Below are 72,089 nucleotides of genomic sequence, written 5' to 3'. Positions count from 1 at the left end.
TTGGGGTCCTGTTTTATGCGTTATTACAGTTTTGCTGTAAAAGGTGAAATTGCCCTGCAAGCTGTGAGTCTCAGTTCCCCCAAGAGACCTGTTTAGCTCATTAGTTACAATTGTATCTCAGTGCGGGGGGGGGGCTTTTTAACCTTTCTGGGCTCTGCCAAAAGCTTCTTATTTAATTAAAAGCAAGAAACATTGTATCTCAGTGTAGGTGACGCTCGTTAAGATTTCTGGGCTCTCTGCCAAAAGCTACTTTTAATTAAATTTGTATCTTTTTTAGCTTCAGTGCAGACTTTTCACTAACAATCCAGGACTGTGGGCTGAGCTGTCAAACTAGGGACTGTCCCGCAAAAATCGGGACAGTTGGGAGGTATGGGTAATGATTTAATGGATTAAAATGGGAGTGGCAGTATGGGATCAGATTATTCAGAAACCTGTAATTCAGAAAGCTCTGAATTACAGGAAGGCCAACTCTTATAGATTCCATTTAAATTAAATACATTTTAATAAACTCATTCCCTTGAATGTCTGATATTTTCAGTCTGAACTGAAAAAGCATGTGCAAGAAAAAGTTGTGAAAAAGCTTGTCGCATGATAACCTCAAATTTTCAAATTGTTGCACAAAAACCAGTGTCAAAAAATCCAAAAACCTCTATCAATTCAAAGCAAAGAAAGATCTTCCAGGGAAGGAAAGGGACGTATGCCACTGACTGCCACATTATCTCAACAAGTTTTTGATGGAGTATTTCACAATTGTCGCAGTTGCATAGAAAATATTGAAAAAAATCTATCTTTGTAAATGGCTCCCTTAAAGAGATGGAGATCCAAATTCATCCAAAGCAATCGGGGTAACAGGTCCCACTCCTGTATAAAGCTATGTGTTATTGTACTTAATGTACAACTGTTTTGCATTCAAAATACCTTGTGGTAATATTATTTGGAGGAAGGCAGTGCACAGTACATTTCAACCATATTATTTAATATCCTTCAAGTGACACATCATATTTCTGTTGGCCATTGTATCAAGTAACTTCCGAATCCAAACAGTCAGTTTCATTCCTTCCATTCAGGTTCCTGCTTACCAACTCACATAAAGTTTAAATAGTTTTGTTTGGCTTGATTTAATCATGCTGATTTCTTTGATTTCTAATTTTGGTGTCCAAAATATTTTTATGAATACTGTCCCTTGGAGGACCAGCAACTTGTGTTCCTGGATTTGAAATTAAACTGAAAGGTTTCTAAATCACACACTGAGGCCTTTGTCCCTTTTTATGTCATGGCACTGTATCTGCTTTCCACAAATCCTCTTAAACTGTGCCATTGGTGGGGTGCTGGTTATTTCTGAGTTAGATTTTCTGGAAGAAGCTTCAGAAATTTAAAGAAAAATGGTAAAGTGTTTCATAAATCGAAAAACAGACTGGGAAATATATATTTTTGAACTAGAGAATGCTTGTGTTTAAACTACAATTTTGCAAAGAATTAACGTAAATGAGGAAGGACGTCAAGCAATGGGCCCATGCCCTGGGTCTCTTGTTATGTACTAAGTCCTACAGCTAATTTTCTCATATCCATTTATACATCACTTGGCAGAAAATGGCTGCAGGATGATTTGGACAAGCCTGGAACAGTTAGAAAAATTGTTTCTGCTTCATATCTCTGTACAAGTTAGTCTGACAAAAAGCAAATTTATCATGCTTAATTATTATAATAAAAAGGGATGCTAAACATACATCCAGTAACACCAACATTTTTGCGAAACAAAACGGGACAGATTTGCTCATCACTAGAGATAACTCATTCATACTGGAATAAAAGAATGACTTCCAAATGATCATGAAACACAGTAGAACATATGTGTCAAACTGGCGGGCGGGCCACATCCGGCGGGGTTGGCGCATGCATTCGCCGTCATTCAAGCGTCATTCAAGAGAGATAGAGAGAGCTGGTGCTTACTTGATTTTTTGGCTAGCACAGGTACACAGGGCAATATGGCTGCTGGCACAGATACAAGGGGCAATATGGCTGCTGGTACAGATACAAGGGGCAATATGGCTGCTGGCACAGGTACATGGGGCAATATGGCTGCTGGCACAGGTACACGGGGCAATATGGCTGCTGGCACAGGTACACGGGGCAATATGGCTGCTGGCACGGGTACACGGGGCAATATGGCTGCTGGCACAGGTACACGGGGCAATATGGCTGCTGGCACAGGTACATGGGGCAATAATATGGCTGCTGGCACAGGTACATGGGGCAATAATATGGCTGCTGGCACTCCAGCTCTGATAAAATTATATAAGAATGAATAATTTTAGTGTGTTCAACAAAATGTTTATCCTGTTCGGCCCGCGAACATTAGCAATACCTTCTGGACAAAGCATTTTGGAGATTTGGATAATTCAGCTTTGCACTAAAATAAATCATATATGGTGCCAGCAAAGTCTACTCAATCTTAAAATTGTAAAGTCTATTTGCATGGGCCTCTCTAGGAAAAAGAGACTGGTTATGAACTTGGTCCTATTGCGTTCTGCAAGCGCAGAAGAATTTGATGCATGCAGGAAATTCCCTAATGTAGCTGTTGATGGGGATTCCACTATATGAGCTAACCTAACTTCATGTGACAATATGAAACATAACAGATTCTAAACATCAAATTGACTTGGTTTGAGACTTAGGGGCAGATTGACTAAAACTCTAATATTTCTCTTTTTTTTAATTTTAAAATTCAAATAAACTAGTTTCCTCGAATGTCTTACCTTTACTAAAAAGTCTGCATGGGAAAAGTGACAGAAAACCATCATTAAAAAATCCAAAACCTTCAAAGTTTTGAAGCAAAAGGATCCTCCAGGGAAGAGAAGGGACATCGGCCATTGTCGGTTTTGGATTTTTATCTGTTTGGACGCATAGTAAATCTAGGAAAAGTCACAAACCTGTTTTTTTCTGCAACTTTTAGCATTATAAATCAGAATTGGTAAAAAAAATCCGACATTTAGCAAACGGCACCCTAAGGATCAGAGACTTCACTTTAAATATAAATGAAGCCTCACCATCTAATGGCTTTACTTTGTCTTCCTTTTTCGACACAGTAGAACGTCAGAACATCTCTTGGTTACATCTTCAACTATAGACAAATGTACAGGTGCTTTATTTTCTTCTTTGTACACTATGAAAGCATGTTCTTCCCCATCTGTAATCAGGATTACATTCATTTAGCATGCACAGTAATTATAGTATAAACGTGATGACAACATGCTGTGTAGCTATCTTCTCAATCCAATAGGACAGTGCTGTCCAACTTCTACGGTGCCGAGGGCCGGAATTTCTCTAGCATACATGGTGGAGGGCCGCTAATGGAAGCCAGTTTTGACCACTCCCCTTTTTGAAACCACACCCACTTCAAACCACACCTATTTTATCACAATGGTGGTAGCACAGCAAAATCCCAAATGCTTGGTCCTTACTGTGGGGATATCAACCATCATTCATATGTGAAAGAATTATAGTAGTTACATAGTTACATAGGGTTGAAAAAAGACCATTGTCCATCAAGTTCAACCCATCCGAGTAAACCCAGCACACAACCTATACTAACCAATCTATACACTCACATACATAAACTATATATATACAACCAGTAATACTAACTGTAGATATTAGTATCACAATAGCCTTGGATATTCTGCTTGTTCAAAAACTCATCCAGGCCCCTCTTAAAGGCATTAACAGAGTCTGCCATTACCACATCACTAGGAAGGGCATTCCACAGCCTCACTGCCCTCACCGTGAAAAACCACCTACGCTGCTTCAAATGGAAGCTCTGTTCCTCTAATCTATAGGGGTGACCTCTGGTGCGCTGATTGTTTTTATGGGAAAAAAGAACATCCCCCAACTGCCTATAATCCCCTCTAATGTACTTGTACAGAGTAATCATGTCCCCTCGCAAGCGCCTCTTTTCCAGAGAAAACAACCACAACCTCGACAGTCTAACCTCATAGCTTAAATCTTCCATCCCCTTTACCAGTTTAGTTGCACGTCTCTGCACTCTCTCCAGCTCATTAATATCCTTCTTAAGGACTGGAGCCCAAAACTGCACTGCATACTCAAGGTGAGGCCTTACCAGGGACCTATAAAGCGGCAAAAATATGTTCTCATCCCTTGAGTCAATGCCCTTTTTTATACAAGACAGCACTTTATTTGCTGTAGTAGCCACAGAATGACACTGCCTGGAATTAGACAACTTGTGATCTACAAAAACCCCTAGATCCTTCTCCATTAAGGATACCCCCAACACACTACCATTCAGTAGATAGTTTGCGTTTATATTATTCCTACCAAAGTGCATAACTTTGCACTTGTCAACATTGAACCTCATTTTCCAGTTTGCTGCCCAGTTTTCCAATTTTGTCAAATCGCTCTGCAAAGCGGCAGCATCCTGCATGGAACTTATAGTTTTGCACAATTTAGTGTCATCAGCAAAAATAGAAACAGTACTCTCTATGCCCACCTCCAGGTCATTAATAAACAAGTTAAAAAGCAAAGGACCAAGGACTGACCCCTGCGGTACTCCACTAACCACACTGGCCCAATTAGAAAATGTTCCATTTACCACCACTCTTTGTACTCTATCCTTCAGCCAGTTTTCTATCCAATTACAAATATTATGTTCTAGGCCAATATTCCTCAATTTGATCATTAACCTTCTGTGCGGTACTGTATCAAACGCTTTAGCAAAATCTAAGTAGATGACATCAACTGCCATTCCAGCATCAAGGTTCCTGCTCACCTCCTCATAAAAGGCAACTAAATTAGTCTGGCAAGATCTGTTACGCATAAAACCATGCTGGCACAAACTAAGATATACCCTTAAATTCCATATGCCGCCTCCTCCCCTGTGGATAGCAGAGCAACCCCCAGTACATAATTACACACCTTAGGGACCATTTAATGGCTATTTCCAACTGCTAACAAACTCCCACAACAAACCCCTGCCAGGTTCACCTCCCACAAGCAGCATAGGGCAAGCAGAGTATGGCACACACAGGCAGCACTCTGCCTGTCCTATGCTGTCTGTGTGTGCCATACTCTGCCTGTCCTACCCTGCCTGTGTGTGCCATACTCTGCCTTCCCTATGCTGCCTCTGTGTGCCATACTCTGCCTTCCCTATGCTGCCTCTGTGTGCCATACTCTGCCTTCCCTACCCTGCCTGTGTGTGCCATACTCTGCCTGCCCTACCCTTCCTGTGTGTGCCATACCCTCCCTGACCTATGCTGTCTGTGTGTGCCATACTCTGCCTGTCCTACCCTGCCTGTGTGTGCCATACTCTGCCTTCCCTATGCTGCCTCTGTGTGCCATACTCTGCCTTCCCTACCCTGCCTGTGTGTGTCATACTCTGCCTGCCCTATCCTTCCTGTGTGTGCCATACTCTGCCTGCCCTACCCTTCCTGTGTGTGCCATACCCTCCCTGACCTATGCTGCCTGTGTGTGCCATACTCTGCCTGCCCTACCCTTCCTGTGTGTGCCATACCCTCCCTGACCTATGCTGCCTGTGTGTGCCATACTCTACCTGCCCTATGCTGGCTGTATGTGCCATACTCTGCCTACAGTACCTATGTCTGAGGTGTGAAGAAGTGAACATTGGGAGTGATTACAGTCTGAGCCTGAGGTGTGAACACTGCAGGGGGTGAACAATGCAGAGATTAAAAGGTGTGAAAAACACAGGGGATTACATTTTTAAACAATACAGAGGGATTACAGCCTGAATCTGAGGTGAGAACCATGCAGGGGGGGCAGTTAATCTCAGTACTGATACCATTTAATGCTTACTCAAAGGTAAGCCATCAAAGCAGCCAGACAGGTGGGGGGCCACACAGAGGGGGGTCGCGGGCCGCCAGTTGGACAGCACTGCAATAGGAAATAAGCACTCATTTCTTCTAGATATATTACTGTCCTGTAAAAAGGAGTGAATTTGAGAATCCTATAGTCTAATGGAGAGAAAGTAAATTCCCACAGAACTTCATACTGGATGTTTCCATTGTAAGGAATGCTGAAGCCTGCGGAAGGTCAGATAGTGTGACACATTTTCTCTTCATTGTTGAATTTAGTGTTTTTTTCTTTTGCATAAAATGCAGTTTACAAGAGTTATTTTTATATTTTTTTAATACGGGACTCTCAATGCATTTGTTGCCATGTCATTTTGTTGATAATGAGATCAAATGAGCTGCTGATATAGTGACCAATTTCCATCACACAGAGGTGAATAAAAGAAGATTTTTTAATTAAGAATACAGTGAAAATCACATTTCTTCATTTTTATGTAATTTGCCCCTTTCTTTTAATGTAACGTTCATTTGATATAATTGATGCTATTCTCTTTTGTTCCTTTAATCTGATAAGTTAGCCAAAGGGATGATAAGTCTAAATGAGTAAGGTTAACTAGAATGAACTAACATTTGGAATGTGTCCAGCAAGGATGTAGAACACATATAATAAGGCCATACTACAGTGACAGCTGCTTGCAAGATTTAAAAGCACTAGGAGGGCTTCCACCAAACAGGAGTCAGACATTAAAGGAGAAGGAAAGGTAAAAACTAAGTAAGCTTTATCATAAAGGTCTATGTAAATACAGCCATAAGCAGTCACAGAAAAGCCACACTGAGTCCTCTGTCAAAAGATTTGTTGTCTTTATTTTCCTGTGCCAGAGACACGCAGCTCTCTCCTCTCTCCCCTCCTATTAGAATGCTAAGAACTCACTCCCCCACCTTAGGAATGTGTGATCTGACCCAATCAGCAGGAAGCTTCCTCATAGTCTTAAAAACCGGTCTTGGTTTTGGTGCAGGCATTATGTGAGCTTTCTTTACACAGCTCAGTATTTTTTTTCTTCTGATCATCTGAACGGGAGAAATATGGGGAGACTTAAGGGCACTATTGAGACAACTGAAGGTATGCCTGCAGCTTGAGATTAACTCTTTACTAGCCTTTCCTTCTCCTTTAACAGTAACCCCGCAGATTAAACTATAATAAAATACCATGGCCTGTAATATAGTTCAACTTACCAAAAGCCCAGGACATAAAATGTTATCTGATGCTGACAGAGTACAATAATACCAAAAAAGGAGGAAAATAAACCTCATGTTGTACAAAGAGATAAGTAACTCTCTTTGCTTTGCTGAAAAACTTGTAAATCCAGGTAAAAATTTTCCAAGTAAGTTGTGAGTAATTCATGAAAAGCATTGATGTCAATATGCGTTTTTCACAGTGTCTTTTTTTATGCAAAATGCAGTGAAATGAATAGACATTTTTTTACAAAATGCATCAGTTAATAGTGCTCCTCTAACAGAATCCTATATTAAAAATCCATTTTTCAAAAGAGCAATCAGATTTTTATATTAAATTTTAAAATCTGGCATTGGGCTAGATATATTCTTAGTTTCCCCAGATACCCTCAGTCATGTGACATGTACTCTGATAAACTTCAGTCACTCTTACTGCTGCACTGCAAGTTGGAATGATGCCCCTCCCTTTAACCCCTGGCAGCCAATCAGCAGAACAATTGGAACATAACAAGATAAGAGCTCTCTGACACCTGCATTACTAAAAATGTTCCCATGCCCCACCTCATGGTAGATAAGAGAATAGCACTCAATACTAAAACACCCAAGTCTGGCCATGACTCCTCCAGTTACAGTAAATATGAGAATCAATAGCTTAACTAAAATCAGTTGGATTGTGAATTGTTGGCTCTTTCTGAAAGCCCAGGATCAGATGACTTCCTAAGCATGAACATTACATCTAAAAAATACATTAACTGGTTCAAGAATAACATTTTAAATGGTAGAATTAATAATATACAGCGTTATTTAGTAATAAATACCATACCATAAAAATCAGAATCACTTTGATGTCAATGGCCATTTTTTTGTCATTCCAAATGTCACTGGGCTGTGTTTATCTTTCATTTCTTTTTGGCAAAGTTTTGCAGAGGAATTTCACCGCAAATCCATGTCTGGCGAAAAAAAAATGCTCATAGTTATTACTCTGTAAGTGAAATGCTTTAAATGGTATCTTATTATACCCCCAATGAGAAATATTGTTTATTTTATTGGTCATTGTTTGTTTGAAGTTCTGACTGGAATCTTTTGAAAGATTAATATAAAGTGTAAGATTGGCTTTCATTGGTCAACTAGAGCACCCATATTACTTGTGCCTATTTTGAGCTATACAAGGGGGAGCCTACCAGGCATTGGGTAGGCTATATTCTGAAGGAGACTCTCTAAAAAAACATTCTTTTTTAGAAAAGCTATCACTTATTTGTCTTGTTTGTGAAACAGGGCAGCAGACTGTAACCCCAGAAAGAATTGTAACCCCAATACTTTCCCTGAGTGTTGTTCTGGGTCCCATTCTTCTTTTAAAAAATTAAAAGAGGTAAAAAGGGTGAATGTAATTAAATAACTAAAATGAATGAAAAAGCACAAAACCCTAGGTATGAATTTTCTTCTTTTCCGACACATAGATCTCAATGATTTCCCCTTATTACTGGGATATTGCCCTTTTTGTGCTCAATGCAAACATTTTCCCACAGAGGATCCATGAGAAAACCTATATGTGCTGCAAATTGCATTTTGTTTCTCAGAAAAACTGTATTTCATCTATGTAATTTGGCTTCCTCTTGTAAACAATTACGCTAATTTTCCTCTTTCTTTTTTCTTCCTCTATCGTACATCCTGTTTGCTACTCAAGATTACTCTGTCTGTTTGAATTATTACTGAATTTTTTATTTAACTTTATTTTATGCACTTTTTAAATGAGTCTCTGTGAGCTGCTTGTAACATGACCCCCTGTGGCTCTTTATTTTAGATTTTATTATTTTTCATGTTTTCATTAAAGTTTTGTGTAATTATTCTGTGATGTTGTGGGAGACTGGAATGAGCAATACAGTCCTTTAGAAATAAATGATTTTGGCGTTCATTACATTACATTGCCATGTTAGTCACTTATGTGTTTGATTAGCGACCCCACATACCATGAGATTACTCTGTATCACATACTATTATCTTCATTTTTTAAATGTAAATTCCTTAGAAATCACTTTTGCTGAGGCTCCAAGCTATACTAAAATATGGAAAATTAGACTTCATTAAAGTTATTTTTGTTCAATGTATTGTTTGTAGCATTATGTTTGTTTCCCTATATTGCCACCAACATACACAAAGCAAATTGAGAGATCATGTAATTATGTTACTGAACTAACATTACATTCAGCCATTAAGTAAAAGTTTAGGGTCTAAAGGAAAATCTGTTAAATGTTATTTCTTGTGCTAGTTCCTCTGTAAATCAACTCCTCATTATCCTCCATTTTCATCCTATGTCTTCATTTCAGTAGAAAGATGCCAATGGGCAGTAAAGGGTATTTCAAATTGAAAGACCCCTATAAGCCTATTTGTTTTCTTCTTTAATTGTTATTGTACAGTCAGGGTTTCCAAATTTTAGATCCTTTTTCTTTGCGCAGTTCACTGATATGTAACAGTGGTTCATTATCATATAAAGGTATGGAATCCTTTATCAGGAAACCCGTTATTCAGAAAGCAACAAATTAGGGGAAGGCCATCTCCCATAGACTCCATTATAAACAAAAATTTCTATATTTTGAAAATGATTTCCTTTTTCTCTGTAATAATAAAACAGTATTTTTTTATTTAATTTTTTTTTTGTTGTAAGGTGGGGTTGTGAACCAGAAATAAGTGAGGTATAATAATATATATTATGTATAGAAAATAATACTAATAATCATAGAAATGAGTGCAGCTCCCCACAGGCCCAATAACTAGCAACAAATATGGCATCTTACAGCAGCCCCATTGCCTATTTCCAGAATCTACCCCAGTCCAGCCCTGCCCATTACGCTGACACATTATTATCATTTCATAACAGATTCCATAATAATTCTATGGAAGGTTTGTGTAACTGCTGTCATACCTGGAAAAATTGCAGTCCAAGGGCATTAAATAATTCCAAACATGTTACACAGCTCTGATACACTGACTAGTCAATGCTTTCATTCTGCGTGTTCTTAAATATAAGAACAGATGATTTGCTAATCTACAGTTTAGAGCTCACAACCCCAAGCTAGTTCACACATTGTAGGAATTTACACTGGTTTAGTTCAGTAGATTTAGTTGAGGAAAGTATCATCAAACTGAGGCAAATGCCAAGGCAAGACAGATACATACAGTGAATTATAACATACAGATATAGGATCTGTTATCCAGAATGCTCAGGACCTGGGGTTTTCCAGATAATAGATCTTTCCATAATTTGGATCTCCATACCTTAATTCTACTAAAACATAATTTAAACATTAAATAAACTCACTTGGACTGTTCTTGCACTATTTCATTATTACAGAGAAAAAGGAAGTTATTTTAAATTTTGGAACTATTTGAGTCTCATCGAAATAGTTTCTCCTTTAAAGTCAATGGTAGGAAAAGGATCAACTTTATTGCATCGCAAACTGTCCCTGGGGATTGTCAATACCAAAGTTTTATTCAAATTTTTTAAAAGGAACAAATGAAAAAAGTTTGAGATAAATCTGCCCCTAAGTGTCACTTAACATTTTCCCCCAATTATTGATGTGCAAAGGCGGAGGGTGACTTTTTTGTTTGGGGAGGCTAAATATGAGCCATACATATACTGACTTTAAACTAATGTGAGACTTAGTGGATTCTCTGCTGTTATGGAAAATGAACCTCCCAACTACCTCTTGCGGTTCCCACTGACTCCCAGGGATACTGTGCAAAAGTGTCGGTGGGAGGGCTTTTTTTGCCCTAAAATGTTTAGGATGTAAAAGTATTCATACATGCACTTCTGTGAGGGGTTCTCCATCCATTTGTGTTTGAAATCAGTTAACTTAAATGTGTTTTAGTTTATTTTATAGCGAGAAAGGCAGTTGGTACTGACACCCCAGGCACATTATATACAGTGAAATGCAGTCTGTATTTCCAAAACCATCACATTATAAACAGTGAAATGCAGTCTGTATTTCCAAAGCCAGCACATTACATGCAGTGAGAAGTAGTGGGTACAGATATTCAGGCCCTGGCACTATAACACTGGCACTGACACAACTGATGGCTTTGTTTCCTAGCCATGCACTCATGAACAAAACAGTGATAAAAGCAAAAAGAAAAGTGTGAAAGCAAACAATAAAGAAATATAAAAGAATAATTAGCTTTTTTGAGGGGGAAGGAGTTCATTTAGGATTAGAGGAAGGGTGAAAAGAATATCACAGATGCCAGCTTACAAAAATAATTATTTAATGTCAGCTACTGAGTCAGTTTTTAGAGTATATATAATATAGTACCTGCTAGAGTGGGATGAAATCTGCAGCACATGTACAGAGCTAGTGAGGTTCTTACAGTAGGTAAAGTTTACAGCCTGCAGAACCTTCATATCAGTCTTCATTGTATTTTCCTCTCCCCAGTCCTGCCTACATCTGTGGCTTGATTGGTCTTTTTCACTGTCTGTCAAGAGAGCTGCACTCTGATTGGAGAAGACATAAGAAAGAATGATCCAGTCAGAGTGCAGCTGATTACAACAGAACCGGAGCTTGCAGGAATGCGCTGACCTACTAAGATGTTAAAGTAGCAGCGCAGAGAAAGTTAAGTACATAGTGAGTTTTTTTTCTAATGTGCTAAGCAGGTTTGGGGAGGCTTAGCCTCCTGTAGCCTAATTGAAAATCCACCTGTTGACGTGGCCAACATTTTAACGTGGGATGCTTTTAAAAATGCTTATTTAGAGTTTAGGAACCACTGATTCACAGGGGAAATCATTGCAAAGAAGCCATTATTTATAGAGACTGATTTGGAGGGCGCAGAAAAACAGATAATACGCAGCTCCTTCTACTATTCAGACAATGGCAAAGTGTCAGATTTTGCTGAATTACAAATGATATATCCACAGATTTTCTCCACATAACATATTTTTATTCAAAAAGTCACACATGTAAACTGACAGGTTTAAATGGTAAATTTGTGGTGTCAGCAAATCTATCAAACAAATATAAGAAAGGAAACAAAAAAATACTGTAGGATGTAGGAAGGATGACAACACAACTAACTACAACCTCATGTTCTTGTAAATTGTTTTAAATGTAATATTTTGGCACATACCATTTTTACAATAAATTGCTTCCTAAGGAATCTACAGAGCAACAGCCAGACAGTGGCAGAATTACAGAGGAAGCAGACCCCGTGGTCTTGGAAAGAACTCAGGGGACAGTGGGGCCCGGACTGTTACAAGCTGAGTAGAGCTGGGGACATAGGCGGACAGGTGAAGGGCAGGCTGGGAAGGTACATGCTCTGAAGGCCCCTCTGAAGGCGGGGGGTGGGGGAAGCACATGTCGCTGCTGCCAGATGAAGCAAAAAGATCTCTGACTCTAATGCAAAAAAATATCTTGATCTGAATGAACCACTTCAGGCATTATACATTAGTACAGGTATGGGACCTGTTATCCAGAGTGCCTAGATCCTGGGGCTGTCCAAATAAGGGGTCTTGTCATATTTTGGATCATTATACCTTAAAGCAGTAATCCCCAATACCTTGCTTGTGAGTAACATGTTGCTCACCAACCCCTTGGATGATGCTTCCAGTGCCCCCAAAGCAATTGCTTATTTTTTAATTTCTGGCTTGGTGGATAAAAATGAGAGATGTACTACCAAACAAAGCCATCTGTTGATAGTCTGCATAAAGACTACTAAATAGCCAGTCACAGCCCTTATTTGGCACCCCATGAACTGTTATGATGCTTGTGTTGCTCCCCAAGTCTTTTTACATTTGGCTATTGGCTATTTGGCTTATGGCAAGTAAGAAAGGCTGGGGAACCCTGCCTTAAAGGAAAAGGAAAAGTTAAAAATAAGTAAAGCTCAAATTATTGTCAAACAGATGTACATACACAGAGGGGGACATTTACTAATCCACGAATGGTCCGAGCGTTCATTCTAACACTCCGAGCGTATTTTCGGTGACTTTTTCGTACCTTGCACGACTTTTTCGTATTTTTCATGACTTTTTTGTACTTTGCAACAAAATTTGTGCGACAAAATCGTATCGTCGCGCCAAGTACGAAAGTTTCGGATTCATTCAAGCTTCGGTATTGTGACTTTCCTTGGGCCAGGTTGGAGCTGCAGAGTGCCATTGAGCCCTATGGGAGACTTACCTTGGGCCAGGTTGGAGCTGCAGAGTGCCATTGAGCCCTATGGGAGACTTTCCTTGGGCCAGGTTGGAGCTGCAGAGTGCCATTGAGCCCTATGGGAGACTTTCCTTGGGCCAGGTTGGAGCTGCAGAGTGCCATTGAGCCCTATGGGAGACTTTCCTTGGGCCAGGTTGGAGCTGCAGAGTGCCATTGAGCCCTATGGGAGGCTTTCCTTGGGCCGGGTTGGAGCTGCAGAGTGCCATTGAGCCCTATGGGAGACTTTCCTTGGGCCAGGTTGGAGCTGAAGAGTGCCATTGAGCCCTATGGGAGACTTTCCTTGGGCCGGGTTGGAGCTGCAGAGTGCCATTGAGTCCTATGGGAGGCTTCCAAAATCATGCACAGAAGGTTTAAAGTCGGAAAGGTTTTCCTGCATTTTACGATCGTTCGGTACGAAACGGTACGACTTTCGGATCGCCAATACGATATTATTGTGACTAATACAATTTACAATACGATATTATTGTGACTAATACGATTTTTTCTTAAGCATTTTCGTGATATTTGGAATCTTAAGAAATTATCGTATCCAATCCGAATTTATCCCATTTGGGATTCGAACTCGTGTTTTCATGAATGTGCCCCTTACTCTTAAGGACTCCCTTTAAGGTATTATTATTATTATTATTAACATTTATTTATAAAGAGCCAACATATTCCGCAGTGCTGTACCATAAGGTTCTGTGGCTTATTCAGATACTCATTAACTTTTTTAAAAAGTTGTTGTGCAAAATTAATCTACCTTCTCTTTTAGAAATAAGCTGATTTAGGGAACACACATGCGCATTAAATAGTTCAGAAGCCCTATACATGCGCAGTAGTTCTTATTCATTTCCCAGCTGCAGCTTTGGGTTTGGGTCACGTGACATTCCCGTGCATCAGCAGTGACTTCTCTGCCCCTCCCACCTAATCTCAGTGCCAGTAGGATTTACGCTTCTGTTCAGGGGTTAATATAGCTCACTTTTCTTTCCAGTATCAGCGAGAGGAGAAGGAGCATGCACTGTAACGAGCAAAGGCAGAAGGAAGTGCCACAGTGAGAATTAAAATGGCGGCCGCAAACACTGACCAAACTGTTCTTCTAGGCAGCTGTGCATGCACATATAAAAAATTATAATTAACGTTTCAGGTGGAAGGTTTATGAAGAACATTTTTAAGTACTAATGAAATCTCAATTACATCTACAGTTGTCTGCAAACATTGCTGTTACTGTATATACATTTTTACACTGCATTGTAGGGATGCATCGAATCCACTATTTTTGCATTCGGCTGAATCTTCATAAAAGATTTGGCTGAATACCTAACCGAATGCATTTGCAAATTAGGACATGGAAAGGTTAAATGCAGTGCGCACTCAGTGTGCGACAAAAAACTTCCTTGTTTTTGTGACAAAAAGTCACATTATTTTAAAGGACAATGAAAGGTTAATATAAATTTAAAGTAAGTCTAAAGGCATTCTTTTTAAGTACTTACTGCATATCTAAATTCCCAGATCCCTGCTTGCTTCTCTGAGATATGGTGCTGGCAGCCTACAGCAGTGTGAAGCCTACAGTGACATCACTGAAATCTCTCTCCCCTTCCTGTAGGAATGAAACACATGTGCAGTATGAAGCAAGGAGAGAAAGGAAGGGAGAATACCTTTTTAGAGATGGCTGCCTGTTCTAGAGTAAATATTTGATTAGGTGAGCCAAAAGTGTGGCATTTTTACTAAACAATAGGAAGACTATTGGGCAGTATGCTTTTTAAATTTTGACTTGCATTTTCCTTTAAAGATTCGTATTCGGTTCGGCCAGGAGTATGAATTCACCCAAATCCTGCTGAAAAAGGCTGAATCTTAGCTGAATCCTGGATTGGGTGCATCACTACTGCATTTACAGGGCAAAAAGAAACAGGAGCAGTTGAAATTGAATATTTTGACCCCTTAAACAAGGAGCAAGGATTCCATTGGGAGCAAGGATTTGCCTTTAGTAGGAATAAAGGATATGAAATGGCTGCTTTTTTCATCTAATTCCAACTAGATTACTAGTTCTTCACAAGAACAAGTGATTTAACTTACGCAGTTATACACAACAGCCAGTGGCATAACTATAAGGCGCCAGGCCCCAGCAAAATAATTGGGGGGCGCTGGCCAAGGAACAGCAAACTCTCCCCTGCTCCCCTCCCCAGCTGGCTCCTTTCACCGCAATCTTAGGGTCTGCTTCCTCTGCACTTACACCAGCGGCATCAGCTTGTAACCCCTTTACAGTATTTGTAAAACAATCTGCCTATTTGAGCACAATATTTTCATATTCAGAGCCATCAGCACTAGTGATGAGCAAATTTTTTCGCCCGGCATGGATTCGCAGCGAATTTCCCCATTTTGCCCTTGGCGAATTGTTTCGTGAAAGTTCCGTGGAAATTTGCGACAGCAAAATTCTCCGTGCGTAAAAAAAAAAAACTTGTTTTGCAAATTTTCTGCAGTTTCGCAAATTTTATAGCGAAGCAAAACGGGACAGATTCGTTCATCACTAAACAGCACAGATAACAGAAAGAGGACAGAAACATGCTGCTTTCAGTAGCAGCTACTGTCTAAGTTCTAGTCTTTGCACTGGTGGTTCTGACTATGGAATCACTACCTGATTAACAGACCTGTGAGTAATTGAGCGAGGCTGACTTCTGCTGCATGGTTTAAAGCAGTGATCCCCAACCAGTGGCTCGGGGGCAACATGTTGCTCACCAACCCCTTGGAAGTTGCTCTCAGTGCCCCCAAACCAGGTAGTTATTTTTGAATTCCTGACTTGGGGGCAAGTTTTGGTTCAATAAAAACAAGATTTCCTACAAAATAAAGCCCCCTGTAAGCTGATAGTGTGCATAGAGGCCCTAATAGCCAATCTTAGCTCTTATTTGGCACCTCCATGAACGTTTATGATGCTTGTGTTGCTCTCCAAGTCTTTTTACATTTGACTGTGGCTCACTAGTAAGAAAGGTTGGGGATCCCTGGTTTAAAGAAACAGACAACCAGTGGAAACTGGGACATTGTAATAACAATTCCAGTTACAAATGACTTTAAACTGTTGATATTATTAAAAAATGTATATTGGAAAGTTGTATAGAAATACAAGCTTTCTCATTAGGCAATATTATTTTTGGGATAGCATTCCTTTTATTTTTTTCTTCCTTTCTTTTATAGAGCTGCAGTTCTGTTTTTAACATCTGGGGTTCTAACTATGGCTGAATATGGGACAATAATAGCTGCAAAATTGATCCCTCAGGACCAAGTCAGCAGCTCATAGGCCTGCATATAGGGCCTTTGGAAGGGCCTGCCCAACCAATATCTGCCCAACAATCAGCCAGATCTCTACTGGGCATTTTGAGAATACTGTCAGGCTGGGATGCATCTGTATGATGATGTGGTCTTCACCCAACAGGTCCCCATGGGCAGAATGATCTGATATTTGACCCCCAAGCAAAGATCTGCTCATTCGCCAACATCATCATATAAATGGATCTTTATATGTATGGGCAACTTATCTTTAACAGATCATTTAGACTACAGTTAGATGGCTAGAGATTTAGATAAAAACATCCTTTTTATCCTGTTTATATTGTAAAATATTTTGAAAGTTAGTATGGTCCTTAATAATATAAATATTCTAAAGAGAATATTCTAAGAATTCAAAAATAGAAATATACATGTTTGCTTGGATTTATTTGGTTTTAAAGAAAACAATATATATTTCTATAAAAAGCTCCCATAAAGGTATTTCTAATAATCCAATAACGGAGCCAATGATTTATTACATTGGCTTTATTAGACATTATCTTAATATCATTAACTATTACTACCAAAAGCCAACATTAAATCTTTGAAAAGTTAATTTAGTTTGCCATTAATCATGTGTGTATGTATTATACACTGAGAAATACAGAATGCTCTCTTTTTGAGAAATCTATTCCAGGAACTGATATCCCGCCTCTCTTTATTCATTTATCAATATATTAGTAAAGCAATAAACAAATGTTTCATTGAATTTCATTGCATCATGCAATCAACCAAACAAATAATTGGTTTTATATGATACATGGCACTCCAGGCTGGATGTGTTCCAGGTTAATGCTGGTCACATGGGAAGAGCCACTCCAATTATGCAGCTTTATCTGTGCCCCTGTCCTTTCTTATAATTGTGCTAATATAGTTGCATAGGCTCCACCAGATGAATTTACATTCCTATCTGGCACAGTGTGTCTGATCTATAAAGCTCATATAGTACATGAAAGAAAGTACAATCAATGTTTGGTGCTTGTGGTTAAGGGAAACGAGAAGCTGGTTTCCACTATGAACTTCCTTTGGGTCCTTCTGGTATTTTATAAGAGGACACATAAATCAAGCATGTCAGGAAGTTTTGTCTTTGGGGCATGGATATAGTGGCACGCGAAGGCCACCAAGGCGTGACACAATAGACATTACAAGAATGTAAGCCCCATACCAACTGCTTCAGTATTTAGGAACATAACCAGTGAACCATTTGAATGTTCATTTAACATGTAACTACAGTGCTGATTTGACATGCGGTTGGTAGGATGAAACGCTCAGATGAGGAAAATGCTTTTAATAATATTGCACTGGGCCCACTGGCATGGGTGTCTGCAAACAAGGGTAACCACCCCCCCATTTTAAATTTTGCATACTCCACAACCCACTGTTCCAAATCTCAGATGCCCATGCCTTCCACTGTGGAACACACAGCTACCTTGTAATCTTTACAGGAGCCAGGCAGAGGGAGGCAGAGAGGGAAGAACTTTGGTGTTGGTATTCTGCCTGTGCAGGACTAGGTAAGGCAATGCATTTAATCTGTCCAGTTATACATTCATCTTACTGGCTGAACTGATCTGGCATGTCTAAAGTTAATGGGGTGCTTATTGCCTATTTATTGATCTTACTGGCTTGTGCAGGGTTAAAGAAGTGCACATTGGCCATTTCTACAGTGACTGTACTAGCATGTCTGTTGTCTTTATGCTGAATATCCATTCCCTTTAGTGATTATACTGGCATATTTCTGGGTAATTTAAACGTTATCCATTATACTGATGCCGCTGGGTTTCAAATGTCTGTTATCTATTTTATTTACTGATTATTCTGGTGAATCTCGGGTTAATATGCAGATTATCCATTTTCTGTAAAAGTAATACTGGCACATCTGGGATTAAAATGCTGGTTATCCATTTTCTGTAGTAATTATACTGGCACATCTCTGGTTAATATGCAGATTGTCCATTTCTGTAGTAATTATACTGGCTTGTCTTGGGTTAATATACTTGTTATCTATTTTTGTAGTAATTTTACTCACTGGGGTATGTTTTGGTGAAATGGGCGTGGTATTTAAGGGTGTGTTCTCATGGGGCAGGGTTTCATGCTTTATACTCTCTACTTAAATAGCCCCCCCTAGTTATACAATTATGTTAATTCTGTAAGTTGTTAGTGACTTTATAGGCTTTGCCAATAAATTGATTTCCTACAAACTTGACACTAAGTTATTGTATACAGGCAGGCCCGGATTTGTGGAGAGGCCACAAAGGCCCTGGCTTAGGGCGGCAGAAATGGGAGTTTAAATGCCCGCGCATGCCCGATTGCTTCGGCGCGGGGGGAGATGGAGCTTTGTTCGTACATGCGAGGGGGGGCGGGGCACGAATGGGGGGGCGGCCTAGGTGCACTCGGATTTGAAATCCAGCGCTGTATACAGGCTCAGTCTTAGAAATACAGATTGTTTTTGCTTGATGATTTTTCTCCCCCTGAAATATTTTCTGTGGACGCCCATGTCTACTGGGCACTTTTTGGAGCAATTTCACTGGCTTACTGTGTATTTTCTTCGAGGCACATTGCAATTCAATGGCGTAATACGTTACTGGGCCCCACAGCCCTAATTCAATTCCGGGCCCCAAAACACTGGAAAGTTGATAAAGTCTATCAAGATATATTGAACTCAGTAATTAGGACCTCACTGAGCCCTGTACACTCCTGGGCCCCCCTGCAACTGCATGGTCTTCTTCCTCTGTAGCACCCCAGCTGTCATTCTACTTTTCCCGATACCCGATGGGCCCCCCCTCTGGGAATTACACACCAGCATCCTCTGACACGCATGTTAAAAAGTTTTTCCTGCCCAGCCACCCGGCATATGCTTTATCGTGGCCCCGCTGGGCCTCAAGTGGGTGCGGCCCGGGTGTGATTGTACCCCCTGCACCCCTGGTAGTTGTGCCCCTGCTTGCTAAGCTATATCTATACCTATCGATACCTATAGCTGGCATTGTGTGGAACCCAGTGCAGTCTCTTCTCTTTGAAATACGCTAAAGAGACCTCTTTTTCTCTCTCTATCTCGGCATACATCAACATATGACCTCTTGCCTGCCTTGGAGCAGAGATATCTCCACAGGAAATGGATTTTGATGTATTTTTAATATTAATGTTGACAATTCTAAATATCAAAAGAGCAATTCATATGCAATATTCAACAAATTTTTATTTCTTTTTATAGTTTCTGTCAGACAGGCACATTTGACCAAAGTTTCGCAAAACTTGGACTCGAACTGTAATTTATTGCTGTGTTGATTTAGAGCCGCAGAGGTCCTTCCACATCTGTAGACCCATGATTACTTGAGTTCATTTTTACATTTCCCACAAGTTTGGAATTTTGGTTATGATTTATTTGTGCAATGGGATGGTTTATTAGATTCCTAAGACAAAAAGCAGAGAAGGGAAAAAAAAGGGTGACATGAGAAGGTTTCCAAATATTAACTCAGCTTTATTTCCTTCCATGCCCCTTGTTTTGGAATGCAGTATCTAAAATGAATCAGTACAATTGCCACACAGTAGTTTAATTTAGATCTGTTTTGCTAATTTGGGATTTTTCTCTATCCCGTGGAACAGGCTAAAATAAGATGTCTTCAGCTAAAAGAAATAGTTCATCATTTAGAAGGCAGTACAGGTATGTTATCCAAAGTGTTTAGGATATGGGGTTTTCCATATAAGGGTTCTTATAATTTTGGAATTTGGATCTCCCTACTTTCTACTAAATTTAAAGGACATGTAAACACCCCACAAAAAATGTAATCAGTGAACTACCTCTTTAAAATTTTAAAGGGGAAACCACCCAAACGCATTTTGAAAAGTAAACATAATTTCAAGCAATTTTGCAATATACATCAATTAAAAATCATCTGCATCCTTTTCTAATTTTTAATGCAATAATAGGGTTTGGAAGAGTCACCTAAGTCTGGCCCCCTGTTCTCCTGCTGATCTGGCTGAATACTTTGACATTAAAATAAAATGTAACAGTAGTCAACTGTCCTCAGCCTGCCTTCAGTTTGCATCCTTCAAATCACACAATTCCCTGCACATATGATGTCAATAAGGAAAGGAACATCATGGGTTATGTAGTTCCTGCACACTGTCTGTAAGCTGTGGAGAAGTTGTACAATTTGTAACATCAGTGTTTTAGTCCCTCCTCCGCTGCCAGGATTTCAAATAATACACAAAACACAGTTAACACGGGAGCTCTTACCGCTTCAAAAAACACGTGTGCTGCTTGCAGACCAACTCCCAATGGCCCCAAATAGCAAAAATTTCACAAAAAGCGGAGCACCACGTGATTAACGATAAAAACAGTCTTTATTCAGTCACATTTAAAAGGCACAAGTACATCTTATGGACCTACGCTTAACGCGTTTCGTGGCTCCCCGCCACTTCATCAGAAGCATAAACAGTCCCCCAGTGGGAAAAGATATTTATACCCAGATGGCCACCCTAAATCAGTGCCAGATTGGAATAGTTAGATATAATTAACCCTTAGCTCCCACACATATATCCTCTATAGAAAGCCCATTACCCGGAATACACTGCTACATTCAGAGAGTGCCCATCCAGCTAGTTGTTTGGGGGGCATCCCAGTTGGTCAGTTTCTCCGTCTTAGACAGATCTGTTCCACCTGGGATGCCTTCCAGCAACAGGCAATGGCACTATGGGATTGTTTCCTAGAGAGAGGGTATGCACCAGATGCAATTAAGGCAGCATATGAGAGGGCTGTGAGCAGTGATAGAAGCACCCTTCTTAAATCTAAAAGGTCAGGTACATCGAATTTACACGAGAAAGAGAAATCTAAAGTCCGCTTTTCTATGGTCTATAGTAGGAATGCCCCTCTGATACGTAAAAGAATTTGCAAATATTGGGGTGTTCTTCTACAGGACCCCATTCTAGCGAAGATTTTAGATAAAGAACCATGCTTTGTATATAGGAAAGGCCGAGATGTGGCATCCTGGCTTTCTCCAAGCCTTTATACCTCTAAAAAGAAAAATACACCTTGGTTAAAGTATATAGGCAACTATCGTTGCGGAAGAAAAAGATGTAAGGCGTGCCAGTTGCTAAATGTATCAAAGAGCTTTATTAGTACCTACACAGGGAAAGAATTTCAGATAAAACAATATTTTAATTGTCTTTCAAAAGAAGTTGTATATTTAATAACATGTTCGTGTGGCTCCCAATATGTAGGGAAAACAATACATAATGTTTCCATGAGAATTTTGGAACATGCATCTGCGATAGAAAGAGGGGATCTAAGATCTGCAGTATCAAAACATATGATAGAGAAACATAATGGGAAGGCATCTTTTACCTTCCAGATTATAGATAAACCACCTTTCCAAGTTAGGAAAGGAGATTCGGAAAAAAGGTTGTTAAAAAGAGAAGCTTTTTGGATATATAATCTGCATTCCCTAGAATCACATGGTGGTATGAATAGAGAATGGGAATTGTCTTGTTTCTATTGATATGTATTTGGGGAAACCACATGTATCCATAATTCTTTTTGCATTTATGTTTGTTTTTCTTCTTTTTTCATTATATTGATATTATTTAACATACATATTTGGGGTATATGAGGTTATGCTGTCTCTGTTTTTATATTATCCTGTGTTTTTTCTTGTTTTATATATGTGTGGGAGCTAAGGGTTAATTATATCTAACTATTCCAATCTGGCACTGATTAGGGTGGCCATCTGGGTATAAATATCTTTTCCCAATGGGGGACTGTTTATGCTTCTGATGAAGTGGCGGGGAGCCACGAAACGCGTTAAGCGTAGGTCCATAAGATGTACTTGTGCCTTTTAAATGTGACTGAATAAAGACTGTTTTTATCGTTAATCACGTGGTGCTCCGCTTTTTGTGGAAATTTTTTCAAATAATACAGAAAGAAAAGAACTGATTTGCTGCTTGACTTCAGCATATAGAAATGTTAATTATTGAAAGTTTTTGAAGGAACAAATTACAGTGATAGGTATATTAGGGGTGTGGGGCTCTAATAAATTTTGGTTCAGAAGCCGTAGTTCCCCTTTAAAATACATGCCCACTCAGCACCCTTCCTTAAAAACTGACTTTGGATTTTGGCTACTGAGCATGTTCAGTTCTTCTCAACTCAGGTTACCAAACATGCCCTTCAGTAGAGCAGCCAATAAAGAGATGGCACAACTGGTTTTTATAGAAATTCTGCTGTAGCTCTGCACTTTTTTCCTCAAACCTCCTCTCCTGAGCTCAGTTTAACTGTTGCAGAGCTCAATCCAAACAGGCCTTTTTATCAAAGTAAGTTCTGCATGTGTAAGCCTGCAAATTGCTATTTGTTTTAGGAAATATGATGGTACTAGCGAACAGAGGGGATATATGCAGTACAAATGATACGGTTTGGGTGGGGGAGATGTGCCCAATTATATACATGGTAGGAAAATGTAGGCTTTACATGTCATTTAAATATGTCATTTAATTGTTTTGTCACCAGTATGGATTCATGCAGCTTAGTTAGCATAGTAGGTACTTTTTTTATTATCACACAAAAAAAGAAATTATGTTTAAAAATTATATTTAAGAATTATGTGCTTAAAAAAAAATCTATAGAAGCAGGTTTTCCCATAATTCAGAGCTTGTACTTTGTACAGAATATCCTTTGAAGACCCCTCCCATTTTTCTGATCAAACAGAACAAACAAATTTATAGATTTACCTCAACTATTTGTAATCCAAATCTGCTTGAAATATAAAAGAAAACAGTGGCGTGCAGGCCTATAGTAGTCTAAATTCAGAGTTCTTCAAAAAGTTAACACAATTATTTGGGCTGCATTTGAATTATTGTGTTCTTTCATTAAATGACTCACATGTGTTAGAAGAGTACATATTAATTTTGACTGAGCAATCATTATACAACAGCTTTTACTTAAAGAGCACATTGCTATTGATGTGGCCCTCTTGTAGTCTAACTGGGAAATCAAAAGCCTTCCAGAATGTTATTTTTCCTCCAAAGACAAAGAATTCTGTCAATATTTCCATCAAGATGGAAAGCTTCATTTTACAGCCCTATAAATGATTTGTTTTTCTTGTGTCACTTACTGGTCAACACCTAACATTTTCCCATTTTCCATCTGAGTGTTAGGCAGTAGAACATAATGAGAAAAGTCTGCATACACTTTGGCTCAACTTTCGTTTAAAAACAAATATTTTCCTCTAGCAGCTGGGTACTCTACATTGTCTGTGCCCCCTGTGTACAGTGGATAGCAGTTGGCCAGTAATGACAGTAGCAGAGAATGCCTACCATGGGATGACTTAAAGTACAGCCTGCAGAAGCAGTGATGGGATTTAATGTACCATGAATATAAACAGTATCACCGGTATGCATTTCATTTGCAAAATTTCTGAGTACCCTTATAGTGTTGATTCTCCCTTGTCTTTTCCTCAGTGGTTTGGGACTATAATTTATTGGTGTTTAAGCTAGCAGGACATAAAATGTTAAGAGTTGGCAAGAAATTACACAATTAATTATCAAACCTCCCAACAATGCAAAATAGAAATAGGGACAAAAAGATCTGCCATGCACAGCAAAGCAAAGATTTTTTGACCGTGTTCACCTTGTGGTCATGCCCCTAAATAACACACCCATTCTCACAAAACATCTCCAAGACACACCAGTGTAATTACTACAGAAAATTCATAATAAGCATATTAACCCCAGATGTGCCAGTATAATCACTGCCAGTGAGCACTCCATCACCACAGACAAGTAAGATCATTGAAAAATGGCCCATGAGCACTCCATTAACTCCAGATGTGCCAGTAGGATCATTGTAGAAATGACCAATGAGTACTCCATTAACTCCAGACTGTAAGACTCTGCTGTAAGTTGATCCTGAGACCTTCTGGTTGCTCTCCCTAACCACTGGACCAGGAAAGCAGCCAGCAAGCACTTGTGTCTCATTCATTCTCATTTTATTTCACCTGGCCATTCTAATCACACCTCTGCAGCCTTATTGGAGATATGCTTAGCCAATCAGAGTTGTCTCAGCTCCTGTCGTCTCCTTGCCCTAGTATAGTCCTGTTCCTGATCCCTGCTCAAATCCTGCTCTAGTCCTTTTCCTGCACCTAGTCCTATTCCAGTCCTGTCTGGCATCTGTTCTTACTTCTAGTCTTGTTCCAGTCCTGCCTGGTTGTAGTTCTGTCACTACACTTGCTCCTTCCTGTCAATAGTTCAGTGCACGCTCTGTTCCTCTGCTTTCTGTTACTGGTTCTATGACCTCTCTGTACCACTCTTTCCTGTCACTGGTTCTACGCCTGCTCCATCCCGCTTCTTCTTGTCACTGGTTCTAGATTAAAGTTTCTGCTCCTCTAGGCCCCCCTGCTATCTTGGAATTTAAATTTTGCTGAGGAACAGGGTGCAGAGAAGAACAGCAGATGCAACACAATACATCCAAATGCCAATCTGGGACAGCAGACTGTGGGCTAAAAATTCTGACTGTCCCATGAAAAGCAGGACAGGCGGGAGGTAAGTATTAGAACCAGAACACTAAAGGTAATATGTTCTAGAATAGGAAGAAGACTATGAAGAAGAACTGAAGAGAATTAAGAAATGCAAAAGTGTTCTTGCCAATGCTTTAAATGATACCCTTGGAAATATACATGCGTAACACTATTAGTAAAGGAACTTCTATATGAACAGATTCCAGGTCCTGCCACAGATAAAAGCCAAACACTAAATCAGGCCAAGTTCTGTAAGAGTCCCACATGTTGTCCATGCTTGGCTACTAAACTTTAAAAAGGCATGGCATAAACTTTAGTTTCAGCCTTTGCTATTGAACAGCTACTCATGTGGGTAATAATGAATTTAATGCATGATTACTGATAACTCTACACCAGGGCCGGAACTAGGGGTAGGCAGAAGAGGCAGCTGCCTAGGGCGCAATGATTGGGGGGCACCAGGCAGCCTCTCCTGCCTGCCCCTAGTCAGCGTTCTTTAGTCATTGCCCCCGCTGCTTGTCCTTACGCGGTGGGGGCAATGATGAATCGCAACGTGAACCCCCGCGCTCAACTGTGCATGCGCGCCAAAGGGGGGTGGGCGGCGAATGAGGAAGTTGCAGGGGCGAGGTGGCCGACCAAGTTGCCTAGGGCGCCCGGTCGGCTTGGCCCACCCCTGCTCTACACTATTCTGCCAGGCATCACATTATACTTTCCAGTGCAACTGCTGTCATCTCAAAAGGACATGGTGGCTTAGTGTATAGTACCTTGAAGCACTGAGGTCCTGAGCTCAGGTCTGGTTTGGGCACTCTGTAAGATGTTTGTATGTTCTTAACATGTTTGCATTGAGGGGGGGGGGGGGCATTGGGGCTGATAACTTAGGCAGCGCTGCTGTATAGCAGTATGTATACATAAATGTTATTGTCAGTTCTGTGCACAGGTTATTTAAGAGAGTGTGATGTTATTATTCTAAAATTGTCAGCTGCCATTATCATAGGAAGCAATTCTAAGAACACATCCAAACCCAAGTGTACATTAGGGCTCATTGCAACTGATTGCAACTGTATCTTGTATTTAATTGTATTTATTTATTTGTATTTATTGTTATACTGTGTATTTATCTATTATTATCTTAATACCCCCCTGTTTGTATTAATGTATTCTACTGTACAGCGCTGCGTACATAAGTAGCGCTTTATAAATAAAGATATACATACATACATACATACATAACTTAGTTCTCCACTTATTACAATGCAAAAGAATCCTCCAATGATTTGTACAACTCTGACTCCATGTTTTTTTGTTGCTGGAGCTGGAGGATTTAAACACAGTTTACTATGTCAGAACAACTAACAGCAGTAAAGCTCTGTGGTGGAATATATTTGTGCTATATAAATAAATGATAATAAACAGCCTCCCTTCTGATGTTTGGTTACAGAGTGATCCACTGAAGTATAATTACTGGAACAACAGGACGGATGCAAACGGGTGTAACCCCATTGTATTTATTCAAATGTAAGGTTTCAGGGGCACCCCCCCTTTTTCAGACATACACACCCCTAATGCAAGTGCATTATTTAAAGGTACAACTATACATATTATACAATACAATTTTACAAATAAAGGGAAATGCACACATTTTCATACAGCCATAAAATTGTAATTTAGCCTTATTAATACATATTCTGTGCAAATAATTATTGTCTTCATGGCATTTTGAAGGCTCATATGGTCGGACTGGCCCACCATAATACTGGGAAAAATCCCGGTGAGCCCTGATTCTGTCCCTGAGCCCCTAATTCTGGGCCCTGTTACAGCCACCCACACAAAACAAAAAGTAAAAACTTAATTAAAGATGGCCATCTGTAATTATTTCAGTGGAGGTTTGGCCAGATGGACAGCAGAAAGTAAGTGGCAGAAGAGGGGAGATATGGTGCGGAGAGGTGGAAAAGGTGCAGAGCGGTGGAAATGGGGCTGGCGGGGAGGGGGGTATATGTATGCAGCCGCGACCAGATGGTGGGCCCTTGACTTAAGTACCCAGTGGGCTCCACGTGCCCCAGTCCAACACTGCATATTGATAACATGATAAGGAAACCTGTAGTGAAAACAATGCAAAATTGTTTTACCCTTGTAACATTAATAGGTTAAGACTGCTTTATTCTATTCATAGAGTTTTCATTTACAAAGGGCTAACCAACAAATTTTGTGATTTCTTCGATTATTTAAATAGGTTACACTGACCATCAATTTGACACATGCTACTGCACTACATTTATAGCTTTTGCCACTACACTTTTTATTAAACCCACTGGTAGGAATAATTTTCTTCAGGCTACAAGTTTTTGAACTCTCCGACTGTTTAAGGCTTTGCCCAAGAGACAGTTTACCAGGGTTAAACTCATCACTTCTAACAATGAGTTATATCTTTAGAAACAATGAAAACGGTGCAGTATAAGTATAAAAGAAAGTGCTAAGAAGAAGGTGAACTTGTGAGGGTCAGGGAAGAGGTAAAAGAATTCCCAGGAGTAAAACTATTTAAGAAACTAGGGGCAAATAATAAAGGGCAACATAATCCTCTTGTTACAGTATAAACCCATCCAAGTAAACCCAGCACACACAAACCTTTACTGATCTATCTATACACTCACATACATAAACTATATATACAACCACTAGTACTAACTGTAGATATTAGTATCACAATAGCCTTGGATATTCTGATTGTTCAAGAACTCATCCAGGCCCTCTTAAAGGCATTAACAGAATCTGCCATTACCACATCACTAGGAAGGGCATTCCCCAACCTCACTGCCCTCACCGTGAAAAACCACCTACGCTGCTTCAAATGGAAGCTCCGTTCCTCTAATCTAAAGGGGTGACCTCTGGTGCGTTGATTGTTTTTATGGGAAAAAAGAACATCTCCCATCTGCCTATAATCCCCTCTAATGTACTTGTACAGAGTAATCATGTCCCCTCGCAAGCGCCTCTTTTCCAGAGAAAACAACCCCAACCTCGACAGTCTCACCTCATAGTTTAAATCTTCCATCCCCTTTACCAGTTTAGTTGCAGTCTCTGCACTCTCTCCAGCTCATTAATATCCTTCTTAAGGACTGGAGCCCAAAACTGCACTGCATACTCAAGGTGAGGCCTTACCAGGGACCTATAAAGGGGCAAAATTATGCCCTTTTTTATACAAGACAGCACTTTATTTGCTTTAGTAGCCACAGAATGACACTGCCTGGAATTAGAAAACTTGTTATCTACAAAAACCCCTAGATCCTTCTCCATTAAGGATACCCCCAACACACTACCATTCAGTAGATAGTTTGCGTTTATATTATTCCTACCAAAGTGCATAACTTTGCACTTATCAACATTGAACCTCATTTTCCAGTTTGCTGCCCAGTTTTCCAATTTTGTCAAATCGCTCTGCAAAGCAGCCGCATCCTGCATGGAACTGGAGTTTTGCACAATTTAGTGTCATCAGCAAAAATAGAAACAGTACTCTCTATGCCCCCCTCCAGGTCATTAATAAACAAGTTAAAAAGCAAAGGACCAAGGACTGACCCCTGCGGTACTCCACACTGGTCCAATTAGAAAATGTTCCATTTACCACCACTCTTTGTAATCTATCCTTCAGCCAGTTCTCTATCCAATTACAAATATTATGTTCTAGGCCAATATGGCAACCTATTTAGTGCATTTTCAGTTCGCCACTGTTTTCTTACAGAAAAGGTAAAGCTGGAGTAAAGCTGGAAAATATCAAGCCTAAATGGTGGCAGAGTTTAAAAATTAGGGAATGTGGCACGTATCCACACCATAATTATCAACATTGTAGTGGCATTATTCCAGTGGACAATGTGACTCATCCTTTTAAAGGGAATCAAACTGGCATAAAAAGGGTTTTTACTTATGACAGTAAGGAAATGTCATTTTGTATAAAATGCCCACGTGGCATAACCTATAATCTAGATCCAGATCCACCTTAAAGGAGAGGGAAAGGTAATAACTAAGCTTTATGAGAAAGGTCTATGTAAATACAGCCATAAGCACTCACAGAAATGCTGCAGAGTCCTCTATCAAAAGAAACACAGGATTTATTGTCTCTTTTTTTGTAAACACAATGTTCCAGTGTCTGACTTCCTCTCTCAGAAATATCCTTAATTCCCATGGCCAGAGTCTCTCTCTTCTCCTGCTCCCCCTCCCACTAGAATGCTAAGAACTCCCTCCCCCCTTGCTTAGGAATGTGTGATCTCAGCTATAAGGGCTAGAGACTGCAGGCAGGAAGCTACTTAAAATGGCAGCTGCTATCTTAAGCAAACGGAGAAAGCTTCTAAAACTGTTTACTCAGGTAAGTTAATGGTTTCTGCAGAATAAATATATTGTTCTAATGTGCCAAATCTATTGGCAGTAAAATGCAAAAATGACTTTGCTTCTCCTTTAATGATCATAAATTCACCCCTGAGAATAATCAAACTGATGAAAGAAAGGGAAAGCGATGGGAAGGAGATTAGGGAGAAATATAAAAAGAAAAGGGAAACTACACTAACTAAACAGTTCTTTAAAAAAGGGCTACAGGGTTCCCGAAAATAGTGGTCAGTGAAGAACAGGACGGAAAGAAAACCTTATTACAAAGGAAGTGTTACTGGATTTGACTTTTGCAGAGTTTCCACAAGATCTTTACCAGTTTAATCTGTTAGGTTATTTATAAATTGTATTTCAAAGGTAAATTCTGCTAATACTTTGCTTTTTATTACAGATACGAAATATGAAACCCTCATGTACCAGAGGTAAAGTAAAAGGAAAAAAAATGTTTCTTTTTTAGAAAAGGTTAAAGCAGTCTTAAACTGAAAGTATAGAAGTTCCAATTTTATATTGTTTCATTTCACAGGTTTTTCTTATCATGGTATAGGATGCTTAGGACGCTTAGGACGCTGATTATCTGCCAGTTACAGTATTGGACTTTGAATTATAGGCTTTATTAATATAGTTCAATTGCACATTTCTGGCTGTATGTAAATGTGTATATTACGCCATGAATTGTACCTTTTATTAAAGGGGTGGTCTATCTTTAAGTTAACTATGTTATGATGTTATCATTTTTTAAATGTTTGCCTTTCTCTTTTGCCTCTTTCCAGCTTTTAAATGTGGGTCACTGACCCCAGCCGCCAAAAACTATTGCTTTGTGACGTTACAATTTTATTGTTGTTGTTACTTTTTATTCCTTATCTTTCTGTTCAGGCCTTCTCCTATTTAAATTCCTGTCTTTTGTTCAAACCACTGCTGGGTTTCTAGGGTAAATGAGACCCTAGCGATGAGATAGCTGCTGAAATACCAAACTTGAGATCTGCTGAACTAAAAGCTAATTAACTGAAAAACCTTTAAAAAATTAATAAATGAAGACCAACTGCAAATAGACTCAAAATATCAGTGTCCACATCGCACTAATAGTTAATTTAAAGGTGAACTACCCCTTTAGAATAATCCCCATGAGCAGGGGCTAGGCCCTGAGGCAGCCTAGAGGATTCTGCCTGCCCGTCTGCACTTAGGTTTTTGTGTCAAAAGGGGTGGAGGGGGGGGGACTACATCACTAGTGCAGAAAGTGTTTTAGTGCTCTTAGTGGTTCTCGAAGTTACCATGAGCGGCTTTTTGTCACCCCTGGCAACATGTGAGGTGCTGCCGCCTTAAACAATTTTTCAACTCACCTCGTGGCAGGCAGCAGCACCCCTGCCTATGAAAATCCCACACGATCTGTTCAAAATCTAAATCCTTGTTACTGAAATTGGAGTAAACACTTAACTTGAAGTCCTTTATCCCTATGTTTGATTATAGCATAGTATAATGAAACTTAAATCTGAGAATGTAAGGTGCCTGGCGTAAGTGCTGGCAATCACTATTCTCATTGGTGCATTCTGATGCATATATAATTAAGTTTTGGTCAGTGCAGTTTTCATTGGGGATTCTTCTTGCACCAGTAATTACATTTTTCATTACATTCTATAGGGAACCAGAGGATGCAGAGAGACAGCTTTAAATCTTGAGTGATTGTTGTTACCTGACATCTCCCACATCCCACGTCATAGAACATTACCTGCAAAGCAATGTATATCTGTCTGCTTTGTTTCTCTGTGCAAGTAACACCACTTTACATTGCTTGTGTATGTGGAACAGAGATATTTGTTATGCCGAAAACTCATGAAAGTCTGAACACACTTCAAACATCGGCTCAGAATATTTGTTTTTAATATTTATAAAGTTAGAACAATTTCACTCGCTTTGATCATCACAGCAGCTTTATGACATGCTGACATTTTGTTCCCCTTTTGTGTTGTTTTCTTTTATTGAACCTTCGGATATAACTTCAGATCTTTACTCCTGGTCTTTCTCCTCACCGTGGGTGATAATATAGCATAGGTTCTTATAATCTAGGTTACCAGCAACATCTGGGGGGAAAGCTGTAAACATCTGGGTGATCTGTAACAGAGACACAGAGCAAGCTGACACTGGAAGCCGCCGTTAAAACCATGTTTGTATTTCTTTTCATGTTTCTCTTAAGCAACACAATGCAATGTGGGATGCACATGTGACACTGGCAAATACTGAATCAGAATGTTCAAAGAAATCGAAATCTGGCAGTGATTTATTGAGCAAGCAATCAATTTTTACGATGTAGCAAAGTTATTAGAACGAAAGTAATTTTAAAAAGAACATGGAAAGCATCCTGACATGAAATCCATACTCAGAGTAACTAAAGACCCGCAGAAATAAAGGTATCTATACCAGGCCTGGACTGGCAATCTGTGGATTCTGAGAAATGCCAGAGGGCTGCTGTAAGATACCTTTCTGGCCCCTATGTACTTGAAATACCAGGGCCTATTTTAAAGCCTAGTCCAGACCTGATCTATACTGTTCTTCTGCTAGAAACAGTGTTTCTAAACTGTACTGAAATACTTAGAGGCAAAGAAATTGGATTTTCAGCTTTCATTTGGTCGTTTAAAACTGTTTCTAGCAAAAGCCAATTCACTTGGATTGGCACTTGGTACTGGTCAAATCACTTGGTCATTCGCAGCAGGGAAACCCCCAAAGTCCAGCCATGATCATCAGGCTGCTGAGTTAGTTTGGGCCCATATACAGATATGAAAGCATTTGGTAGAATTGGTGGTGTTTGATTAATATGCTGTGTGTGTCCCAGTATTCTTAATAAGAACATGTACAGCAGCTCTATGAACCATGGGGATAGGCTAACTCACAGCTTATAGATCAGCTGAAAAGTTGCTAAGAATAGGACATTTTGTGACTTGATATAACTTGGACGAACCTGGCTGAAAGTGAGGGAACCTTGGGTGGCATAAAATCTGGCTACATTACCAACATGCTTTCCCCTAACTTTTCTTACCTCTTCCTGAGTGAAGCGGTCTGCCTGAGTAGTAAGCATCTCACGAATGCTGTTTGGAAAAAAATATATATATATTTCAATTTGCAACAACACGTGCAGGTGTGGTCTTTTTGGCAAGCTGGGCAGGATTGCAGTAAGTCCAGCACAATTGTGCCAAGCATTGGTTATTGTGCACAAAAGTGCACTTTGCTTATGCACTTGCAGATGTACATTTGTCCTTTTGACTCTTACTGAAGGAATGTTTGTTGCTAGGCAGGTCCTAAATGGTGCATATGCTTTGTAATGCTGTGCAGCAAAACAAGTGGCCCATGGGTCATTTTGTGAAAAGTGGAACCCCAACACCCCCACCCCCTAAGTCTTGAGTCAAAATACTCATTGTATGCTATTTTGTTCTGTCTAGCCATGTCCCTCACAGTTTGGAGCCCAGTACAAGTGCACATACTGGAAATCTGTAAGTAATATCAGTATATTCTTTCTAATTGCAATGGTATGCTGAAATAATTTTAGCTGATTTCATTGATTCTGAGACCTACTAAAAGAGTTCAGTGCAAATAAGAGGAGATACACATTGCAGATCTAAAACTGATCAGTTAAATAAGTGTAAATAAGCCTTAATGCAGTTGCACAACGAATACAATGAGAAACATTTGTTCCACGTTGTACCACTCCTTTATATGCTGCATACAATGGGTATAGTCAGGCACAATATGCATGGATGCTATCCTATGCAGGGGGCAATGTTCTACAATAGCACTTAATGCACTATTTGAGAAGATGAAAGATTGAATAGATACCTTAAAGATTACCCTAAGGACATTGAACTGACATAAAATGATTAACTTACTAATCTGCTTTAATGTGGCCTTTTCCATCAGGGTCGAAAATCTTGAAAGCATTCAGGATAGTTTCCTCTGGGTCTGTGCCTGGAATACATACATCAGAGGTAATAAAACATCTGTCTTCATTCTCTTCATCTCCAATGAAAGGCAACTCTCTGTCTATTTGACTGAGCGGATGATGTGCTACGCTTGCCTTTATTATCCTCTCCCCATCTTCTCTACATTTTTCACCACCTCAACACCTCCTTAATTGCCTACAAACTGGCAGGGTATGAGGATGATCTGCCAGGCATTATTGAGTGGAACAGTCTCATTAGAGCACAATCATTGATGTGTCACTTTTCAAAACACGCAACTGATATTCTTTTGACTGTGCACTTAAAGGCCATATTGATGCTGCATTCCCTTTACTGTAACTGGTCGGCCCATGGTTACCCCTGCGCTACTGTAAGGATCCTTATAGGATAAAAAACACAGTATTGTCACTTTTCTTATAAATCTTGCCTTTTGGATCTGCAAAGTTTAGATTTATGCACTGAATCAGACATTGTGTTGTTCCTGTTTCCTCCTGGATTTGCCTAAGGCCCGCAGAAAACATAAGGGGGTTCTAAATACTTTATTAATCTGTCCAACTGCACCAGCGAGTAGTAACGAGAAAACCTGTCTCACTTCACTTCTTATAAAAATTTTCAAAACTGCAGAAAATTTCACAACACAGCGAAAAATTCACAAAATGGGCAGTTTTTTGTCAATGAGGGTTTTTCTAGTTGCATTTCTTTGCTGCAAAATTTTGGTGTGTTTTTGCCAGTAGTGAAAAGTTGAATTTCTTCACAAATTCATGCCTGCTAAAAAATTTCACTCATCACTACCAGCAGCCTCTCTAAGAAGATTAACTAAATTACAGAATATTCACCAGTGAGAATCCTAATTACTAATTACTAAAGTTAAGGTGTCCTTACTAATAAGGTGGCCAGGCTGATAGAAGCTGTTGACAAACTGAGTCAGCAATCTGCCCCATGTATTGGGCCCACCCACAGGCCTACCCGACCAATAGCTTGCCAAAAATTGGGTAGACGGCAGTCAGGCAAGTGTGATTTTCCCTGTCAGATCTAGGAACGGATCTTGCAATGATGTGGTCCTTGAACCAACAGCCTGCATAGCAGCAATTATGATCTGCTCGTTTGGGCCCAGGTGGTGGGCATATCGAGAAAGATTCGCTCATGTAGAGAGGTCTACTTTTTTATTGTTTGCGTTTTTTAAAAACTTAGCTTTTTGTTCAGCAGCTCTCTGGTTTGGAATTTAAGCAGAAATTGGTTGCTAGGGTCCAATTTAACACTAGTAACCAGGCAGTGATTTGAAAAAGAGATGGCGATATGAATGAAGGGTGGCCTAAACAGAAAGATAAGAAGTGATAAAAATAACATTTTAGTATTAAAGAGCAATTGTATATTGGCAGCTGGGGTCAGTGGCCCCCATTTGAAAGCTCAAAAGAGTCAGAAGAGGAAGGCCAATAATTAAAAACCTATAAAAAATAAAAAATGAATTGCAAAGTTGCTATGAACAGGCCATTCTATAACATACTAAAAGTTAACCTTAATGGTAAACCAATCCTACTGTGATTTGCTGGTACAGTTCCTAAGGCTGATGCCACACGTGGCGTTTTTACGCTGCGTATTTTCTAATTCTCTCGGCGGCTGAAAAACGCCTGATATCATCATCCATAGAAATAACTTGAAAAGACGCGAAGCAAACCACACAAAGCGTAAATACGCTAGAAAACGCCTTAGCACGGATTTTTCAAGCGTAGGCTGAAATACGCCAGTACTTGCAAAGCAAGCTATTCCTATGTATACGCAAAGGCAGCTGCCAGACCTAGCAGAAATACGCAGCGTTTTTTGCTATTTCACACTATTAGCACCATGGCAACGGGATTTGCTTACGTCACCAGTTCTAGGCTGAAAAACGCCATGTGTGGCGTTTTTAGGCTGAGAAAAAATGCAGCGTAAAAACGCCACGTGTGGCATCAGCCTTACAGTTCTTCAATAATTTGTTGAAGTATTCTGGTCCAGCAAGATTGGAGTTAAGTATGGTTAGACCCTTGATATTTCATACCATCAAACCCTGTTTATGGATTTGGGGCCCTTTCAAATGTGAATGAAATGTAGAGTGCTAATGAAAGTTTAGTGAAGATAACAACTAGATAACAGCCTTTTATGTAGAACTGGTCCATTACACTGCAGCTTGTAGATATATGTGCCCAGCATACAAACTAGCATTTCATTTCAGCAGCGCATTTCAAAGGTACAAACTAGAATGAAATTCATATGCGCAGATTTATGTAACATGAGACATCCTACTGAGAAAGAACTCATCTTATAAATGATCTTAGTTAATTAGAACAGAAATGAGAAGCTGGGCACATCCTTGGAATCAGAAAAACACGGATTAGCTGCTTTTTTTCACTACATACATTTGTATAAGAAAACCTTGTTTCTACAAACTGCATCGCCTCCAAATTAGATCGATGAACATCACTTGAACATGTATGAATTCCAATGTGTCAGTTGTGAACCTACAAGGTACTGGGCCCAACAGCACTATTATTTTATTTGTAGGAATTAGACATTTCTCCCAACATATACTGAACTGCTTACCAACCTGTTCCCCAATCAACCCCTTTATTTCTTCTGGCCCCCAGTAGTGCCTTCTCCATGTACTTTTTATGATAACAGGGAAATCTGTGCATCTGTTTTTCACAGAAATCATATTATCACAAGATGATTATTACTTTTTCATCTTTGCCAGAAATGGCAGGCATGAGAATTTTGGATTCAGATATAGGGATTTAAAATTAGAGCCACGCCATCTAGACAGAAAACGATACAACCCATAAATTACTGTCTACAATTCTCTAAATAATATAGACTTTATTTTTTGTGGCTAGTAAATTATCAGCTTCTTTGCCCTAGAGCCTATAAGTATTCCTCTGAAGCTAAAAATATCCCATGGCATGAGGAAAAAAAAAACCCGTAACACTTCAAAGGAATGATACTGTACAACGCTTCTCATGATGGGAATGTCAAAGGCACTGCCAATATTATTATCTGAAAATGACATGGTAACATGATGGCTGATATTAAAGAAATTGCAGCCAGTCTAAAAACACCCCAGCGCTCATATTCTAATAAGAGCTGAAGAGTGAAAGCGACAGTGTGGGATCCTATCATGCAACGTAAGCCATCAGGCATTCTGGGACTGTACAAGGGCTTGGCATGCTAAGTACAGTGGGTTTAAGTGCCTGGCATTCCTCTGGGCTGTTAATGTCATTTCAGACAGGCTACAGCGTCAGTTGATCCGCTAGAAGTGGAAAGAATGAAGATGATGATAATAGGCCAGTCGGTACTATGTTGACCATTGAGGAGCCATATTGAGATCGCTAAGTGTTTAGTGACTTTTGCAGAAAAAAGATCACATTTATGGGGAATTCTTCACATACAACATTTAATAAATGCTGTTATTATTTTGTAGGTTTCATTCACTGGGTGAGAGGGCTTTATTTTCTTACAAAGTCCAGTAGTGCTCTCCCTTGTCGTCTAGAAAGGCAATTTCCTTGAGACTGGCACAGATATAAAGATATATAATTCAGATATACAGTTATTTACATTTACATTCCCAGAGCCCAAGTGATCCATCAACTAGGCATTCACTAATGCTTTGAGTCCCAGGCCTTTTTGTTGGATTCCTATTTGGATGTGTGTTCCTCCAACCAGATCCAAACCCCTGTTAGTTTAAACTAATGGACAGATAAAGGCATTTTTTTGAAGGTGGTGTAATCTTTGGGAGCAAACTTAACCACTTTTTCATTAAAGGAATACTGTCACGGAAAAACATGTTTTTTTTCAAAACACATCAGTTTCTCCAGAATCCTGCCATTTTCTTTATTGCCCAGGATGCCACAGTCATCTGCTAAACTTCAGTCACACTTTACTGCTGAGCTGCAAGTTGGAGTGATACCACTCCCCTCCCAGCAGCCGATCAGCAGAACAATGGGAAGGGAGCAAGATAGCAGCTCCCGGTAGATATCAGAATAGCACTTAACAGTAAGAAATCCAAGTCCGGTTTGGGACTCGGGATTAGGAGAGACAATAGGTTACCTGAAAGCAAATCTACCGTAATGTGTTTCGTTGACTCCTTCTGAAAGCTCAGGCACAATGCACTGAGATGGCGCCCACACACCAATATTACAACTTAAAAAAATACATGTGTTGGTTCAAGAAAGCATTTTCCCCAAAGTCATAGCTACCCTCCCAGGATTATCCTAGTTCACAATATGGTAATGCCAAACTACACTAGCCCTATCCAAACTGAGTCAACTGCTATATTAGAATTTCATAACAAAGGAGATGTTATTATGTTGGGATTAATTACGATCATGTGTTATGTTTGTAGTTCTTGTTATACAACATCCTATCAAGTGCTCAGATGTCATCAATTTTTTTAATTCATTCAGTGGGAAAAACTGATATAAAAATGATACTGCCTTATTATAAAAGTTGCTTGACTTCAACCAGTCTTTTCGATTTCCTACCTTGTTTCTTCTACAAATATTCTTTTGATCAAAACAGTGATACACTGCAATGAAAGATCTACAGACTTTACTTCACTGAACTGTGCAGCACTGGTTTTATGGAATATAGGGTCCTTGGCAGAGACAGGCTAAGCTGACTGGGTGCCCTAGGCAACCCGGCCATCCCCATCAACCCCCAGTGTGCATGAACGCGGACATGTGTATGCTCAGTGGCGTTGGGGGATAGAGGGGTTGGTTTAAGCGAGGTTTAAAGCAATGCTGGGGATAAGCGATCGCAGACTAAGAGGCACATTTACAAAAGCACGAATGAACACTCCGAGCATATTTTCGCTGAATTTTTGGGCGTTCGCGCAACTTTTTCCGTACACCGCACAACTTTTTCGTACGCCAAACAACTTTTCGTAAGCTAGCACGAAAAAATCAGAAAGGTTTTACTGCTGTTTACAATGGTTCGGTACGAAAATTTTGGGACTTTCGGATCACCAATACGCTATTCTCGTGACTAATACGATTTTTTCGTAAGCATTTTCGGGATATTTGCGATCTTCAGAAATTTCGTTCCAAGCCAAAATTTTCCCATTCGGGATTGGAATTCGTGGATTAGTATATCTGCCCCTAAGGGTAGGCAGAAGAGCTACCTGTCTAGCGCACCCCCACCATTGCACCCTAGGCAGGTGCCTCTTCTACCCCTAGATCTGGCCCTGGTCCTTGGAAATATAGGTGTAATTTTCGTTAGTATATGTGTAATTTTTCTTACTTCAATGAACCTTGAAAAAAAACACAAACGTTACCTTACTAATTAAAAAATATGAATGAAAAAATACATTTAAATAGAACCAAAATGTTTTTTGCGCAATTCTTAATGGGTCAGAAAGCTCAGAAAAAAATCAGAAAACTTGAATTGATGAAATAGTTATAATGTTAACTAGGACATATCCCACTTACTTCTACATGACCTTGTCTGCTTTTTAGCTGAAGTTTTACGTTTTATTCAGTTTTACGATTTTTAATGCATAAAAAAAATGTGAGCGTTGATAAATCTCTACCTTATTGTCTACTAAACAATTCCTTTAAATTGTCCTTTACCCAGACACATTAGCTCATTTGGAAGTTCGTGCTGTGAGTGAACAACAGGGCAAAAACCTGCTCTGTCCTATTCTTCAGCCAACCCTGGCATGCTGTAAATGCAATAATAAATATATTTACTATATAAAATGGCCTTAAACTACACTTATTTCTAAAACAGAATATTTTATAAGACATTAGAGATTAATATTTGTGCATCTGAGCAATCAAATCTTTGCCCTGTATTACGTTGAGCTATGTTTCTATGTTGCCAAATGTTTAAATGACCTGCCATTCTATGAATCTGGGCCATTACCGCATATTCCTCCTTGCTTAATAGTTAAGAGCATTACTTGGGTTTCACTTGAGTAGGCTGTCGATGAAGGAAATGAAAATATCCTAAAACATACTTGGGGGCAAACAGATTGTATTCTGTCTTTCTTTAAGGGATCACTGAGCATCTTTGCTATTCAATCAATACCTCTTTACACTTAGTTTTCTATTGTCAGTCTCACTGCCAGTGGCAAGCACAGGGCACTCGAGAAAGCCTGGGCTGCGCATGTAACCATTTCTCATTGTGTGTACTACATCTGTCTCCTGTTACTTCTCTGGGCTGCCTTGCGTTACCCATTCTCTATCGATTAGCTGCTAAATAAAGTGGCTCCATTGATGTGAATCTTATTTCATTTCTATACAAGCTTCAACTGCATGTTTCTAACACGCAATAAAAATAAATATCCAGCTAGCGGATATTATATAAAGGCAGAGCATCTTCTTGACATACTCGATTGCTCACATCTTTTTTTCAGAGTAAATGATAATTCCATACCAAGTGTAATTTTTGGAAACATTCAGTACCTGACATAGTTTTGCTTTATTTAAATAATAATTTGACCTTTATTTTTTAAACTCTAAAATGACTCTGTACAGCCCCCGGAATAATATACCTTTCTCAATGCATCCAGATTTATTTTGTTTCTTTATTGCAGCCAGTTCAACTACAGCACTTTTACTGACTTCCTTGTCTAGCTGAAGCTCCACCCCTTTTGCTTTCTGAGCCCTTCTTCTCTCTCCAACTATTATGACCTCAAAGATTGATCAAAGACATTTTGTCACTAGGGTTTTTCCTTGACCTCAGATTTTGAAAATTCGGGCAGAAAATCCTCAAATGTGTAATCAGTGAGCCTGTAAAGGGGTTGTAAAGGCAAAAAATAATTGGGTCTCTACCTAAAAAGAAGACTCTTTGCAATATTTAGTTATCTGCAGCTTCAATCTCCTTTGTCTGCCCTTGCTTTCATAGCTACGTGCCTTTACAAAGTATTTAATATTAGTTGACTCGTATTGTAGCTCCCCTTGCTTTAAAGGTAGAAGTAGGAGGCTTTGGTGCAGATCACTACTGCAACTTCATACTTCATAGTGCCAAAGGGGAATGTTTAAAACAAATACAGTAGTTGATAAAAGCTAATCATAGCAGTTCCATCTGAGGAAACCATTTAGGATCCACAAGTCCAGTCAATCTGGGTTAGTTTAGTCTCACCCGTTCAAACAAAATAATAAAATAATCGTGTCAAGCTGATGGGCCACAGTGGAGGTTCGAGGTGTTGGGGCTGACAGTTTGGCATATCTGCTCTTATCATGGCAAGTGCTTCAGAATGACATTATGCCCGACAGGCAATTGCCTAACACTGCATAGCAATATTCTGATTTATTACTCCCCAGCTTAAGAGTGCAGCCGAATTAGCTCTTGTTTTATAAATGAACAAGGATACTGTAATCAGATACCTTAGGATCGGAATATTAGGAGCTATATTAAACTAAAACGTTTTCATTTCTGCCTTTCAAAACAGGAACAGGTTTCTAGAAATAGTAACTCCCCTCACATAAAATAAACAAGAAAAGTGGTTTTAGTGATACAATACTTTTGTTATTACTGAGAGGATTAGTTCTGCAGTTTGTACTGTCATTACAGGGAGTCTGCAGAACATTACTGACGCCTCATTAAGTTCTACATGCTGTACAGTGTATACAGAGCTTCAACAAATGAATTACTAACCTCAAGTACTTTTTATGTGAACAAGTCTTTTTGTATTTCATTACCTGGTCTACAGCATGTCATGTCTTCTAGAAGCTAATTTCCTTAAACAGTTGCAAACTCCACATCCTGTCTCTTGTCTGAACTGTATTTTTAATCAATTTCTGCTATTTATTACCCATGTTATTGGAGATTTGGTGGTTCTGGCAATATTTTTCAATGATCATCGTAGAGCTACAAATACAGGTGTACTGCCACCTTAAAGGGGATCATCACCTTCAGACAATAGACTGAATTTGAAAAACATTTTTGTATTTCCCCCTTATTATTTAATATTTTTATTTTTGAAGCTACAGACCTGCTAAAACTCTTTCTCCTCTGCTCTGTTCTCTTTCTTTGGAAGGGATCGCTAACACCAACTTGCATTCTGCCCATATAGGATGTTGACACTGAACTGGTTAGGGCTCTGGTACACGGGGAGATTAGTCGCCCGCGGCAAAACTCCCTGCTCGCGGGCGACTAATCTCCCCGAGTTGCCTTCCCTCTGCCATCCCACCGGCGAACATGTAAGTCGCCGGCGGGATGGCAGACGCGGCGGCGCGATTTCGCGCAAATCGCCGAAAAAGACTCGCGAGGCTTTTTCGGCGATTTCCCGAAATCGCCCCGCCGCGTCTGCCATCCCGCCGGCGACTTACATGTTCGCCGGTGGGATGGCAGAGGGAAGGCAACTCGGGGAGATTAGTCGCCCGCGAGCAGGGAGTTTTGCCGCGGGCGACTAATCTCCCCGTGTACCAGAGCCCTTACTGCCCATACCTTCTCTCTCCTGCTTCAATTGCATTAATCGGATTGACAATCTTGTTAGCCAATGGTATCAAAGATATGCACATGAAGCAGGAAAGGGAAGGCATGCACAGAACCAGTGTAGCATGAACTTTTTTTTATTTGGCTACTTGCCAAATCCTGGTCTGGGAAATCCTACAGAGAGAGGAGGGAGCAGACTGGTGAGAGTTTTAGCAGCACTGATACTGGATTGTAGCTTTAAAACTAAACATTATATTACATTTTTCTGGCAGGGACTGTTGTCTGAAGGTCAACATCCCCTTTAAATCAACGCAATAATGAACTTAGAGCAGCAGACCAAAAGCAGGTGGACTTACACTTATTCACAGTACTACATAGCTGGTGGCACCATTTCAGGCCAAGCAGTCCCTCTTCCAGGTTTTGAGCAAAGTTACCCTAAATTTAATGTAATAAAACATGTTGATAATCACCCCAATGATGTTGCTCAGAATGGCCTCACAGTAGGTGCTAATTTGTAAATTCCTGGCTTGAAGGCAAGTTTTAGAGACATAGGGACAAAAGTTTACTCCAGACAGAGCTTCCTGCAGGCTAGCAGTCGACATGGGGCTACCAATTAACCAATCACAGTCCTTACTTGGCATCCCCAAGAAACATTTTTCACGCTTTTTTTACATTTGAGTATGGCTCACTGGGATAAAAAAATTGGAACCCCTGCCCTAAAATGTTTCCTCTGCTGAGTTGCTTTGTTGAATAGGCACATTTTATTTAACAGTTTTTAGTGTTTTGCGACCAATTTTATTCTTTCTACTTTTCCTGTCAGCGGGAATAGCTTAGACCTGACAATACAGGTTGGGCATTGTAGCTGTTGTGTATGGCTGTGCATTGTAGCTGTTGTGTATGGCTGTGCATTGTAGCTGTTGTGTATGGCCGTGCATTGTAGCTGTTGTGTATGGCTGTGCATTGTAGCTGTTGTGTATGGCCGTGCATTGTAGCTGTTGTGTATGGCTGTGCATTGTAGCTGTTGTGTATGGCTGTGCATTGTAGCTGTTGTATATGGCTGTGCTTTCAGCTATTGCCACGCAGTATGCAGTTATCTGTCAGCTTAGAAAACTGAGCAGATTGGTTCAGATTTGTCCTTTCACTATTAATTATGGACTAGCAATTTGGTAATTCTAGCAAATGATATATTGTACTGCTGGTGTACTCAAAGCTTTTGGGCCCATGTCCATAAAGCATCTGAACTTGGACCACGTGTCAATCAGTTACTTAAAGTGGAACTCATTTATAAACACTGGGCAAATTTGCACCTGGGTAGTAACCCATAGCAACTCATCAGTGGTTAGATATTTCTATCCAGCTGCAAGTTGAACGCTGAAAGCAATCATCTGATTGGTTGCCATGAATTACTGCACTGATACAAATTTGCCCAGTATTTATAAATGACCCACACTTTCTTAAATTATATCAGTTAGAAAACCGCACAAATACATAAAATTCATAAAAACTCACCCATATTCTTTTGATTCCTATGAGATTTTTAGAAGCCGATTTATCAATGGGTGAAAATTAGAGTTCACCAATTGATAAATATGCTTCTTAAAATATTTTAGTGCTCATGATTTAATCAATTTGCTGCTCAGGTTGCTCACTAGTGTTTAAGAAGTTGTTCAGCATGTAGATAACAGGAGACCTGGCAAGACATGGAATATTTATTGCTTGGTAGGGGTTGAAATGAGCTAAAGTGAACATTTAATCAATACATGCAGCTGGTAATACATGAACCTGTAGGCATTAGATTGGGGCCTACAATACCTCAGTCACAGGGAAGTAGAGGTGGGAAGAAAGACTAGCACGGAGAAACCAAAAGATCAAATACATTTGTCTTGATTGTCTGGTAACCCCTTATGGTATAGTAATTCCCATGTAGGTGTTATAATGAAAATCACATTCCATCTTGTTTGATATGAACAGCAGAACTTTACCTGCACTTAATCACATTTTGGAATGGAACTGGGTTACAAAGCCACAACCTTACTTACCAGATCCTGTGACCACTCTGGAAAACTTCTGGAAACTTCAAGCTAAGATCTGCATTGATTGTATTTCATTTACCGTGATATGTACAATATCTCTGCATATTGTGCACATGTATTTCCAGGATACACTGGTGTTCCCCTTGGCCCCTGTATTTTATGTGAATTTATCGTTTTATGACTGCTTTTGCATATTTGAGCCGATTGTGTCCATATGTGTAATTCCTTCTAGAGACCCCTATTTTCTAAGCATAGACTTAGGATTAACATTAGTCAAACCTTTTAGCTTTTCCCCAAACATTGTAAGGAAGACAGTGAAGTTTATTGGCCCCGGTGCCTCCTGGACCATGTCATCCAGCTCTTCACTCTTCACATTTATACGTCCTGGAAAAGAAGCAAAACAAAATGGTGTCACTCAGTCTTAGTAATCAGGCTACTTGTACAACATGTGGCAAGGCTGCTTACTGTGGTCCTTTGCTAGGTAGTTACTTAATTCAGTTTATATTTACCAAAAAGCCACAGTTTAGGTTTATAAAGTTTCCCTTCACATAGATCTTGATTTGAGCTCTTTTTCTGTTTTGGTCTTGATCTTGCATTGGTCATTTGGGCACTAGTCTGTCATGAAGATGTAGGGACCCATAGGGTTAAATGCCCTATGGAGTGATATTCCTACCTCTTCACATAGATCCCTTGTTACTGGGCAGAAGCCTTTGTAACACTATAGTTATGCCTATCCTTTATTGGCCCATATGGTTGTCCACACCCCTTGCAGCCTCATATAGTGTCTAGCAAGTTGGTGTGGCTTCCTCTTTGGCTGCCTGTCTGCTACCCAACAACAACTCCATTGAGCCTGGGTGCAGACACAGACCCCAGTAAGCCAGTAGGGCCCCATGAATGAGGTAAAGTTAGTCTCAGGACTAGACTCTGTCATATCACGCTATAGGAGTGTGACTCAGTCAGGGCTATTTAGAAAGAGCAGCTGTCACGTCAACAAAGGAGAATTTAGTGGGTTTAGCATACCCCAGGCTCTGGCTGCCTTGCTGTAGGGACCACAGTTCAGACACAGGTATCAGGCTAGTATTAACCCCTGAACCACCGTTGGCTGTAGGGATCCGGTCCAGTAAAGGGTATTCAACCTTGGGATTTCTGGCTAGTAGCTCACATCTGTCTCTACTGTGGTGCTGCACTGTTCTGTACTTCACAACTGCTATTTACAACTGTACCATTCTACCTCAATTACTGTGAGTATTTACTGATCCCTGTGCTAATAACATCTGTCTTGGACAATAAAGAGTTAATTAGTTCATCTGCAAGAGCTCCTGGCGTCTTATTACTTTAACACTACACAGTACCAGTGGGAGTTGTAGTACAACTACATCTTGGGTTATATCCTTCCACTTAGCGAAGGCCCACTCCTTTGACTGAGAGTCCCAATGTGCCCCATGCTCTAACCATAGCCTGGCGTTTAAAGTGCTTTTTAGCCAAAAAGGGGTTACAAAGATTTTATATGTCTATAGCTTTACAAGTAGTGAAGTGGCTTAAGCCTTTTTATTTGTACAGTACTGTATGATGGGGCATTACTTGCCCAATGTTCATGGCTCGTGGGTCAGTTTTCAGCTGAAACAAAAGTACCCAATATCAGTATCTGCTGCCTCCCATTGATCTGAATAAGAATGGCTTGGTGGAAATGTTTTGGACTGGAAAGCACCGTATTAACAGTACTTTAACCCTTAATATTTTGAAATTAAAAAATAAATAAATAATGAACGTAAATTGCAAAAGTGCTTAGAATAGCACTCTCATTAATTGTACAAGTTTAAAGGTTTACTTATCCTTTAATCCCCAACCAGAATCAACCCACTCATAATAACCTGAGTGGGACAGTTTGGGTGTACGTTCATGTGAATATAACCTAGGTTTGTAGAAAACAAAATGAAAATTATGTAAGTACACACAAAATATTTTGATGATAGCTGATTAATAGGCACCATTGGCACAGGTCACACTGCTTTTAGGCCAACTAAAATCAGTGTAAAACACCCCTTCCTGTAATTGGCAGATGATGGCACATGCTGACTCTTTTTCAAGTGACAATTATGAGACAAAACTGCTCGCAGCGAGGAGGCAGCCAACAATTGGTTTCATTGCCACATCAAACTTCAGTGTATTTGATGGATCCATAGCAGATTTTTTTTACTTTAGGGAATTCTAATTAAAAAGGGGACACCGTATATGCCCAAGCTCTACATTATATAGTTTATGTGTGAAGCACATTCTTGAAAGGTCAACTAATTCCCCAGTGCCCTGCTAAAGTGGAGGAAAGTTGTCAGCTTCTATAGATGTATGTTGTTCTACTAGTAATTGAACCATCTAAGTTTATGATGTTCTGTGTGCTATAGACCTTTCCATTGGATGGATGCGTGACATTGGCTGCTGCATGACCCTTTTACTGCTTGTTTGACTATATTGCTACATTTTCTATCTGTCTTGTAAAGCCTGAATTACTGAGTAATTTCTCTCCAAGCAGACCAGTAGGTTGTTTCCCTGAATTTATTGATTTATTTAAAATAAATCAATAAATTCATGCCTCCTGTGTTGTTCTTTTGTAGGGAAAATAGCAATAGAGTGCTCTAAAGACACCAAGATGTTCCTTAAGATGGAGTGCTGGGAAAGCTCCCAGGATAATCAATCCAGCTAGTTGTACTTTTCCTGCACTGAGGACTGCTGTCTTGCATTAATATACCTTGGAGCTTGTGTCAACAGCTTTGTTTCCAAGTTCTTTAGGGCACTGTGAAACAGGCTCACCATTATGGACCAAAGCAGAAGTGACAGCATTTATTAACGGGGCAGGCTGGGTCTTTGGACAAAAGTGATTAACTGCTTACAATCATACTCAAGAATCCCTTACAATAAAGCTTCACATATGATATCTTGTGGGTTTGTCCACTAATTTTCTCACAAGCGGAGGAAAGCTGATCCATACCCACACCACCTTAGCTCCATTGACAGGTCTGGCGCCAGCCTGTGTGGAGATACATTGAGCACATATTATGAAAATGCCAATGCATGTTTTGCACCAATATCTGCTTTGTGTGGCTCCACACAGGCAAACGCCAGGCCTATCAATGGGATTACAGGGGTGTGTGCATAAGAGTGGATCCACTTTCCTCCACTTCTATATAAAAGGAAAAGGGTAAATTAGTTTAGTGTGCCCAGCCCTTATAATAACAGTATAGGGATATTGCCAGTGTGGCCCTACCAGAGGGAGCTTACAGTGTGGCTAATTAGTATGGATTAAGGAGCATTTATCTGTGCCATTTGTGCCTTAAAATGGCGAGGTATGTTATTTGGTCTCTCTGTAATTATTTAAAACAATAAATCCATTGCAAAGGCCAAAGTTTCACTGTCCAAAAATACAGCAATAATATTTTCTTTATTTATTCTCAGTTAATTATTTTGCTCATTTTGACAGGGTCATTAATAACACATTCCCCTTTCTTGTTTACGCCTTTGCTTATTCTAGTTATAAACCAGAACTGTAGCTTACATTAAGAACCAAATGCAGATATTGCAGATATTGATACAATGTAGTCACAACTTTCCTTTTAGTCTCATTATCTTATGGGGGTATGTAATAAAAGGCACTAAATTTGCCCAGGAGCAGTAACCCACAGCAACCAATCAGCAGGTAGAATTTACAGGTCATCTGTATAAAAGCAAACATCTTATTGGTTGCTATGGGTTACTGCTCCTGGGCAAATTCAGTGCCTATTATTACATATGGGGTTTAATCTTTAACATGGTTTGGAATCCTTGAAGGTTTAATACAAACTAAACAATGTTGGCCTAAATGATTATTATACTGAAGAAGTCAGTATATTTGTTTCCCTGAGTGATAGTGAATTTGAAGAACTTAGAAAAAATATAATAACAAAATCCAATGTGTCATATGTAATATACCATTTTAAAATGCCAGTTTTATCCTTCTTTCTGGAGAGAGCAGCAGAGACCAATATAGGAAGGAAGAAGCTAAGAAAGGCCTATGTAGACACGCACTCTTTAACCTATAACTGTACACAGTCTTGGGGGACATAAAAAGAATGATTTTATTTCAGGATACAGAGGAAGGTTCCAATCTCATAAACAAGGGTATTATATTAAATCAATTTGGCAGTCTTCCCTTTTGGCTCACTGAGTTTGACATATCATCTTTGACTCACCCGGCTTTAGCTTAAATATAATAGCTTCTTACATACTTGAGCATGTGAATTTTATTTAGATATAGAATTTCTTTTTTACCCAGAGCAGCAAATGTGTCTCTCAGGTCCCCTTTATCAATGAATCCATCTCTGTTCTGGTCCATGATGGTAAAAGCCTAGTGACAAGAAAATAGCCAAGTGTTAGGGATTTTTTTTTTGGTCTCTTAAATCTTCCATCCTCGTTGATTCCCTCTTACAATCTATGACATGTTTCACTTCCAGTTAAAAATAAGCAACAAACAAAGCCATTTTGAATTACACACATTTCGCATGCTAATATATTTTGACAAGAATTTTAATTGAAATACAATTAACCCGTCCTCCTGACTAAATGAAGGCAACATGCAATGTGATGAGGGATGGCAGTATTCAATGCAGCCAATATTAACCCATAAGAGACTGGCATAAATTAAACCTCACTGATGGTTCATTGTTGTAAGGCAACACTCCAAGTTGTTTCCACAAATACATGCTCAACTGTAAAATAGAATTTGAGAAGGCAGCATTGCCACTATAACTGAGAGGGCAGGTGAGTGGCAATGCAGGGGGTTGTGACATCAGATGGTGGTCAACATTTAGGGACAGCAGGAGGAGGGAGCAGCCATATAAGTATGGTGAGCAGTGGTATCAATACCATTATATATATATATATATATATATATATACAGGAACAAACGGAGTACACCATCCAAAGAATCAAAAGCCCTGGGTGCTGTCCCTGAAGCGGAGCACCGTTAGTGCTCGAAACCTCAGATCTTTTTCAATAAATACTTTTTCTTTTTGCAAAGTCCCTGTGTGTGCGACCCTCTGCTTCTTTATATATATATATATACAGCATATATATATAACCTCGCAGAAATCGGCACTCACCAGTCCAAAGGGCAACGGCCGGGTGCTAACCCAAAAAAATGTGAGTGCTTTCTATACACTGGATATAGATTTTTTTTTTCTTTTTCATTTAAATGAGTCTGGACCTTTTTGTTTCTTTCTATATGTATTGTCCGTGAGTTCGGACTAGGTCTTCAGACTGGTATGTTAGCTCCACTTCAGTTTGTACAATTATATATATATATATATAGAAATAGAGACTGCCGGCACTCACGATATATATATATTGTAGGACACTTTTTGAATGGCTACCCCTTTACTCAAAATGGAGTGAATAGAAGATGGCCTTCCTATAATAATTATATATAATCATTTTATTCTCTATACTCTCAATTACAATTTAATACACTATAAATAGTGTATTTAATACAAATATATATATGACATAAACAGCTGATCACAAGTTGTATTAGAATCATATCTAAATTATTTACTTTTTTTTATACTTGAACCAGATAACTATTGGTGCCTTGACCATCTCCCGCTTTGCTGACATTATATAACACTCACTGCACAATAAGGGGCACATTTATCAAAGTACGATTGGGTTTGAATGGGAGAAATTCATATTTTTTTATAAGTTTTAGAACTGTGCGTATTTTCTTTGATTTTTTTGTTAATTTCCTCATCTTTTTCATACTTTGTGACAATTTGTGTGACAAAATCGTATTTGTCGCAATGAGTATGAAAGTTTCGGATTCATTCAAGCTTCGGTTTTGTGACTTTCCTTGGGCCAGGTTGGAGCTGCAGAGTGCCATTGAGCCCTATGGGAGACTTTCCTTGGGCCAGGTTGGAGCTGCAGAGTGCCATTGAGCCCTATGGGAGGACTTTCCTTGGGCCGGGTTGGAGCTGCAGAGTGCCATTGAGCCCTATGGGAGACTTTCCTTGGGCCAGGTTGGAGCTGCAGAGTGCCATTGAGCCCTATGGGAGACTTTCCTTGGGCCAGGTTGGAGCTGCAGAGTGCCATTGAGCCCTATGGGAGACTTTCCTTGGGCCAGGTTGGAGCTGCAGAGTGCCATTGAGCCCTATGGGAGACTTTCCTTGGGCCGGGTTGGAGCTGCAGAGTGCCATTGAGCCCTATGGGAGACTTTACTTGGGCCGGGTTGGAGCTGCAGAGTGCCATTGAGCCCTATGGGAGACTTTCCTTGGGCCGGGTTGGAGCTGCCAGAGTGCCATTGAGCCCTATGGGAGACTTTCCTTGGGCCAGGGTTGGAGCTGCAGAGTGCCATTGAGCCCTTATGGGAGGCTTACTTGGGCCAGGTTGGAGCTGCAGAGTGCCATTGAGCCCTATGGGAGCTTTACTTGGGCCAGGTTGGAGCTGCAGAGTGCCATGGCCCTATGGAGCTTTCCTTGGGCCAGGTTGAGCTGCAGAGTGCCTTGGTCCTATGGAGGCTTTCCTTGGGCCGGGTTGGAGCTGCAGAGGTGCCATTGAGCCCTATGGGAGGCTTTCCTTGGGCCAGGTTGGAGCTGCAGAGTGCCATTGAGCCCTATGGGAGACTTTCCTTGGGCCGGGTTGGAGCTGCAGGGTGCCATTGAGGCTTCCAAAATCATTCACTGAAGGATAAAAGTCAGAAAGGTTTTTGCGCCGTTTATGATCGTTTGGATACGAAAATTTTGAGCATACTACAATATTTTTGTACGACCATGATGCGAAATTTTCGCGCTTTTAACACACGTCAGAAATTATCGGATTTAATTCAAATTTTTCTCTCGTACTATTAAATGTCTGAAATTTGGACCCCTAAGTATGATGCAATCTTACAATAATAATTTGATGCTGAATTTTAAAACCATGGATACTGGAAATATGATCTTGTCTGTAGGGGAAGGAAATGGCACACAATCCAGATGATTTAGGAGCATACATACATTGCATTGTGATATACCGTTTAGGTTCATAACCATCAAAGTTAATGTTAGGGAGTACAAATACATGGAATAACTGCAGACTATACAGCAATTATATTAAATGAATGGATACACTGGTGTTTACATAACTCTTTGTTGTTCTGTTCTCCAAAGCCAAATAGGTTTCATGTGGGGATATCAAACAAATGTGGAGTTGGATGTTCTCAATTCGAAAGCACTGACCACTTAGCTCTCTGGCCCTATGGTGTTATTTTCCCATACAATGGTAAGACATGGGTATACTCCTTTCTGTGCACTAGTGAACCTGCGTAACATGCGATTCTGGCTGGTAGAAATTAATATAACATGTTTTTAGCTTACCTCTTTAAACTCCTGGATCTGACTTTGATCAAACATGGAAAATACATTTGAACTTGCTCCTTCTGCCTTCTTTTTTGCCTTCTTGGGTGACTAAGAAACAAAACAAGGCATCATGTAGATTACAGGAAGATTACCAATGTAATGTTATAATGTTAGAGATTGTTCTTATACAGGTCAGTGCTAAGTTTGGACAGCTCTTCCTAGATTCTGTCTTATTTCATCATCTAACAGTTTGACTTGTGCCAAAGTTGCCACTGTCCAGACTAGCTTAGTAGTAAATACAATGCTGCAACCTAAAACGTTACCTGTTGCTGCAGTGTTATGTTTTCTACTATGTCTCTATAAACCCCTCGCAAGGGTTCCCAGACTACATTGCACCCAACTCAAAAGTTACTACATGGCGGTTGAGGCACACACAACTTCAGGAGGATTGGTTAGCCTGACCACAATCTGCCTCATCATATTCTGGGGTTTACTGACCAATCCCACAGCTGGAGCTTAAATGGCCCATAGTATGGGTGTTCTAAGTACAATTCTCTAAGAACATTTCTAATGGTACAAAAGTTTAACATATTAAACAAGTCAAAGTTCAGAGACATCCAGATATAGAAGACTCATTGACCATTATAAATAAATAGACATTTAATAATCAAACAGCCAATCCTCCATCTGCAGGACACACACATTCTGTGATTTCAGCTGTGTCTGCTAATACTTACATCAACATTTTTTAATAAGTAATAAATCAGATCCCTTTTAAAGCTCCACTTAATATGAATTTTTGTTTAGCTTTAAATCCTCATTTAATCGTATGTGTCAAGTAATTATGTTTTCATCAGAGGGAAGAGTCCAAATGATTTCAAATACGAGGGTGTTAATAAGTGGCCATCTTCCATAACAATTACAACCTATTTAATAAATGAATAAAAGAGCGACATTTGAATCACAGCAGAACACTGATAATTGTAGACGTTGGAATGAATTAAATGCCTAAACGCCATATAAAACAGCAATTGATGAGGGTGTTTCTCAAGTAAACGAGACAGAAAGTCGTCCTTCTTTCTTGTTATTGTACAGGGCAATAGGGAGATAATGCTTTGTTTTATAGATGACTGTAATACCTCTAATTGCAAATATCTTTGTTTAATTACTTATAATGAACAAAAGGGCGTTTGAACTTTTAAACTGCTTGTTAACGAAAAATAGACCAGTCTGTTTTACACAAAAATATTTTTTATTTTATCCAAAATTTTCAAGCAAAATGGAACATTTGTTTTATACATTATTATTATTTAAGTGCTTGTCTTCTTGCTCTAATCACCATCTATTCACTGAATACTGTACAGGTATCGGACCCCTTATCCAGAAACCCATTATCCAGAAAGTTCCGAAATACGTAAAGGCCATCTCCCATAGACTCCATATTAATCAAATAATTCACATTTTTTAAAAGGATTTCCTTTTTCTCTGTAATAATAAAACAGAACCTTGTACTTGATCCCAACTAAGATATAATGATACCCCTTATTGGATGCAGAACAATCCTATTGGGTTTATTTAATGTTTACATGATTTTTTTAATAGACTTAAGGTAGGAGATCCAAATTACGGAAAGACCCCTTATCTGGAAAACCCCAGGTCTCGAGCATTCTGGATAATGGGTCCCGTACCTGTACATGTATTGGACCTGTTATCCAGAATGCTCAAGACCTCAAGTTTTCTAGATAAGGGGTCTTTCCATAATTCGGATCTCCATACCTTAAGTCTACTAAAAAATAATTTAAACAGTAATTAAAACTCAATAGGATTGTTTTGCCTCCAATAAGGATACTATATATCTTAGTTGGGATTAAGTACAAGGTACTGTTTTATTATTACAGAGAAAGGGCAAATCATTTTTAACTGTTTGAATTATTGAACTATTTTATAAGTGGAGTTTATAGGAGATGGCCTTCCCATAAGTATGAACTTTCTGGATAATTGGTTATCAGATAACGGATCCCATAATTGTACAGGCTTATTGTTTCTGTCTGTCTGCTTCCTATGAAAGAACAACATTACGACATGTTGGTCCTCACGATTCACTGCTATAATCCCTTGTTTTAATTGTGCTTTCCTCTCCCCTGTTATCCTGAATCTAGGTGGGGAGAAACCATGTTTTATTTGCATGTGTAAAGGTCCCCATACACGGGCCGATTCTAGCTGCCGATATCAGTCCCTTAGACCGAATCGGCAGCTAACCGGTCCGTATATGGGTACTACCGATGGGCCTGCCTGACCGATATCTGGCCTGAAATCGGGCAGATATCGATCGGGCAGGTGAAAAAATCTAGTTGGATAGGGGACCGCATTGGCTCGTTGATGTGGTCCCCAGACCGACTTTGCCTATACCCGTCATTATAATTCGATCATTTGGCCCCAGGGCCAAACGATCGAATTAGAATGGATTCTCTCGATATCACCCACGCATAGATGGGGGATACCGGGAGAAGATCCGCTTGCTTATACAATAAGGCCTTATACAGTAGGATTTGGGTTTCCTGTCCTACCTAGCCATATTTTTTTTACATTCAACCAAGGGCCCATACCTAGAACAAAAGCTTTACAGGGGTGGCCCTCGGGTCCCTATTAAATCAATATATATATTTTTTTTTTTTTAAAATAAAAATAAAAAAATCTTCCCAGCTGCCACCATAGGCAACCTGTGTAAATCCAGCGGAGCTGCATGGTCAGGGGTCCCAGGCGCATTGTGACTGAAGTCATGTCTCACATAGGAAAGCAACATCACGTGCACTCATGCTGCCACATATGATGAACCCAAACCCCAGGAGGAGTGACTGGATCCAGTATAACGCAAGGATACCATAGCAGGGAACTAGGACCATAGCTTTCTGTTCATATAAAGCAGTGGTACAAGAGACTGCACAGCAACCTGCAGGCCACTGGTTCAATTCCAGGCATGCAGTTGCCCATGCGTATGACATCAGTTCCACATGCTGGGGATCACAGTTAGATCTGGAGTCTACAGTGGCACCGGACCTAAATACAGCACTGACATTAAGGGTTCCTTGCCAAACTTAATCCTCAATTTAGTTACAGAATTAAGGAAAGTAAATGCCATGTCAAGAAAGATGAATAGCAAACTATGCAGGGCTTGCACATGAGCTATTGACTTTCAAGCACTGCCTTTGTGTCAAGATGTCATGCTTTGCACTGCAATTTCCAGTTATTATCTAAACTATATAAACACAGAAGTTTTAAACCCCTGCTCAAACATACACTAAACAATATCTGTTGATTATAGGCTTTCTCCACAAACACCATGATTGCAATTCTAGCATGGGGAGGTTATAAAGGTCCATCATCTTTTATATAAAACCATCTACAAACATCATAGAAGGAGTGAATGCTCCCTAGACTAAAAAAAATCTTAGCAAACTGAGTCATATTTATTATAGAGATGGAAAAAAATAGTTTTGCTCACTTTGCTTATGCTAAAGCCTTCCTGGGAGGGAATACAGTGATTTCCCCATACAAAGCATTATACACTATACACCTTCTGTCCAAGCTTGTACTCTCCCCATGTCTAATAGGCTGTGTATAAATCCTCATGCATTTCAATTCATGCCTTTTTTTGTATAAAAGAAGGATTATGCAGGTGCCTAATTTAAGTAGGAGTTGTTGTACTAGGAGCTTTCATGTGAACTAAGATTATAGTTAAAGTAACAGAAGAAATTACTTTCATCTTAGTCATTTTGTTGCTCCATAAAGTTTTATTTAAAGTTGTGTTGATCTATGTTGCTTTCCCTGTCTATTACTGAGCTTGGGATGGGTTTATTGTATCTGTTACATATTCTTTATAAACTAAGGTGCCAACTGTAGTTCCTCTGTGAACAAACAAATATGCTCTAAATCCAACAGTTTAAAATTTCATTCCAGAAATGTCACTTATAAAGGAAACTCTGTCGAGAGTCAAATTCACAGTTATGGCTAGTCTAGGTCCTCTTCGTACCACAAGCCAGCTTTTGCCTAAACTGCTCTCCATATACCCATATAGCTTTTATCTGCAAGAGGATCACTGCCAGCTTGCTGATGGTTTTGGACTACAGCAAATGGGCAGCAACAAATCTCAATAAATGGCGTACAGCAAAGCCTTTTGAGCTATTTCACCTAAGGACACACATGCCACATGTTTTTGAGTTAATAAATAACTGGAAATATTTAATTGATCTTCCTTGTGTTCTCCTCTGTAAGAAGCATGTTTCTACATGAGATTGGGGTAAAAAAAACAAACAAAAAAAGGAGTGTTATGCTTCACACCACCATAGGGTTAAACTGTATCTATATTTGCTCTGTAATGCACTGCTTATTTATTGATCACTCTGGCATATTGATCTGGTAAGACAGATATTCTGCTTGTCTCTCTGATATAGATCATAAAGAAAAGAAGTGTTTCTTCTGAATCAATTCCTGCTATTAAATTTGCACTTCTGTAAAATTATTGCTTCTTTTAAACATGTGTAACACCATTTGTAAATGCAGTATTTGACTACTTTTGGACAGAGGACACTATGGGTCCGAATGCCTGACCCAGACCCACAGACCCGCTACCCCACTACATCCCCAGACAAAACTGAAGTGCTGTAAAGCAGTGAACTGTCTCACATCATCAAGTGACATCATTCCAGAGGCAAATCAACCACATCAAGGAAAAAATCCCTTTCTCCTCTGGGAACTGAAGGGGATTACATCCTGCTCTCTACCTGGAAGGGGAATTAGGGACTCACAACTGCTTTTTTGAGTGTTCTGCAGGAACCTGACCCTATGCAGGTGTCTAACTTAAACATGCCCCTGCCAGGTTACAACTCCCTGAAACCCTTAGTAAAGCATGGGTAACAGGCTGCTCACTAACTACCCTGAGCTTAACTTTCACTTCTATAATGAGCTATAACATAGTCTATCCTCACACTAGCTACTTCTACTTAGGACTAATTCCACCTCAGGCTCTTTAGTGTTATCCATTTCCTCCAGCAAGTGGAGTCTAAAGAAGCAGAACCACATGGTGAATCCCTTTGTAAAGACCAGGTATACTGACACAACTGGCCAACAGAACTACCAGGGAACCTTAACCTGGAAAGGGAAACAATTTCCCCCTTCCTAGCTGTGAACAAGCCTAGCCTTATGCTGAATTAAAATGTTAGAGGCCTAGCTGAACTGTAGGAAACCACAATTATTTCACAACCCTACACCAGCAGAAACCATGTTTGATGTTGCCATTCCTTGTAGGAAGGATCATAAATCCTAATCCTGGTTTATAGTTATGATTCCTCCCTAATGGAGACTGAGCTGATGTCTAGATGTTTTATGTTCTCTATATACCGGTTTATATATCAGCGTGTAGGAGTGTTTAGATGTCTGGAAAAGCTTTTTTAACTCAAACAATACATTTTCATACCAAAGTGCACATTTATAAATCTTACATAGGGAAGACTGCACTTCTATTCAAGCAGCTCATGTGAAATATACAATATTCACATATTTTATTGCAATGCCTTACCCTAGTGCCCTCAGGGTACCTTTGATTTTAAAGTTTCTGTAATGGGTGTAACTGCTGTTAAATACTGAAAGACTTTTTTGCTACTACACTGCTGTATACTGTGTATTCACTATTCTTCTCTGAATATCCTATTTCTATCCTCCCATATCAAGGCACATTATTCTGCCATATATACTGTATAAGATGCTCAGCAGCAAAACTACTCTGGGCCAGGCTCCTCTGCAAAAATCTTTGGAGGGGCCCAGCGCAAAGTAGCCAACCCTACCAGCCCCTGTCTCCCTTCTTCCACCCGCTCTCTCGTCCCTCGCCCTGCTCGCATATAGCTCCCTGACAGCTCTCCTATCTAAGAGTGGGCAGGAAGCGGGTATTTATACGCAAGCATGCCGCTGGATGTGACAAAGACATGTCTACCATGTTTAAGCTGGTGTTCCAGTAAATACAACCCCCCAGTGATTGTAATCACTTACCTGTAATCTCTTCCCACTTCACACTACTTTAACAAGAAAGTCCCATTTTTACTGTACTGCTCATGTGCTGGCCCAGAGATTGAGAAGAACGAAGACAAAAAAGGATCAGTCACAGACACCCTGGGCCGGTTTAGTTTTCTAACAGGAGCACCAGCCCAGGGTATCAGGTAAGTGATTACAATCACTGGGGGCGCCTAACATTTGGCACCCTCCAGTGATTGTAACTTTCCTTTCTCCTTAATTTTTTACCTACCCTGTATCAGCCTCTGTCAATTTGTTTGTGCTAAGCCTTCTGCACTACTGCAGTGTGAGTCCCGTAACACTGGATACATATATACTTAGAGGAAAAAAAATCAAAACACAGATTGTTCTTAATAATTTTATATTTTTTTTCGTAAGAGAATAAACTGAGAACAGTTATCGTTCATTGAGAACAAAAACTTGAAACACTGGGTTTAATTAATAGTATGATAGAGATTTATCAGAACTGGTTACTGTACAATCAAGATATATAGCATATATACAGTAAAAATAAGAAAATGTTCCTCTTTTTGTGTTCTCATACTCTCTGTTCGGTTACCATATCACTTGATAATTCAGGGACGCATTTAGTGAATTAAATGTTGCAGGGCTGCACTAAGAGTTAAATTGCAATCAGTACAGCCCTTCTATCTGGATTTTCTAAATGTGTCCCTAAATTTTCAAGTGGTCTGGAATCCCTATGATAAAGATTGGGTTGGCATATGTTCAAAAGAAGTTAAAAGTAAATATATAACACATTTATAAAAGCCAGTGTATAATGCATCAAAGCACTACAAATTAGGTCTCTGCTTTCTATACAGCTGCTTACATTCTTTGCTTGAGCACACAGTAGTTAGTAAAGACTATACTATACAAGGGCTTACCCAATTGTACTATCTATGCCATTTTCCATGCCTTATTTTTACAGGGCTTTGTTCATATTTACTTCAATTGATCTTGTTTAAGTGTAAAACTTTGGTGTAAAATTTCACTTTTAGAAATAGGAGCATTGGGGCTAAGGTTGCTATCTCACCCCTTTAATACCACGGCTATTGAGCTATTTATTTAGACGCATGCTGCATGGCTACACATAAATCAGTTAAGTCTGCAGCATGCATCTAAATTAATTGCTAATAAGCCATGCAGGATGTGAATTCAATATATAGTCGGTATTAAAGGGGTGAGATTGCAACCCTAACTGGGGCCTTAAAATATGGAATTTACTCACAAGGGGTGCCTTAACACCAATGTAAATGCTTGAGCCTTTTTTTTTTTTGTGTTAAATTGTCCCATTTTTATAACCACAGGGTTGGACTGAGCCGGCGGGGCACCTGTGAAAAACTCCGGTGGGCCCTGGCGGCCTAGACCCGATCCCCACCGGAACTCTGCGGCCACTCATCTTCCTCCTCCGATGCACTGAAGGTAAGTTTAATTAATGTACACTCGGGGAGGAGGGTCAGGGATATGGGTGGCGGGGGTCCCAGCAGAGGTTGTGGGGGCTGAGGGGGCCTGCACCCCCCAGTCCGACACTGCTGTGCTACATGGTTTATACATTGATATCACTGGTATTAATTAACATACTGTAGTTTTCATTATCAGATATTTTGTTGTTGTTCCCAATCCGTATTCCAGAGCTAAGCACTAGCTAACAGCACTTGCAAGGAGGCAGTAACATCTCTCTGATGGTCCTGTGAACCCTCACACATTTCCCCAATGTTTTCACAAGGCCCTAGTGATTTCTTAGCTCAGGTGGTACATTCCAGACACTTTATCAGAAGCGCATCTATTTTCAGACACATGAATCACTGCCCCCAAATCCTTCTGCATACACAGCTCACACCGGAGTGTCGCCAAGCTCAATAAACCCTCCCCGGACTCACAGCAATATAAAAATAGAGAAATACTTTTATGTCATCCTCAGTTACATTCCAGTGTTTTTGTTAAAACAACAGAGCCCCTGCTTACTCGCCTCCCCAGTACATTTGTGTGGTCCTCTGCTGCACACGTCATTACATTTTGTTAGTACCCAGCAGCTGAAGCTGAACATGTAATTATATTCACTCGGCTGCTTTTGTCTGGCCTAATCCTTTGAAAGTAGATTTAGCAAGCATTTCAAATGTTATGATGCCTTCAATGTTTCTCTTATACTGAAGAACCCCCTTCGTACATCAAAAAGGGAACAAATTCCCCACGGAGTCCATCTGACATAATTAGTACTCCAACGTTTCCAGAGGATTAAAACAATTATCAGCTTTTTTGGAACCATTCTACCGCAATGATAAATGTACATTTTTCATACATACAATATTTGTATGTATTTTTTCTTTTTCGATGTGTGCCTATGGCTGCAAAAAATGCAGTGGGGTGGGAATGTAATTTCATTTCAGTGCATAGTGTTACAATACTCAGAAATCTATACAAATAAACCATAAGTAAAGCTTTGTCAATAGTACTTTTTAAATTCATACAAAGAAAAATAAACATTAAAATGTCTTTAGAACATAGGAGTCTATATTTCCATATTCATTGCTGATTTTTATTAGTAATTATTATTATTATAGATTTTCATTCAAGTTTTATTATGTGTAGGTTCTTGGTCTGCATATTGTTAATGGCTTAAGGGGGAACTACAAGTCTTACTGAACTCCTTGGTAGATGAGCAAAAACACCAGTAAGAATCTAAACCCTACATAAAACTAGGGTTGACATCTTTTAAGAATACATTTACCCGCCAGCAGGGGGATGCAGCAACAAAATGGGAAGTTTGTGACATAATATGGGAGGGGCTATGGTGAAAGGGTGGGGCTACGATGTCACAGGTGTCCAAAGGAATTAAGTTTTGCCCAGGTTCTGAGGCTTCAGGGGATGGGCCAGGGACAGAACTTTAGGGTATTACAAATTTACTGGCAACTACACTGCCAGTAAATTTGTAATGGCCCTGACCTTGGCAGTTTTACCAACTGTTCCACTGCAAGAATTTACTAATACAACTTCAGACCAAAGTCCTAATTAAAGATGCAAGAGATTTGACCAATGAGAATGTTGCTTACCAGCACATTAGTTGCCTTGCTGTTTTTAACATATAGAGATTGATTTATTACACTGTAGTCACATATCAGGAGGGAGAACATACTGTTGTATAGAAACCATCACATTTAAAGATCTCAATAAAGGATTCCTTTGGTGGGAGGGGTATTTTGTATTGTTAAAGGGACAGTAACACCAAAAAATGAAAGTGTATAAAAGTAATTACTATATAATGTAATGGTGCCCTGTAATGGTACAACTGGTGTGTTTTCCTTAGAAAGACTACTATAGTTTATATAATAAAGCTTCTGTGTAGCCACTGGGGCAGCCATTTACAGGAGAAAAGGCACAGGTTACTTGGATAACAGATAAAACCCCATTATATTCTACAAAGCTTATTTGTTATCTGCTATGTGCCTGTGCCTTTTCTCCTTTTTCCCAGCTTCAATGGCTGCCCCCGTGTTGACATAGCAGCTCATTTATATAAACTATAGCAGCGTTTCTGTTGCAAACTTACCAGTTTTACCAGCGCAGGGCAACTGTACATTATATTTTAATTACTTTAAAACACTTTCATTTTTTGGTGTTACTGTTCCTTTAATGGCCCTTGATAATGTGGTCCCATTATACCCCCAACGTGTACCAGGTTAGGTCCCTGACACTATTCTCCCCTTAAGCTTTGTTCTGTCCTAGTGCACCCACGCTACTGATAGCAAGCAGCATTTCCAAAAAAAATTGCGCCCATCAGCTCAATGTCCATCAGCTATAGTGACTTGATTGCATACCATTCACATGAAAGCTATCATCTTGTATGTGGCAGTGGAGCACACTAACAGCAGTGTGGCTTCTACAGAGACCTTTTCAGATTAAGCCTGAAGGGGAAAGCAGTGATAGGCCAGACTGCAGTAGGAAACAGCAAAGATGTAAAATACTCAGAAACCATCTGTTATACTATTCTTTAGCAAAAAAAAAAAAAACGTATTTCTAAAAAGAACTCCCAAAGCAAAAACAATATTTGAACATAAGCAGACTAAGGGCAAAGTTTATTAATTCCCAGAATAATTTGGCACAGATTATTTCAGAGGCTTTGGAGCATTCAGGTATATTTTTACACTTACAGAAGAACTTGGCTGGTCAGAGGGCATTCTAACTCCAAGCAAAGCACAAGCATCAAGAGGTCGATCCAGATTGTTTTGTTTTCCAATAGAAGCTTTATATTTGGTTGTTATTCTTTCAGTCACCATTTTAAACATTCTAACATATTACAAACACATTTCCTCGTGCCACCACTCCTATCTAAAAATGTATCATTATGTATTTTGGGTGATAAAGGCTGACAGGCTAGCCATGGCTGTTTATAGCACTGATCAAAATGCCTCTTGTTTTATTGCCCCTTATAATCTTCAGTACCAGAAAGTCATTTAGTGCAGAGCTGTTATAAAAAGAAATAAAGTGGCTTAGCTTTTTCATGCAAAGATACACTTTTTTCTGCTTGCTGGGCAGAACATCAGTAATTAGTAAGTGTGACCTAATTTCCTCCAAAGTGTCTCTCGCATCTTCCACCTCTGCATTTTCTTCCACACTGCATTAAACATGTTTAACTGCTGCCCAATATTAAATGTCATATCTGCCAGGGACTCGGCTGTTTCCTTTAGTTTAGAATAGTTTGTAATAGCAGAATATTGCGATCATAAATGGTGCCATAGCAGAATTAGTAACTGCAGTGTAATAACAGGGGCCATTAAATGCAACAATGATTATAACTGAGTGTTTGTGTCATTGAAGTATAGGGAACAAATTATAATTTAAAAACATTAAAGTATTAACAAAAGTGTATAGCCTTACTATGGTTATCATGGCAAACATTTTGTGATCTACTGTGCAATGCCAATATTACATTATGCAAGACTTCAGCTTTAGTGGATCTAGTACATTTTTTTGCTAATTATCGTAAATTAAGAAGGTAATGTCAAAAGTATTACCCTTTTGCATTAACGGGCCACTATTCAATGGAGAACTTTTGGATTTTAGAAATCATCTCTATTGTTGGTAGACCAATGACTTAACCCTTAAAAATATTCTGGAGAATGCTGAATATAACAGACCAGCAACATTTGGGTGTAACAACACTGCTATGGTTTTATGTTCCCTTTAATGAACGTGCCAGCAGTGGCATAATTATAGAGGCAGCAGACCCTATGGTCATGGGGGTGGGGCCTGTGGGACACAGCCAGTGAGCCACTCCCCTACCTAAAAACCAGGTGGGTGGCACAAGCTCACAGTGAGTGGGGTACACAAGCAGGGAAGGCAGGCATGTACAGGGTGGTTTGCTGTTGCTGTGTGCTCCAAAAGATTTTTTTGGTGCCACTGTGTGCAAGAAGTAACCAGAAGCTCACTGACAAAGCAAATAAAGTATAAGAGAAGCTAGGGACAAGTGACCCCATCCTATCTGAAGATAAGATAACCTGATTAATATTAGCATCCCAAAAAATAATCTTTAGCCTTATTACCGAATTGTAGCCTACCTCCAATATTTAGTATATCCAATATAAAGCAATAGATACAACTTCATTTAACATGCCTAGAGCAGTAGGTAAGTCTGGTACATGGATGTTTTTACTTTTAAATACAGTTCATAGTCTAAAGCTGGTTTCACATAGAAGAATTCCATGTAATCAGTTCTTTGGCTGTGGGTAGGACTATAACGGAAGACCTGCCAGCTGATAATACATGTTGATGGGCAGACTCACCATTCAGTTATGTTAAAGTACACAATCGTCTAGCTAATGGTACTAGCAACTGTTGCTTGACATGGATGGCCATGAGTTTGAAATCCCTACCACAACTGTAAGAGATATATATATATATATATATATATATAAATAGATAATGGTATATGTACTATTGAGTGATACAGACACACTTATATATATATAAATAGATAAAGGGTGGACTGACATGATATGGATAGAGAGATTATAGATAGATAAATAGTAGACAGATAGATAGAAATAGATCATAGATTAATGGATAGATAAATAGATAGATAGATAGAATATATGGGTGGATACAGAAGCAGTATAAAGAAAGGCCATTCCAGCCCCCTTCCCTGCTCATGTCAGATCAAACAGAAAGGACATATAAAATGTTATTAAAAACATAGTTGACATGACTTCTGACAAAGCTTCCATAGAAAATGGAACAATATATTTTTTTTTCAATAGATTTACTGAAAGCGCTGATCCAAAGCAGGGTAACAAATACTTGAAGATCTTGATTGATTTGTGCAACATATCCCCGTGAGCAATTACAGACTGCAGCTTCTGCCGGTCATTCAACATTTCAAATAATACAGCTTGTCTTTTTCTTTTATACTACCTATGTGTTCTCCAAATCCGTTATAGGTCTGCATGTGTACAAAGCAAGGAATGGCTTGGGGGTAAAAGGATATCCTGACTCCTGAATTCAGAGACAAATGGCAGGATTGGGCTCAAAAAGGGTACATTTTGCCATAGCCCATTAATCCACGGCAACCTAATAAGATGTTTTCTTTTTAAAGCCAAAATGCAGGGGACCAGTAATGTCTACCTGTTAGTTGTTATGGGTTACAAGTTTTTGACTCATTTGCCCCAGTGTGTGCATAAGCCTTATAATGTTCTATTTGGCTTTCCTTAAAGTGATACTGACACAAAAAAAAACTACTTTTCAAAATAATAATGTATATTAAAACTTATAAGTAATTGTTACATGAAGTTCTTAAACCTGACTGTTTTGCCAACCTGACTGTCCCTTCTCATCATGACAGTTATAGCTTCTAATGCTGACTATTGCTGCACAAACATGGCCGCCCCCTTATAGAGGAACATAGAGGATCAGATAGGTAATCTAAAAGCACTGAACAAATCTTTCTAAATTAATAAGGCTAAATTATAAATATAATGCATAGACAATGTTATGATAGATGTAAAAAAAGGTTTAATTTCTGGTGTCAGTATCTCTTTAAAGGAAAAACTGGGGTAATCTCATGTCTAAGAGATACTTCTGTGAAAATGGATAACTTGGCATATGAAGTAAACATTTCACCAAGTCTCCTTAAAGGAAACTATACCCCCAGGATAAATACTTAACCAACAGATAGTTTATATTATGTGACCTATTAAATAATCTTTGTGAAAAGAATATATATATATATCAGTAAATATTGCCCTTTTACACCCTTTCCCTTGATCCACCATTTAGTGATGGGCTGTGTGCTCCCTCAGAGATCACATGACCAGAAATAATGCAGCTCTAACTGTAACAGGAAGTAGTTTGGGAGCAAAAGGCAGAACCATTAATTGGCTGGTGGGGCCTAGCATGTATATGTGCCTTGGCTTGTTTGTGTGCACTGTGAATCCTATGATCCCAGGAGGCGGCCCTTAATTCTTAAAATGGCAATTTTCTATTTAGCAGTACCCAATAGCACATACTATTAAAAAAGTATATTTTTATGGAAATGGTTTATTTAGATGAAGCAGGGTTTTACATATGAGCTGATTTATGCAATATATTTTTATCGAGACCTACATTGTTTGGGAGTATAGTTTTCCTTTAACATATCAGTTGTTGTATTGGAAAAAAAATGAACAATGCAAACAAAAAGTGAACTTCTTTTTGTATAGACAACAAAATCCAAACCCTTGCTCCACTTCTGTATGCATTGCCCCATTTTGCAACAAGTACATTTACTACATTTCCACCAAACAATAATGATTCTGAATTGGATATTGGTTTCATACTGTTTGGTAATTTGTGATGAAATGTATGGTCTGCAAAAATCTTCAACCAACTTGAGTGACTGTTAATCTGTAAGAATTAACCCACAGCCTTTATGGGGTTATAAACCGTATGGGAACAGTAAATACTGTGTGCTGCACTGGGTTTATAAGAATTCAGAGTCACTGAAATTCCCTTATTAAAAAGCCAGATCTTCACTATGGAGATACTTAATGGCACACAGGTATGGAAAGCCACTGTAATATCAATAAGAAACTTATTTATGAAATTTATGGATTACATTTTTTCCCATTATTAGTGTCAAAACTCGTCAATGAAAACAATGTTTTAGAGAAAAATATATATTCTACATATAATATATTTATTCTACAGCACAACTGGTCTAAAGGTAGAACCCAGAAAGCTTTAAATCAACAGATCTCTGTTTGTGGTTGGACTTTAACCAAAACACAACTAAACAAAAACGTAAATGCATTTATCCAAAATGACTTAGAAAGAGATAAATGAAGGGGCCCTGCAAAACTCCATACAATGCTATCAATTTGTCTTTATGTGCGTGTTCTTCATTTGGATTTTACATTAAAATACCGATTCCTAGAATAAAGTAATTGTGAAAATCATGAAATAATGAAAATAATTATGTTAGACATTATGAAAATAGTACAACAATAATAAATGTTATATGTGCTATATATTTCTAAAAAAAATAAATAAAAAAATCCCATGCATGTATGATATGACAACAGCATGGGCAGTTTTATTAATAAAAAGGTCAAGTATTCCACTGGAATTTTATCTCTGTACATTATAAGCATCAGTAGCAAGAATGTTATCAAATATGCCATCATTCCAATAATCATCTCAATGCAAGTCTTTTTTTATACTTGTTCATCCTTCAACCAAAGAAATGAAAGATAAAATAGATAGCGTGCTGCAAAGAAGCATAGAATCCTACCATTGTGATGCTGTTGCCTTGAGCCTCTGAGTGCCAAGTACCAATCCATCCCAAACAATGGCACCTGGCTTTTATAGTGTCACCCAAGAGCAAAGCATGATTGTTCCAAGTTTAGACAATAGATGTAAGGCTGGAAAAGTTTAGTAATAGTATCTGAGAATTATCCCAGGCATCTGTTTGTGCTGCCCATTGTTTTCAGAGAAATCTTAGTTGGTTGTAGAAGGCCCTTTTAACAGCGTTGCTGGATTGCAAGTCTTGTATGGAATTCAGGCAACAATTCAAAGGCCTTATGTGATTTAATGGATGTTCTTATCATGATCTTTTAAATTGAGCATCGTGATGTGGCGATCAAGCTAGGGTATATAAATCTGGAGGGCTACACATTTCATTTGAATGCAGCCTTGGCACTTTGAGAGTAAAGCTATTAAAGAACTGCAAGGTATTCCATTAATGATGCTCTTTAATAATGCTTTTTCGGTATACAGTTACAGGACACCTGATAAAAACTCATGATAAATACTTGGAAAACTATTTTAAGAGCTATAGGATAGAATTTACTGTAAGTTAAGATCTATTAGACCTTTGCTGACAAGTTCGGTGATTAAGAATGAAATGCTAAAATGGGTTTCTTCGATAACATATAAAAATAGGTGACAAAGTCTTTCTATTGCAAGACAATTAGAGGTCAGGCTAAGAAGCGCCCATTTGCCCTATGGCAATATTTTCACACACATAGCACAATGAAAAGAGAACAATTGTTACAAAGTGACACATTTTGCTGAAGAGAAAAGTATTACAACATTGACAACCCTACGCAGTATAGAGCTGTATCTTAGAAAACACATTTTCCCCTTTAATTATTGTGTCATCCAGATGAAGGAAGACATTCCCCATTCTCACCATGATTCCTGGGCAGAAATCAAATTTCTTCACCTTTCTAACTATAGGTTTAAATCAATCTGCTGTAAGACTCATATCGGGATTTTCCCAAGAAGAACCATTTTGCTCTACACATTCAATCTATATTTCAAACCAAAGAATCCATAAGGTTTAAAACTAAAAAAAAATAATTTGTGTATTGCCTAGTTGTAAATGAGTTTATCCATTGCGAAATGTATTTTTTTTTTATTTCAAATCTATTATCATTTCCTTTATCTATCTATCTATCTATCATCTATCTATACAGTATATATATATATATATATATATATATATATACAGTATATTTTCAACATGGAATTATTTGTGATAAAGTGTTTATTTTACACACATCTTATACAGGATTCCTGTATATATATATATATATATATATATATATATATATATATACAACAACAAGAGTTCCTCTGCACTCACCCATTATCAATATATATAGGGCATTAAGACATTCTGTGCATTAGGCACAGAATGTCTTAATTGTTGTAAATGAGTTTATCCATTGCGAAATGTATTTTTTTATTTCAAATCTATTATCATTTCCTTTATCTATCTATCTATCATCTATCTATACAGTATATATATATATATATATATATATACAGTATATTTTCAACATGGAATTATTTATGATAAAGTGTTTATTTTACACACATCTTATACAGGATTCCTGTATATATATATATATATATATATATATATATATATATATATATACAACAACAAGAGATCCTCTGCACTCACCCATTATCAATATATATAGGGCATTAAGACATTCTGGGCATTAAGCTACTAAGAAATGCCCTCCCCTTTAAGCAAAACAGGGATTGTTTGTCCATATATTGCTAATGGCCAGACATTGGTCCGTTTGAATTTGCACATACACAAGAGTATTGGCTAATTGTATAATGGTTTGATGATGGGGATTGGGCACTTTTCCACTTGTTGAATTTGAGATTGTATTTAAAGTTGGTGTGAACACTATTGTTTTAGCCTTGAGAAAGGCCCTATTGAGGACCGAAACGTTGGATTCTTTTAAAACAAAATGTCTCAAATAAAATTTTGAGAAATTTGAAGGGTGTGTCGGCCACGGAATATTTATTGCTATATATATAGTACACAGGGAGGAGCACACCCTATACAAGTCCAAATGCCCTTGGTGCAGGTCAAAAACAAAAATATAAAGAGTGCCGCACACAGGGACTTGATACAAAAGAAAAAGTGTTTTTATTAAAAAAATTCCAACGTTTCGAGCACAATCTGTGCTCTTCCTCAGGGACAAAACCAGGTTTAGGGCTTGTGCCATGTAGTATATTAATACCAAAATAGATTATTTTCCAATAGATTTTGGGGATGGAGGCTAAGTAACTTCCAGTTGCACTGCTGGTGGGGGATTAATCCATATTTGCACACCCTGAGCCTGACACCAATATCCTTCATAACATGTTATGTCTCAGAATTAAAATTCCCACTAGTAATTGTATGTTGTAGTTAATTGGGTCAGATCAGTTGCACTGCCATTGCCTTGGAGTTCTCTGACAACCCTCCTTTTTATGTATTTCTGTACTTTATTCTACAGGAAGAATGGCCAGATTTCCATGTGTTTATACCACCCCCACACTCGTCCCTTTTAGTTGTGGTCTCATACCTTTACAAAAAATGGCTGTTGGCCGGGGCAATCTCTCTCCTATAAAAGCCACAAGCAGGGAAAGATTTTAGTCAGTGAAACCAATGCTTTTGCTTTTGCAATCTCTCATTTAAAACTAAAGGCGGGAAGGACCAAGCCTGTGAGGCCAATGCCCAGGTTAGGAGACACTTTTTTCCCCAAGAAATGCTACAATGCAGGTATGTAACAGCCTGGGAAAAGTATAACTGGAAGGTAAATAGGTAGAACCAACATGTGGTCGTTGAATGGTGGCGTATGATATAAATTTGTAACTAAAAAGCTCTGTTTTTGGAGATAAATGCACTTCCACAGATATTAAATCACTAATGAAACAGGGGACCAGAGTATATGCATTGACCAATCCCTGCTTCTGTATGTAATGGTAATTTGCACTGGATCTCAGCAAATTCCTAGTAATCCAATAAAAAGGCCTTTATGAATATTATTACTAATAGCAATCCGATGATTAGCATTTCATATATCTACAGTATGGTGTGAATGATACTTTTCCTCATGTAAATGTGTTTAGAAATCTCCCAGTATTAAAAAATGGAAATACATTTGCTGTGAAGTAAAATTACTGAGCAGTATAAAGCCTCAATTTTAGTTAAATTATATATTTAAATTCCATTTCTTAAAGTCTTCCTTTTACAAATTACTGAGCAGTATGAAGCCTCAATTTTAGTTAAATTATATATTTAAATTCCATTTCTTAAAGTTTTCCTTTTACAGTAGGCCTCTTCCATATTTAAATAAATATATGATCTTTATCCCCTGGGAGACTGATAGATACGATAATCTTTGGGTTGTTTCAAAATTTTCAATCTTCCCAGCTGTCCCATTAAGTGCATTTTAGCTGTAACTGCCGCAATTCACTGCAATATTATCATTAAGAGTAATTTCAGAGCTCAATTTTTGCCCATTAACTCCGCACCGTAGATAAATTCCCCAGTGTTTTTTAAACAAGTATTTTCCATCTGAATATACAGGATCAATTTCCCTGAAACACAAATGCAGGGGATTCAGCAAACAAGTTACAACAACAGCAAGATGATTAACTTGTGTTTTTTTTTTCTTTTTTCTAGACCATTTTTGTTGAAAAGAAATATAAAAGGAAAATGTAATATGAATCTGGGTAAAATACTAATGAATATTAAATGATTGAGGTCTTAATAAAATTAGAAGAGGGAGCAAGGTGACTTTTTCATTGCTGCAATGATAAACCTTTCAGTGCAGGGCAGCAGTTGTTATACAGGTTACCTGGCCAGGTTGCACGATGGGAATGGGCCACAAATGATGCATTTGGCAAGCTTGTAGGCATTGTTTGTTTGTTTGTTTTTTTTCAGTTAAACACACCAATCAATATTATGTTAATCTGATTTTATGGTTCCAACACATCCAAGGAGACTGGCTTTAATAACTTGATGGCTGACTGGCAATGGTCACTAGGAAGTCCCAATGCCAATACCTTTAAGTCTTTCAGCTAATGTATTAAATGGATTCACCCAGTTTTAGAAGAAAAGGGACATCAAATACCAGATAATCGTGTGTCTTCATAGTACAGAGCAGATTAAGATGAAACCCATAGGACCCATGGGTTGGATGGGTTTGGGCCAAAAAGGTGAGTCCCGGGTGCAGGTTTGGTGGGTGAGAGGTTAAACATCAAAAAGGTCCCTCCCCTTTGGTAATGCAATAGTGCTGCTCTCTCCCCTATGGTGGTTGATCCAACCCATATATGAGTGACCAAAGGCAAGTTTTGTTGGGTGCAGGTCATAAAAGTAGAAGAAGATATTTTGTAAGGTTGAGTATGGGTTGGAAAGTGTTAAAGACTTAGGTTCATAGTAAAACATATAATGTGGTCTACCACTAGGCAGCATAGTAAAAATGCCGCATACTACCACCAAACACAAGAAAAAGTGCCTTAAATATTGCCTGAGTAGTAAATCCCCAAAGTATAGAAGCAGGAAAAGCACATGTGAGGTTCACCTGAAAGTAGAAGTTGTTTTTGTTTGAAAAAGTTTGAGGGGCCATTGGCCCTCAAAACAACCCTAGGGTGTTGCAGGTCACAGAGTTAGGGATAATGGTGCTCTAGAACTCATAATAAATCATATAAGAGAAACATAGTAGAACTGAGAATACTAGCTCTAGGAACACTACTGACTTACTGCCAACAAGAAAGGAAATGGAAAGCCTAGAGTAAGCATTAGGCTGCTGGAAACTGGCTGCTCCTGAACATGTTTCTGAGATTGTTCTTGTCATTTATTAGGTTACAGCTGGGAAGTGGTCAAATAACTTTTAACAGATTTCAGCTAAAACCTTTAAACAGATCTAACCCAGTGCCTAAGCAGAGGCTGTCAGAATTAGTAAAGTCTGTTTTAGATGCCAGTGGTTCTAATGTGTCCAAATGCAGCCCGTAAAGCTTGATACTTTTTGTACTAGGCTGCTCTGGGAGCAGGGAATGTGTTCTAGGAGAAACAGAGGGTGCAAGAGTGCTTTATAAAGGTGTCCACTCTTGGTAAAGAAGTGATCTTGTTAAAGTCCACATAGGACCGAAACCTTGGAGAACATGCACACAGATACTTACATTGTACTTCAGTCAGGACAGCAACAAGGTCTCTGCACTCCTATACTTCCAGTTCCCCAGAGTGGTCTGATATCTCTATTGTTATTGTATCCAGTGTCAGACTGGCCCTCCTGCCCCTGACCATTTGGCCTGTTTCATGGTCATTCCCTATCTCTAAATGGGAACAAAGAGGAGAAACAGATGGAAGAATAGATGCTAGCATGTAAATAAAAGAGACTAGGAGAATAAAGAGGTTGGGTGAGGAAAGGAGGAAAAATAGTTTGGAGAGTGGGCCTATGGTCTAAGGTTTTCTGGTGGGCCCCTGGGGTCCCAGTCGGACACTGATTGTATCTTATATACTTCTTGTCTGTCATACATATTTCTATATGTGTTAAATAAAAACTGATGTGTCATTTGTTGATTAATTATGAAAAACTGAAACTAAAAAAAAAATTAGTTATATATGGGTGCATCATGACAAACACAATAACTAATACTAGTTAGTTAGAAGTTAAATACTTGGACCCAGATAAAGGCATTTTTATGATGTCTTCTGCACTTGGCTAAAAAATCCATAGGCTCAATGTTGTTTTAAACTAACAGGTGTGTGGCACAGTCAGATGCACAAGGTTTAAATGGCATTCATCCATGTATATTAAAAACACACAGATGAAGAATGAACAGTATGTGTATTTAATCTAATTTTAGCCTGTTATAGGATACAACTGCCCAGTCTGATATCTGCCAAATGATGAACAAAATTATCTCTCAATAAAATTATTTTATATGTGAATAAGAAACTGGTTTTATACCTTAAATGGATGGAATGAGAATTCTGACTGGAATTTACATTATACATAGCTACTGATTTGGATATAGCAACCTTTCATGTCAATAGCACTCTGCACTAGCTGAGCTGAAATTCTAGTATAAAAATAGAAATTTGGGCT

At 39.0% G+C, this 72,089-nt stretch overlaps 1 protein-coding gene across 2 annotated transcripts; it reads right to left on the bottom strand.

Annotated features, from left to right (window-relative positions):
• Positions 1-31,262: 31,262 nt before the first annotated feature.
• On the bottom strand, positions 31,263-71,179 carry myl10 (myosin light chain 10). Of its 2 annotated transcripts, none has more exons than XM_012953918.2 (7): positions 71,161-71,179; positions 51,172-51,261; positions 48,095-48,170; positions 44,075-44,179; positions 33,282-33,360; positions 32,438-32,486; positions 31,263-31,515 (listed from the first exon to the last, which is right to left on the bottom strand). In XM_012953918.2, exons 2-7 carry the CDS (start codon positions 51,205-51,207, stop codon positions 31,411-31,413), a joined length of 450 nt encoding a protein of 149 aa, XP_012809372.1. In that variant the 5' UTR covers positions 51,208-51,261; positions 71,161-71,179; the 3' UTR covers positions 31,263-31,410. The 2 variants fall into 2 exon arrangements, with proteins under 2 accessions (XP_012809372.1, NP_001123682.1); NM_001130210.1 differs by lacking the exon at positions 71,161-71,179 and adding an exon at positions 65,975-65,992 and having other exon boundaries at positions 31,268-31,515.
• Positions 71,180-72,089: the final 910 nt, after the last annotated feature.

The sequence above is a fragment of the Xenopus tropicalis genome, chromosome 2, assembly GCF_000004195.4.
Source record: "Xenopus tropicalis strain Nigerian chromosome 2, UCB_Xtro_10.0, whole genome shotgun sequence".
NCBI lineage: Eukaryota > Metazoa > Chordata > Amphibia > Anura > Pipidae > Xenopus > Xenopus tropicalis.
The sequence above is the reverse complement of the archived record's forward strand: the minus strand, read 5'-3'. Positions and strand labels throughout refer to the sequence as shown.

What these genes read in the sequence shown, in the direction of transcription:
- myl10 (NM_001130210.1), bottom strand. An exon ending in AGACACATTTGCTGCTCTGG is followed by an intron (nt 44,180 to 48,094) that starts GTAAAAAAGAAA and finishes CTTCTTTTCCAG; the next exon opens with GACGTATAAATGTGAAGAGT. An exon ending in ACCGCTTCACTCAGGAAGAG is followed by an intron (nt 31,516 to 32,437) that starts GTAAGAAAAGTT and finishes TCTCTGTTACAG; the next exon opens with ATCACCCAGATGTTTACAGC.